At 41.5% G+C, this 72089-nt stretch overlaps 4 protein-coding genes across 6 annotated transcripts in view; 2 read left to right on the top strand and 2 right to left on the bottom strand.

The window, feature by feature from the left end:
• Positions 1-28274, bottom strand: part of LOC121596802 (protein disks lost) — an 81865-nt gene extending 53591 nt beyond the window's left edge. For both annotated transcript variants that reach the window (XM_041922050.1, XM_041922051.1), the window contains exon 1: positions 27938-28274. In XM_041922050.1, the coding sequence (XP_041777984.1) occupies positions 27938-28024 (87 nt within the window). In that variant the 5' untranslated portion in view covers positions 28025-28274. The remainder of the gene's footprint in view (positions 1-27937) is intronic.
• Positions 28275-30345: 2071 nt separating this feature from the next.
• LOC121596348 lies at positions 30346-33200 on the bottom strand. The gene is made up of 3 exons (XM_041921203.1): positions 33180-33200; positions 31696-32298; positions 30346-31617 (listed from the first exon to the last, which is right to left on the bottom strand). Exons 2-3 carry the CDS (start codon positions 31919-31921, stop codon positions 30671-30673), a joined length of 1173 nt encoding a protein of 390 aa, XP_041777137.1. The 5' UTR covers positions 31922-32298; positions 33180-33200; the 3' UTR covers positions 30346-30670.
• A 2413-nt stretch (positions 33201-35613) lies between these two features.
• On the top strand, positions 35614-40372 carry LOC121596509 (A disintegrin and metalloproteinase with thrombospondin motifs adt-2-like). The gene is made up of 8 exons (XM_041921539.1): positions 35614-35684; positions 35978-36679; positions 37000-37781; positions 37845-37973; positions 38038-38157; positions 38222-38354; positions 39332-39850; positions 39917-40372. The coding sequence occupies exons 2-8, from the start codon at positions 36218-36220 to the stop codon at positions 40178-40180; spliced, it is 2409 nt and encodes an 802-aa protein (XP_041777473.1). The 5' UTR covers positions 35614-35684; positions 35978-36217; the 3' UTR covers positions 40181-40372.
• A 2219-nt stretch (positions 40373-42591) lies between these two features.
• On the top strand, positions 42592-62995 carry LOC121595884 (carbonic anhydrase 2). Of its 2 annotated transcripts, none has more exons than XM_041920232.1 (4): positions 42592-43230; positions 58128-58543; positions 59829-59900; positions 61753-62995. In XM_041920232.1, the coding sequence occupies exons 1-4, from the start codon at positions 43197-43199 to the stop codon at positions 62059-62061; spliced, it is 831 nt and encodes a 276-aa protein (XP_041776166.1). In that variant the 5' UTR covers positions 42592-43196; the 3' UTR covers positions 62062-62995. The 2 variants fall into 2 exon arrangements, with proteins under 2 accessions (XP_041776166.1, XP_041776165.1); XM_041920231.1 differs by lacking the exon at positions 42592-43230 and adding an exon at positions 51485-52444.
• The last annotated feature ends 9094 nt before the right edge of the window (positions 62996-72089 follow it).

The following is a 72089-nucleotide window of genomic DNA, read 5'->3' as shown; positions in this document are numbered from 1 at the left end:
GGCAAGTAGGACCACCCTACGTAAAAGTCAGGAGCACAGGGCTACGGGGCTAAGCTACTGCGTCCCCTCTTCAATACGCTCTGCTCAATTCCTATGTCGGAGTTTTCCGAACCGGGAGAATCTGCACCCCTTTTTCCATACCTTGACGCCTAAATAGGTTTTCGTGACGACGGGGCGAGCGTTTCAAAGTATGCTGATTGCATTTTTTTACAATTCTACAGGTATAGGTAAGTGTGTATGTGTGCGTTTGTAAAAAGTTGTACATACGAAAAGGTTTCCTTTTTTTTACATATTTCGGCATCCATGTTAGGGTGAACACCACCGTATTAAACTGAAAAACTACCCTTGGCAGTTAGCTACGATTCGAATATTTCAAAACACACGTACACACACACACACACACACGTAAAGCAAACGGCAAGAACCTCTTTAGGCAATCCGTATCCACACTTGGTGATACACTATTGCAGTGTTAACATATGGAAATTCCCTTCTTTTTGTCGTACATGCGTGCTGTTCGTTATCGTCTTCTACTACTTCCCCACTACACCACGTGCATTTGGGGCAAAACGTCGCCGCAATTCATCTCGACGCGCGCCCCTCGCCAGGGCCAACGGGCGAACTGTCAAAGCTTCAATCGCTCAAAACCACATACGCGACGATATCTTGTTGGCAGTGTACGCACCCCCACCCCTCCCCAAAACGCCATGCCGCTAAACACAGACATGTGCGTATCAAAAAACCTACGAAAATGTCATATGTTGTCTGACTTGTTTCGGCTATCGGTTTCCTCTCCTCCTCCTTTCTTCCTGTTATTATCGAAAGCACGAAACGGAACAGCTGCTTGCTGTCGGCACGTAGAAACCGCAACTGTGCGCAACTTTCGCAGATGACTTTAGCTGATCTAATTCGTATGTTCGTGTTTCATTATTTAATAGAAATCTTTAAAACTACTCAGAAATTACATTTATTTATTTGACGAATTTCACAACCAAACATCCAACACACAATTCAATCGGAAAATACAAAACCCTTAAGACGTCATGTTACGTCGCCCATGGCATCATGATAATATCAATTGTGTACAAGAATTAAATCACCTGCCTTGTCTTGTACCGCGCGTCGTATACCTGCAATAATACTTTCGCCAAATTTGCTCCACTTTGCGTTTGCTTCGAAGTGAACGATGCGACAAAATACGACATAAAAAAAAAAACACACATACACACATTTCGTTTTCTATCACGGTTAAAATCCCCTTGACAGCTCTAGACGATAATGAAATTTCCGGCATTCCTTGGTTGACGCATGGATGTACTGGAGCAGTGGTAGGAATTCGGGACCCGAGACACCGAGAAATGCCAAGCACGGAGCGGATGAGCACAATTCAATTTCATTAATTAAACGTCACTTACTCATCAAGTTGTGTTTATTTTCTGCATTGCTCTAAAGTTTCGCAGAACTGTTCTCCTTTCCCAATCTTCGTAGAAGATGTCATTGTAACTTTAATTCCTAAACACTCCGCATAAATTTGTATCTTTACCATGTTATTCCAGATATGCATCGATCAAATTCTACAAAAATATGCTCTATTATGCTTTATTGCAATGTGCAGAAAGGTTTCCATGTTTAGTTTCAAAGCACACGAAATTGTGCGCTACATTTGGAGCATTTAATGTATGTAATCTTTGGGAGCAATGTTTTCTATCACACAACACATGTGCACTTATTACTGCCAGAAGTAAATCATTCTTCCCGCATCCACAATGCGAATATATTCCCCCACATTTAAACTGCCGTAAATGATAAAACCATCCCGCGGAAACGGGATCATGACGGAGGCGAGAAGCATGTGTTTTTATCGATATGATGAAATTTTGCTTTTAAAATACACCATACACCAAAATGGAACAACTTCACTGCGTCGCGCTCTCATCCGCCAGCAGCCATTTGGATGATATCAGGTTCGTCGGCAGCAGCAGCAGCTTCCCCAATCAAGTTCATGCCTTCATCTGGCCGTTGTTCACGCGTAGATCCTACCACATATCCTTGAGCGCAGCATCTGCCGATGCCATCTTGGGCACGTGTTGTTATTATTATTGGCCGTGCCAGGAGCGTGCCAGGCAGGGCACGTGTGTGTGCGCTAGTGTAAGTGAGTGAGTTTGACACTGACTGTATTTTCGGGATGGTGTATCATTAAAATGTTCGTCGGCTTTGCCACTCTGCTTTTTCGTTCGCTGCCATCACAAGCTGCCATGAAGCTGTCGATATAAGTTCAGCTGCCTCTGCTATTGCTGATGTTGCTGTTAGCAGCAGCAGCAGCAACAGCGGCGGTGTAGGCAACGCATCTCTTTCAAGTCAGGGCAAGTCAGGGCACAGACCGCCACCACCACCAGCTGCGTGTGTGCTGCGGTAGCAGCAGACGCGTCGCCGTACCACGTTCGTGAAAAAGCATATTTAACTGCGGGTCCACCACGATCAGCTCAATCGTAGCGCTGGCTGGCTGGCTGCGAGCTAATCGAACAAAGCATTGAAGCAAAAAAAGTTCCAAAACCGGCGACTCACCGCACACACAGCAGCAGGGTTTGACGCTGGAACAGTCAAACCTTTCCAAAAAATAAAAAAAAGCAGATGGAACCAGCTGCTATGCGACAGAGACAGATCTCAACGGTCTAAAATGAAATCTTTTGCACGGGGTTTGTAATTTGAAGGTTTCCGTAAAATAATTTTAAAATGCCCCAATATTATAACACCAATTACTGATGTACGGTGAACCCATTACTAATGGCAATGTTGGTGAATCGAAAACACTATCAAGAATATAATAGCTTAATTATGTATGTACGTGTGAGTATTATTATTATTATTATTATTTATTTAATCTTCAACGGGCCGTATGGCCTAATTAAGATGTAACAGTTCAATTGAGAAAAAAAAAATACATAGCAAAAATAAGATTTACATCGCAATTCACTGCGGCCACGGCAAAAGCCGGAGACGTTCCTTGAAGCACTGAGTTGAGATATCGAAGTCGAAGCAATCCGAGACAGTGTTGAAGACAGCCGACATGCGGAACATAGGGTCAGACCGACCAGCACTGGAACGGGGTTGAGCGAGCCGTAGAGTTTCTCTAGACCTAAGTGTTCGGGATGGTGCATAGATATCGACTCGATGCAACAAAGGCGATGAGTCGATAGAGCCATTTAGCAATCCAGCGATGAAAGAGCACTGTGCATTGCGTCTTCTAACCGAAAGAGGTTCAAGGCCTAGAAGACGGCACCGCGCAGCATACGGAGGAAGATTATTGCGATCCTGCCAGGGAAGTAGGCGTAGGGCATATCTCGTGAGCTTACGTTGAATCGCCTCAAGTCGAGCAATTGAAGAAGCGGTAGTTGGGCTCCAGACTACGCACGAATATTCCAGAACCGAACGAACGATGCAGTTGTACACAGCTTTAATGCACATGGGGTTACGGAATTCATTAGTTGTCCGGATAACCACGCCAAGTAATTGATTTCCTCTGGCTACAACGTCATCGATATGCTGTTTAAAGTTCAAACTAGAGTCAAGCAGAACGCCCAGGTCTTTGGCATGATTCTGTCGATTAACTGCAGTGCCGTCCATGAAGTAGGTCCCAGTCACTGGGCTCCTGCATCGACTAAAAGACACACAGTAGCATTTCTCGATGCAGATAGTCAGTCCATTACGCTTGCACCACGAACAGAAAATTTCGATGCAGTCTTGCAGGAATGTACAATCGCCTGTGTTGTGAATAGGCGAGAAAATTTTTGCGTCGTCGGCAAACAGACTGATACTGTCGGGAGGTAAAGCCAGGGTAACATCGTTGATAAACAATATGAAGAGAAGCGGGCCAATATTGCTTCCTTGTGGCACACCCGAGCTGCTGACTATTTCTTTGGACATGTGCTTATCAATTTTCACGGTGTATGTGCGATTAGTTAGGTAAGACTTAAGCCACTGTACGAGCGAGCTGGGAACTCCTAGCTTGTCGAGTTTAGCGAGAAGAATTGCGTGCGGAAGAGAGTCGAATGCTGCTTTCAGATCTGTATAAATTGCATCGACTTGAGCTCCGGCATCAATTTGATTAGTGCAATAGGTTACAAATTCAACCAGGTTCGTGGTAGTCGACTTTTTTGGCACGAATCCATGTTGATACGGGCTTAGGTAGCTGCGGCATGCATGTAGCAGATGTTTGTATATCACTAGTTCGAACACCTTGGCAATGGCACACAAAGATGTAATACCCCGGTAGTTGATGGCATCTGTCCTGTCGCCCTTTTTGTAAATAGGAACCATCCAAGATTTCCTCCATGTTTTGGGAAAGTAGCCATTGGCTAGCGATGCATTGAACAATTTTGCAAGGATAGGTGCTACTGTCGTTTGACAGCGTTTCAGCACGGTAGAAGGAATTCCGTCGGGTCCAGGAGCGAAGGAAGGCTTTAGTTGCTTTAGTGAGTATGTTTTCTGATTGAAAGCATATTAGTATGATGAGTATAATCATGAAGCGAAAATAATTCAACTCATAATGCACGCCAAGGCCGGTCGACATAGGTGCAAACGTCCTTGGCTTCAACAATTGGGTCACAGGTAGTTCCGATTGCCAGCACCGGTTTCCTTTGGCTCTCTAATATTTGCTGAGCTTTGCACAATAGTGTGTTGCAAATCCAATTCAGCAATAATGATGTCCAACTTCATTCCAGAGCAGTGGGGCTCTTAGTTATAGCTGGTGTAGCTACAATAAACTGCTGTCGCAGCATTACCATAAGTAGTTTCAAAACAACTCACGTGCGGTACGAAAAAAGTAGAGCTTAAACCATCAACGAACAATTTTCTGCGAACGACAACTGCTAATTCATTAAGATAAATGGTAAAATAAGCTGCGTTCGAATGCGTTATCATACCAGAGCAACCACAACACTCCATTTGTCTGTCCCCATACAGATACTAATCTATCTGCCCTATGATTCTGGAAGTCTTGAAGTGCTTCCGTCGATTAGCAGTGTCCGGGGTAAGGGCGATCCGAAAAAAAATATAATAGAAATTATATTTCTTCTCCTTCTGAGAAAATAGAGAAACATTTTCACCATCAGCAACTTGAGATTCGTCAATGATAGGGGGACCACAGTAAACGTGTCCCCCACCATCATACCGGCTAACCAGTTGTACTCTTCATCCTTCAGCCTACACACTGGGGATGGCTTTAGAACCTTGGCCATTTTCAACCAGTTGCTATCGACGTTTCGACGCGGTCTGGACCGCGAAGACATTCCTTTTGCGACAGCAGACGGCACCAAAGCCGCCTCCCGCATCTTTCCGTCACTTTTGCTGTTTTCACAGACGACTGCACCCGATTTCGACCGGCTCTTATTTGCCCTGCAACAAACCCGTACCAATATTCCATTTGTACGAATCACGATTTTTGTCGAAGAATATCTCCTCCACCATATCCAGCACACGTTCTCAGTCCAGCGGTGCCGGGAGCAATCCTTAAGCCGGCTGCAATCAGTTGGAACATTTCCTCCCCCCAATGTTTGTTCGATATGGATGATTTTTTGTCGAATTGACTGGGTGTAGGGGCGCTGGACTGGTGGCAAAGGACCAGGGTCGGTGCGGTGGCAAGACTTCTAAAAACGTTCATCCGCACACAGGATCGCGGCGAGCGCTCTGTGTTCGATTCCAGGAAGCGGCCTGGATGCTGGCGCTGAAGGTTTGGGTAGAGAATGGCAAAATGGCAGCATAAACGGCGGGGGGATGATGAAAACGAATCGAACCCCTGAACGAAAGCAGCAAAAAAGACCACGATGACGACGACGACGACGACGACCATGATGATGATGATGGGGAAGAACCGAACGAACTCCGTAAGAACGGAGACCAGAGACGGAGCGAGACCGACCCGGGGCCGAAGCATGTGTTAGTGCGTCCAGACAAAGAACAATTCGCATGGCAAAAACTACACCCCCAAGCCATCAACCTCTCATGCCCCCAGCGCAACCCTCTGCGCTCTGAACTTCTCCGTTGCGGCGCAGCATCATACCCGTGTGTAGCCTGCCTTTGCGCCTTCGGCATGCTGTTTGCAGGAAAAACCCCTCTGCAGAACACGGTGGGATTGCTGTGCTTCTGTTGCTGCTGCTCGCCTTTCGAATGGAGGATGCCAGCCATGCACGATGCTGCTGCCGCTGCTGCTGCGTCTTCGGGACCGGGGCTCGGGTTCAGTGAACTTCAATCGTCCACAGCACCACAACCTGGCACCCGGCACCCGGAACAGTTCGCCTTGAGGGCAGAAGAACTTGACAGAGAGTTCAAGCTCGCGAGCGGGCGAACGAGGGAATTGTTCTTTCGCAACTACCCTCGTATCGTGTGCACCCGTGGAGGAGGGGGGATGGGAGGGTTGGGTTTCGTTGCACGTACGCGGTAGTTTCCTTCGCGTTTGGACGAGCGGAGCTCGAACGATATCTGCTGGAAACCGGCACGGCGCACAAGCAAACGCATCGGGGGCGCAGACACAAAGGTGAGAGCCTTTTAGCACTGCGCCTCTGCCATCAAGACAAGGTGACATATTGGATACGGTTTCGAATTAATCTCATGATAAGAGCCACAGCAACGTTTTGCGTGCTTTAATGCGTTTCACATGTCGAATGATGGTTAAGAAATCGCTCGATGCGATTTTTAAAAGCCATTAAGGATGAAATATTGCTCAACAGAACCACATTTAGGATGTGCAATAGCGTCACTCTATGGTGGAAACTCTTGGAAGTAACACGATAACATCGTAAAGGTTGTCTCCGGATGGCTACAGTGTAACGCCCATGTTTAACAAATCATCTAACCTTGTGTTGGACATTGCAAACAAATTAAAACTGTATTTATCCTTCGAAGCATGGACGTTGGTTTTTTTAGCATCCTAGCCATTTTACAAACACACATACACATAAACAACACACACACACACATACAGAGATGCTGTTCGAGCTGTCGGAATAAATACAACACACACCAATTGCCATTCCCTGGTGGTGTAGAAGCGGCACACAGGCAGAAAACGGTCCCGCGTCTCGAAACTGTCCCGGAAACGGATGCCTTAGTGTGCGTGACATGGTATACCTTATGGCCAGGATGGTAGCAGTACGAAGCAACATGCGAAGGATACGGCGTCAAGCAAAACAGCCAAGCAACGGGAAAAACCCGCTCTAGGAACGATGGGTAAAAGGATACGGCTCTGCCACTGCTGTGCACCCTCCAACCACTGCGGCCCTCTACACAGTCTGTTCGAGTGTTTGATGGTGGTAAATGAAAATGAAGGATGCAGAAGAGAGAAAAAAAAACAAGAGACGAACAAAACAACGTAGTGCAGTGGCAGGAAATTAAAACAAGCACAAGTAAAGGAAGAACCCCAAGAGACGACGCTGTGCGGACGTATCCTTTTCTAGCGATGCCATCGATCATATCGCTCCGTTTTCATCGAGCAGCAGCCAGCCGTTAGGATCGGCATATTCAAGTGTATGGGAGAAAATCAAATTAGGATACACATTTAAATGTCCCTGTGCTCGAGGGTTGAATTTTTTTCTCTCTCTCTCTCTTTCTCGCTCTCTAAACTATGTCCTGCCTGGTAGCTAATGGTAACGGTAACTAGCAACTAGGAACGTTCCGTACGGTAAACTTCAAGCATTTGGGTTGTATATTTATAACTAGGAACTGTGAGCGGCAAGACAATACAGCAAAGGGTGTGGTGGAGAGCAGTTTCATGATGGGCAGCCTTTTCAACAACGGCAAAATTGTTTTATGGCTGTAACACTACATGTTAATTACAAAACGGGCAAGAGCATTACTTTATTGATGGGAAAACGTCAAAACACCGTTGACCAATGTAATTTTACGGTCTTCTTGAAACGTCGTAAAACTGCAACAGAGTGTGTGTGTGTGTGTGTTGATACAGAGTGGTTCAATTTATTTTGCCCTTTTTATTCTATTGCCTTTAAATACTTTTGATAGTTTGCTACTTTTAGGGTAGAGAATTAGGTTAATTTTAACGTGTCATAAATCATCAACGTACAGTGGGAGAGTAAATTGATTCTCTTTTAAATTAAAAAAACCTTTAAATTTGAGACCGATATGTTCATTGAACGACTTAAGAAGCATGTACAACAAGCATTGAACAGATTTTTAATTTTAAATTTGCACTCCCCGTTGAGAAGCTTCAGTCTAGCTTCTTGGCTGATGGCTCGAAAATAGAACACATCTAGCAGATTCTACGGCTCTCGCTAGTTGCTACTTGCCTAACCTCCACATTGGTTCGACGCAAAGGAGGGCACCATGTGAGGAAGAAAAACGAAAACAAAGAAAACGAATCTTCCAGATCCAAACAAAAACAAACCGCGGACTACTTTCTTCCACGCGCTGCTGCTGTTCTACCGTCGAGAGGAAGTTGTGTTTGCGTGGCTTTCCTTCTCGCGTTGTAAAACACGTTATTTCCCTGCTGTTAATTGTCGGATTAGATGAAAAAGAATAGAACAACCGGTGCGGTTGTACGGCGTTGCAACCATTAGCCACTGTGTTTCTGTGTCTTCTGGACAAATTCTGTATGTTTAACGAAAAAGAGGTACTTGCTATGGTACATAAATGTTTAGTTTTAACAACACTGACCCCCCCCCCCCCCCCATCTCCGGTGTGTAGAACAACAAATGGTTACAATACGCAAATCGCTGATAAGCGATAAATTCCACAGATGCAAGACAATAAATAGAACCTGCAATGCTAGCTTTACCAACTCGCCAGAATGACTGCAGGTAGAAAGAGCTACATAAATGTAGCCAGTATCGCAAAGAAAAAAACTTTTTTTCTGTTTTTCTCCAACTTTACTATATGCCGCAGTGCTCCGGTGGAGGTGGCGGTGGAGATAGAGGTAGCGATGCTAGATCGTGTGCAGTAAAAATGCGTTCTTCTTTACCCCCCAAGGGCCCTTCGCCTACCCCGCGACACACACAGACACACACATACACCTGTGGTGTGTTTGGGGCAGCGTGCATAAGGTTATTGCGTTGCGCACGACAAACCATTCCTTACTTGCTTTATTACTTTTCCACCTTCCTTCCCACTATTATCGGCCTGTGCACAGTGTGTCTCTATGCTTTACACCATTTTCGCTTGCTTTCGCCTTCAAACGAAACATTCTTTACCTCTCTCGCTTTCTCTCGCTCTCTTCTTTCTCCTTCTTGCGCTCCATCCATGCGTTAGGTTTAGTTTTAGTCTCATTCTCCTCCTCTGCACTCTTCGTTCTTTGTTTACTTCGGTGTGTTTTCTTCGATTTACTCATCCTGTTCTTGAGTGTTTTGGTTGCTTTCTCGTTACCGCGTGTGTATTATGATCGTTCCAGTTGCGTTAGCGTTTCCCTTTCCTCCGGCTCTGTACCTTCATGCGTTTTCGTTGTAGTTGTCGTTTTCATTCCGCTTCTTTTACTTTTCCTCCCTTGGTGCCCATCTTGTTTCGAATTACCTTCAGCCCTAACCATAACATAGCGAGGGTGTACACTCTGTTTGCGCCACTGTGTTTCTATATATATATATATATATATATATATATATATATATATATATATATATATATATATATATATATATATATATATATATATATATATATATATATATATATATATATATATATATATATATATATATATATATATATATATATATATATATATATATATATATATATATATATATATATATATATATATATATATATATATATATATATATATATATATATATATATATATATATATATATATATGTGTGTGTAGATTGTTGTTGTGTGGAGTTGGTGTGTTCCCGGGCTGTTTTGAGAAGAATTTATGATTTCAATGTATTTGTAGCAGTTATGGTTGAAACTCTAGGAGCTTCGATTTCCTATTTCCTTTTGCTTCTTGTCTGTGTAAAGGCTATTCCTCCTCATGGACCTTTTCCCTTTTCTCGTCAACTGCTGCTTTTCTAACACAGCAGCACCATCGATGAGTATGGACATCCCATTTTCGAACTGCATCCGGCGCGCTTTCCGCCATTCGAAAGCTCTTGTTACGATGGAAAAAGAGACGATGCATAATTGTTTAATCGATGGTTTCATTCTTGCCATGCCCTGGCTGTTCCAACCCTCCCAAACAGTTGTACGCTTTACTTCATGCTCTCGGTGTGGAGTGCCTGTGCGGCAGGAAGAACCAAAACCGGGAACCAGGACCGTTTTGGGTGGTGAACGCACTCGCCGCACACAGTATCGTTGTGGTTGTGTGGCCTTTGTATACGTATATGGGAGTGAATTTGATCAGCACAGCACAGGAGCAGAGCTGAAGACTATCTCGGTCCCATGCAATCCACCATCCGACAACCAGGTAGACTGCAGTCTCTGCGCGAGCCGTTCCGTACGAAAGGGAGAGCGAGCATAGCAACCAACACACATCCACACACTACCGTAGAGAATTGCATTTCGCACTGTGGTTGTGTTTGTGCATCATACGCTCCTGCGTTTGGCACCAACCAGGGGTTGCACAAAGAGGGCCGCCCTGGTTGAAGGCTCCCGGTGTCGTTTCCCGGCTCGATTTTCCATTCTACCCTGGGCGCAGGAATAAAGAGCGTTCACGTATTGCAATGGGGGGAGAGATTGGAAGCGATGGAAAAATCTAGACACACTGGTCGTGAGGCGTCGTCAAGGAGGGGAAAGATTTTCACGTTGTTTTGTTTGTAGCGTGGCGTGCAGTGGAAAGCGGAAGCGGGATAGAAATAACAGAAAAGCACAGCACTATTATGTGATCTTGCGGAGACAAGCAGGGTGAAAATAATACACATCGTCGCCGAATGTTGTTTCTAACAGGACGGCCATATGCACATCAATATCCGCTCCATGGAGACGAAAACATGTATTTTTTGTCTAGTAATAAACAACGAAAATATCGTTTATGATATACGCTAATCGAATTTGTAATGTAACTTGTTTGTAGAAAATTCTTATATCATCCATAATTATGAAATTTGCCCATTGGTTGGTAAGGATATAAACCCTTTTCAAATCTTTCCGCTTGCAATGTTCACTCCGGACAAACGGAAACGGGTTTGGAACATAAATTCTGTCTGCGTAACATAATTCTTTCATCGTTCGATCGATGGGGATGTAAATTTGTTATCGTCTGGCGATGCTTTTCTGCACTGTCTGGAACAACATTCTGGCCATTCCATTGCTTGCCCCGAACGGCGACAGCAACATAAAACATTCCATCTCAGCAAAAAACTAACTCTCTCTCTCTCGCTGTGTCCCGCTCATCACATCGCTTTGATCGCCAAAATCCATCCATATATCGTGCCAGCCGTCGTCGTCTGGCTGGCTGACAGAAGGTCCTCAATCCTTGCCCGGTACAGCATCATCATCCCGAGCCCGGGTTTGGCCCCCAGAAAAGTTCATTCAGATGGATACCCACGCACACACACACAAATACAAACAACCATGCACCCGATCTACAGTACAGTGCGCATCCCTGATTCGAGTTCTTTGTTCGTCGCATCGAAGCGTCTACGCCCGTCTGCTGCACGAGACGGAGAGTGTATTTTTTGTCCGCAGATGCTGTGGGTATGGCGACCACATGGTCTCCGGTTTCCGGGATGAGCCGTTGTTGCACTCCCCAAATCCCATCCACCCGAGTTCAAACGCACGGATGTGAGTCACCCCTCAATGAAATGGCAGCAGTTTTCAGACTCTCGCACCATCAGACGACACGCCCTCGGCTGCATCGACGTTGTTTTTTTTAAATAATCGATTTAGCTTTTTTTTAATAATACAACTGTTCCAATAATGTATAAAAATTGGAATAATATAAGCTGCTAAAAATGTTACTTTTTAAAATTTTATTAATTAAATTATTGGCTACCTGTGTGTGAGTTATTAAGGAAGTTAATGGAAAGACACACTAGTTCCAGCTTTGAACAACATTTATTCGGCTAATGAACTCCATTGGGCTCAATTAGTTGAATAAAACATGGACCGCTGTGAATTGCCTTTGAACGCATTCGAAATTACAACACTGCTCGGAGAGTATGTTGTTTCTCACTTTGCTGTTTTGCTCATTTATCGCGATGCCGGCCTTTAAAAGTGCGGATTTTGAACCTTTTTGTCCTCCGTCTGTGCACGCGGCACTTCCGTTGCAGACAACAAAAGCAATCCACATCATACCGGCCGGCATAACATAAAGCGGATCGCGAAAGTCAGACAAACAGAACCGGCAGACGACGCAGCAGCAGCAACAGCACACCGGCAGCACCCGGTAGACGGTAGAATACCATACATACACCAACACACCAGTTTCTACACCAGTCTGCGCACGGACACATTTTGCGTACGGGTTTCACTATTGGCAATTTGGCCCGTACGCGTCGCGTTACCTTACTTGCATGTCAAAAGTTTGGTGGTAATATATTTAACTCTGTTAACGCTGCAATTTCAACAGCGATACTATTGACTTTTTAAGGTTTCATCGAAAACTAGTACAACGTATTTTAGTAACAACTTTCGCGCTGTGATTGAAGCAGAGAACAATGCATTCTGACATTCCAACGATAAGATAAATAATGTTGTGACAATCCAGCTTTAAAATCATCATAATGGAATTGCCAAAGAGATTAAGCTGGCTGGATGATTTCCGCAAAATGAATTCCTCTCCATGGGTTGACTGCACCACACACGGATACATGGTTTGGTGGCGAGGTGTTTTTGAAATCCATTTTGACGCAATGAAAACATTCCATCTTCCATGCCAAACGTCGACTCTTGACCCTGGGAAAGCTCATCGATCTTCCAGTTCTTCTGTTCCCGCATGAAGATAATAATAATAATAAAAAAAAAATACTGATCCCACCATGGGAGCCGTCCTCTGGCCGAGCGGTTCTCGCGTTCTTGCTCCCGCCACCCAACCGCTAGGGGTGTCGTGCCCTTGCCCGCTCGGTGCCTCTTGGCAATTTCGTACGCTCTTCATTGCGGTCGTTGGTCGTAGCTGGTGTGCCTGTGTTGTGCTAGTGGCTGGTGGCGCGAACAGCTCTGGTTTTGTCTGCCTCCTATCTTTGTTCGTTGAATCGCGATGTTTTGGACGGTAGTTGATCTCGCGGATGAAACAACCCGACCACGGATCTTAGGAGTTGATAATCCTTTGGAATGGAACGGACCAGAAAAGTATTGAACGATTAAGACAACAATATGCAAGGATTGCATGCTACAAATGTAGACTTGGTACATGCTTATATCCTAAATGCACAAAAATGGATTTTCTATTTTATCTTTTATATCCTTGAAACTTTTTTCGGTTCCCAACGGTTCCCGTGACTATTCAATTCGTGTGCTGTGAATGTGGAAAACCCGAAAGGCTCTGGATAAGCGGAATAAAAGCTGCAGTAAACGAAACCAACAGTTACACACCACTATAGCCGTACACGGGGGTGAAGCACACGAAAGACTTGCAACCCCCGACAAGCAAAGGGATGGAAATGTGGTAGCGAACCGCAAAACTCAGTGTATCAATAGACCGGCAGTCCACACATAACAAAACGCTCTGGCGAAGCATACGGCTCAGGCAGGACTGCAAGAATAAACTTATGGTTAGTCATCTGGAGAGTGCAAAGACCGCCCGAGAGCGTTGGATTATAAAGAATGAAAAGAACAAAGTTAGGGAAGCACGGACCAATATGGGACCAAAGGAAGAAATGTTGTGTATATACCCCTTGAGAGAACATAACAAATTCAAACGCTTAGTACATATTAACCACGTTTGTTTCGGTAATCTATTTTACTTGTTTGCTTTGTACAATGTTACTTTGAAAATCAATAGGATTCAAACAAACGATTGACACAAATGTTGAATATGTTTTGTTAAGTGATTTCAGACCGTTTATTGACAATAAAAATAGCAACGTTTACGATGTCCACCGCTAAATCCTTGACAGTCTGCGATACGCTCCATCCTCCCATACAGACCAAACGACAGCATGCGAGTAAAAATAACGCATATCGCAGAAAACAACACACGACTGACCACTGGACAATCGCGAATGAAGGGGATAAGCAAAATTGTTCATCACCTGGTGAGACAATGAACTTTCAGGAATGTAGTGCCTATTATCCCGAACTGCTTGTCCCACCACGCTGGAACGAATTGTGTGCAGCATTTGCGTCAATTTGTTAGAATTTAAATTATCTCATTAATTCGCTTGATTTTGCTCTTACTTTTTCTCAGTCAACACAACCACAAAGAGCGAAAGTAATATGTAATTAGCATTCTTTTCTTTTTTTGTACAATGGAATGACTGAAATATCCTCTTTAGCTTTAATGCTATTGTATAAATTGCAACATTTAAACCCTATTGCAAAATTAAGGTTTATCATACGTTACAGTTAAGGATATGTTGCGTTCAAATCTGGTTCAAATCTGAACTGGATCAGTACGGACACTTTTAGGGAAGACCGATTTTTTTTAGTTTTTATTTTTAATAATTGGTGTTTTGTAACTTTATGAGCTTGTAAACGCTTGTTGCCATTTGGCCTTCTAACCCAATTTAAAGCATTTTTTCAGCTGTTGTACAAATAAAAATTAACACCATTTGGCACCAACCGTTAATGACACGTAAATCCGTCACAGTGTCGAGTACTGCCGGCAGCCATCCGGTAAGTATCTGATACCGATTGTGATCCTTTGCTTCTGTGTTTGTGGTTTTGGTTTGATCAAAATTGGTCGACGGCGAAGAGGAGTTTGCATTGTTTTGCTTTCCATTTGAGTATGATGTTTCACATTATCGCATGCATTTACAGTCGAACGCAAAACACGCGTATGATTGATGGCCGCCGCATAATCTAACGCAAATGTGTGTCCACAGAACCGTTCCGCTTCGGGCGAGGGTAGGAACACATATGACCCTCTATCGTTACCCCTGCACTGTTCAGAATTATTGAAGGGGAAAGGGAAAGAAAAATAACACACGCATAACGATATAAGAAGCCCGGCACACACCAAATGAGCGAGTCAGATAGAAAGGAGCTGTTGTGCGAGGAGACGCTATATTTTTGGCGACGCTGTATGTTCACCCTACCGAACTCCAACAACGGGGGCCAGCCATACACACGTACCGCATATTGGTGTATGGGTGCACCCCGAAAATGCTGATCAACAACGGCAAATGAGCGGGCATTCGATGTCTGCCTGCTGCTACCAAAGTATGTGTGGCTTCTATGCTTGCAGCCTGCCATCCTGCCTGCCTAGCTGCCTGGCCTGTATGCTTGCTCAAGTGCACATCTGCCGTTTGCATTCGTTTTTATGCTGCGTGCGACGACAAACGCTTTCACCCCTCTCCCCTATACGCAGGGACCCTTTTCCCCCGTGGCTGCGTACCAGTTCTTGCGCAATCGGAAGGGAATCTAGAGGGTGCACAAACGACATAATGATCGGTCACCTCTTCGTAAAAGGGTGCGTTCGAAGAGTGACATGAACTGATAAGTTGCTGTATGTGTTAATATTTATCTGGTTTTTGTGTATCATAAATTTGATGGAGCAAACTTTTCAGATAGACACACATTTTAGTAATATTCCTTAGTACGTTCCTTGCTTAATACGTTATTTTTGTGTCATCTCCTCATCTCTGCAATATTCTCTATATCATTCGACACATTGTGAGTTCAAAATTATTGCTTACCTTTAGCAGTGACCTTTTTTGCTGTACTCTATACACTTATCAATCAAACTCTTATCGCATATGGTACGTTAGGTACTACGAACCCAAACCAAAGCCATATGACTGGATTTCCCCTTTTTTTAAAGCCATCTTTTTCGCACTATTGAACGGTTCTCGTTCTGGCCAATGGCGTGTACAGGGCACATGCGACCCTTTTCCAATTGTGATCCTGCATCCGTTATGTGCGTCTACGCATGGAAGGGAAAAATAATAGAAAACGCCCAAACCTCCTGTACGCCCAACGATCTGAAGAATCAACCTCCCAGGCCCAAGTCGACGCGGCGCGAACATTTTAATGTCCCTGAATTTTAATCCATCTGTAACTGTTTTCCGGGAGTGCATAGCGTTGTAAAATGGAAACTGAGGAACGATTTCAGTCAAGAGCGTTATATTCAAATATAGCATTTGCTGTAGGTACTTCTTTCGCGAAGTGGATCGCACAAAGCATGATGAATCGAAAGATAAGGACGCACGTACAAGAGAACAGAATTCAAGAACATTTCTGTCTATTTAACAAGGTTTGGGTCTTGTATGGCGATTAGAAACAAAGAGTAGTACACATTAGACTTATTAAGTTTTTTTTATCGATCATCAACAAGCTGGAAGACACAGGTACCACCATAAAGCTATTTTTCTCGTGCACTCGGAAAGGATGCATCAATCAATCGCACCGGCACACCCGTATACTGTGTGGTGTGGGTCGGGGATTTGGTGCTGATCGTAAGGAAACCTTTTAGAGTGAAACACAAACATAAAATGGAATTCATCGTCAGCGGTGCAGTGAACGAAATGAAGCCGTATCCTTGAATGGATTGAGGCACACCACGAACGAAAACCAAAACCATTTAGATACTGAAACCTAAGACGAGCAACGGCGAACAATGTACCTGGCCCCTCTGTCTCGACCGTTTTAGGTTCTTTTTTGTATTGTCTTGCTGTTTTGTTATTTTGATAGACAGTAGAGCCAGTGCAAATATTACTTCCAAGAAGTGTGGCGAGCTTCAACCAGCCGACCCAACAAAGAGTGGATGATAGAGGACGGCAAAAATAATAATGTTGTACAAAAAAATAAAAACGCCAACCACCATAAAAACAAAATGTTAAATGATACTACCATTGCCACTCATTATAGTGGTTCATTTATTTTTGAAAAGGACCAGAACCGCCTGCAAACCGCGCAATACACAGTCTCCAATCAGAAACCATCTGCCGCCCAGAGCCAGAGGAAGAGTTAGTTGCTTCCCCCAAGCCTTCGCGTCCTGATCTGGGCGATCGATTGGACGGCCGTCGTGTTCGTCTTCCGGGTCGGTCCTCCTAAGGCGATGTAGGCAATACCAAATGAGGTCTGAGGATGCAGTCACGGAGATTTGGTTCAGTTTTGGTTAAACTCACACTAACTCTACAGATTCCGCTTGAGAAAGAAAGAACAAAAACAAAATAATCCAAAACTGCAATTTTAACGATCTCACATGCAGGTGGGACCAAAAGACGTTTCGCAGAATGCATCCGATCCTTTGTTGCAGACACCGGAGATACAAAAGGAACACCGAAATTATCATCCAAATTGAAAAAAAAAGCACTAACAAAACGGCACCATCTGCAAAGCGAGACGCACCGCTCATGTGTGCTGCACCGTCGCAACGGTTATGACAAAACTTTGGACTTTTTATACAGTTAAACATAACGTTTCTTACAAAAAAATATCAGATTCGTTCTATAAATGAATCTGGGAGTAAAGTGAATTATTTTTAAATTTTATGTTTATTTTCATTTTTTTATATTATAAAAATGGTAATTTAAACAACACTTCACGGCCTACATTCAACTCATGCATAACATCAAAGTTACAGTACTACTAAAACATTTTGACAAGCGTTCATCAATTGCTTAAATGGCCAGGGGTAAAGCTGTCATCGGTCCAGAGCTGAAACTGAACCATACATTACAAATTCTCAGGTCATTCAGTAAGGATTTATTGGTCTAATTAGGCTTTAGGATATTTATGGCCACCCAAAATTCTGCATGTTGTTGAACAGGTAGAGAGCTGGACCGTTCTATCGTCCATCGGTGGGTCACATCTTTTCGTTTTTTTTTTTTTTGTATATGTTCGCCCATTTTTGCCGAAGGATCAAGAGGTCGCCGGTCCTGTGCTATGTTTCACGCTTAACGCTTAAGGACGAGCAAACGATAAGGTGATCAAAAGAGCGACGGCCCGGGACGGTTATTCTATTGTTGTTGATGCTTTTTTTTTTTACTCTCATGAGCCATGAGTTGACAGACCACTGCTTTGGTCGACCGAAGAAAAGGATCATATTTCCTGTGTTTTACTGGCCCCACTAAGATACTCCTTACCAACCGGGAGTTTAACTGCCTCGAACGTGTGCAGAGGCACGTAAAAATTTATTATTTAAAAACTTAAAACCATACTCTCAGAAGGCCGATTATAGCAGGTAACTGGGAGTGGGTTAGAAGATCATCATGGATGGGTAAAAAAACAGGGATCCGAACCAGAACTGTACCTACAGCGAAGGATGCTGATAGCAGAAGCACATAAAAAGTGACTACACATAGCCTTACTTCGTCAAGTAGGTAGGATGGACCGAAGTATCCTAAATGTTTCAACCAACAGGTTTTTTTTTAAAGAAACGAGTAACAAATTTTCAGAAGAAATTGAAATTTGGATAAATTGAAAGATGGTTTGAGGACATGTGTTGTATTTGTTTTTTTTTGTCTAAATCGTCAAAAGAATAAGAAGTATTCTGTGATTGATGAAAAAAAGTAACTATTCAAAACATTTGTCAAAACCATGTACCTTTGTTGGTCTAAAGACATGTTATAGACAGTTAACTTCATTAGTGGCACCGATTGCAGTTGTTGCACCAAACGAGATGAAGAAAACGATTTGCAGTCTATGAATAAATCTATGTTTTTAACTAGTAGACAACTTGTTCAGTAAACATTTTTTTAAATTAAATACCTTTTCATACTTCAATTATTTCAAGCTTGATAAACCTGGTACACATGATGAATCGGAGACATTTTAGACAGAACACGATCCCTGTTGATAAAACGTTACATCAGTGAGACGACACTGTTCCGCCTTCTTATCGGTCAGTTTGTGCACATGATTCAATTATGACTATACTTTATGATTTTTTTATTATTTCCACGTTAGCAATAGTAACACATTTGTTTGCTGTCAACAAACATTTATATGTTCGGAAAATCGGAATTCACAGTTTGATTTGAGTCTTCGTTTGTTTATCTTTGCAGGTATACAAAAACATCCCGGTGGATGATCCTTTCCCGCAGAAGGTCAAGCACACAGGTTCGATCGGTCAGCCTTGGATTTCTCGTTTCGATGTCAACGGTTCAAAGTCCCCAGGAACCGCCGTATACTTCAAAAGTTGCAATTTATACAAGAAAGAGGTGCAGGTAAAGCAAATGAAAATGATACTCACACAACCAAATGCACGCTCGCAATAAGGGTTAGGGCTGTTGGGAAACCACGATCAACAAGGATCGTCGTCGTTGTGATCATTAGTGTTTCTCTGTTTCTTGGCCGATTGCCTGAACCAAGTGCCATTGCACTCCCACGAGTCCCATTCATGGTACTGAGATTTTATCCTTTTACGCGGTTTGCTGTTGTTCTCTTGCTTCCCGCACCTTCCAATAAAAGTGTTACCAGTGCTCCGACGAAGCGATGGGAAGACTCTGGTCAGACGTCTTGGGAAAAGAAGGAATTCCACACGTACCATAGCCCGCCAAACCGGTTCTAGTGTGCGTGCTCTTCTTCTCGACGTCTATTTCTTTGCCGCAGCTACACAGTCGAGTAGCCTGTAACTCAAAAAACGAATGTGTTGAATCAATATGTGCTGGATTCTGATCATTGTTCATATGCTTTTCCGTACAATTGTCTTAAATGATATGTGATCGCATAGTAACAACTCTCACGATCATCTCTCCACGAAATTGTTTGCGAAGAATCTCTACGAACGTTTGAGGAAAGGATGCATGTTGGTTCTCAGGATGTGTCAGCCTCACAAGCGTATATGAACCTGTTAAGTCCACAAGCAAATATTTTCATATTTTGCTCCAATTTAGAACTGTAGTTCAAGAAGATCTTGTCGTTGATCGATACCGCCTAGCAATGGAAACCTGAAAGCTGACGATATCACTTCATTAGTTTTCTTAACCAACTTGCAAAAATGTAGAAATAAGACCAGAAGAGTCCTTCGACCAACACCGACCAATATCTACAATCTTGATCTAGAAGCGCGACTCGGTTCGTCGTTCGATCGGTCGCACTTCATTCAGCGGCATACCGTCCCTCTGTGGGTACATTGCACTTGCAACGCCGCAGTCACGGTGCAGTCTCGATGTTGCTGTTGCACTGTTTACTTCCACTTCCTTCGCATGTAGAACGTTGGTGCGCGAGAACATTTGATGCGCGATTTCGCCGAAGAACCGAACCCTACGTATGGGCCGACGATCGTAACGCCACCTCTCTGGGAGCGTGTTCCACGACGGGGGGAATCATCGCACGGACTAACAACACACCGAGAGCCTGTCCTTCCACATATTTCGCATAGCCCCCGGGGGTGCGCTGCAGTCGGCGACGGCATCTTCTTCGCCGTTTGCCGCTTTCCTGTGGCAAAAATTGTGAGCGGTGCACATTAATCTTGCCAGTTCTTGGAAATGCGTCTTTCGGCGTTGCCGGTTGCGAGTCAGAGACCTCTCGTCGCTCGGCACAAACGCGAAACGAAGCAACTGACGGGCCACTTCCGTTGATTAGCAGTAGCATGGACGCTGTCTGTATCGTTCCTCTTTCCGCTGCCGTTTTGTGTGCACCCGCACCCGGAGATGCGACTCGTACTCTCAATTTTCTTCTACCATTTCATGGTTCCAAGTTTTGCTTTAGATTTTACTGCAGTTAGTGGTGCAGTTTTGCTGGCGGTATATATTGGTCGTGCGCCGTCGTCTACGAGCTGATGGTGATGGACGTTGCCTTGTGCATTCGCATTGGTTTGCTGCTTCCCGCCCGAAAAGATCATTGCGTGACCTCGACTGGAGTAAAGAAGCAAGGTTTGTTCGATGGCTACGACAAAAACAACTTCTGGTTCGCTTTAGCTAAAGGGTATTTTGAACCTATTAACTTAAGCGATCAGCCTGTAAGGTGGAGATGGATAGTTTATGATATTTAAAATCAATATTAGCAGCTGTGTGGCCACAATTTCTTCGTTTCTTTTCTTGTTTTTTTTTTCTTCAAAACAATCGTTTTTTATGTAGGTTTCCTTTAGCCACTAAAGGGCATCAGATTTGCAGGTTGCAGAAACCAATCAACAAGTTATCAATCACAATACTGAATAAAGACGAAAAAATATATGTATATGTATAAAATACGCTCATACGGTGTAATTAAATAGGTGATTTTAGAAACAAAATAATGAATCCATTTTCTAATGCTTGCATTGGGGCGTCTTCCATCCGTAGACAAACCCGTATCTTCAACTGATTAATATTCACAACAAATGAATCACCAAAAAAAAAAAGCAATAACAGTGGGACGGCGGAGTCTGATGTCTGATTTTAATCATAATGTGCCCATTTTCCGGCTGTCTGAAGCATTTCCTTGAGCCACCGTTAACATCCGCCGGTTCGGTTAGTTTGCACCATCGGCGTGTAATCCACCGAGCAATGAGTGCAATACATTAACACCGTTGCGGACGAATACAGCGAAGGCACAGAGCTACGGTCCGACGACCCTCTGTAAGATGGATGCGTGGAATGGCAGATTTCGGTAAAATGTAAAAAAACACACACAAACACATACAACAAACACATAGGCATCTTCAACAAGCAATCCAAACACCAGAATCAACAGCCTCATCCGGGGCTCATGGGGGATGGGATGAGATGAAAAAGGATCAAAATGAATCCGGGCTTCAGCCCCATCGACCTCGACCGACGACGACGTGGAGTGCTTCTAAACATGGGGAAAATATTTTCCTTTCCTGTCGTTGTGTGGCGTACCGTCTTCGTTACCGCCACGGCGACATGATGTACATACTCAAACACATACATACAACTCACATACACATACACAAAAACTTCCAATGAGTCATATCCTGATGTTTAACAGAAGCAATAATCACTGCTTCCGAACACCACTGGGGAGCCCAATGTGTCACCGTGTGGTAACGAACATCGCTGTTTACCGCCGCACGGGACACGGGTTGGCAAGGAAAAGTTTAAGGGAGAATTAAAATGTTTTCCAACGATTCACGCCCGAAGATGGTTCCCCTAGACTTAATGGGATGTGCTAACCGTCCCTTTTGCTCCACTGGTGTGTTTCGACGCTTGCGATTCAAAATTTTGATGAATGAAAATGAAGAGAAAGAAGGCAAGTCCTGGAACAACAACCTTCCAAACAAAATGCAAAACGTCAACCCCGCCAACCATTAGCTTCGTTCACGCTGCCACCAAGATGTGCCCGCCCCGACAACAAGCCTCCTATATTACATTTTTAGTCGTTCTACAGTGTCCCCTTTTCGGATCTTTCACCGACTGGCCGGAAATGACAGCCAGGACAGCAGCACAGCCGGGTAGGCAAAATCTGGCCCCCGGTTCGTACATACATACTTATGTACAGTCCCTTTTCCTTTCCGCACTTGGCGTACGCCACGGTCTCGCTAAGGGCCACGTACAGCAGTCTAGTGGTGTTGTTGCTGTCGCTGTTGTTGTTGATGTTGCTGCTACTGCTGCTGTTGTTGTTGTTTAGATTCGACTCTCCGTTGCCATTCGATTAGGGGGTGGCTTATTGAGTGGAAACCCCTCGGAAAATTTCGTTCAAAATGGGCGCCAAAGCTATGCTCATGGCTCATGAGTACCGAACGAACGAAGGGTGGTTTCTTTGGCTGAAGCTAATAGTCAGTGCGCTGGTAGCAAAGCAGGGCAGGGCGAGCACCGGCGCGCTCTGAGTCAGTGAGCTCGGGTGGGGATTTTCCGAAACTTTTACGGCAGACACCATTTTTGGGGTGCACGCTGTTTGTTGGGTTTGATGGGAGATTCGGCTGTTCTGTTCCGTGCGCGAGCCGTCGAAACGTTCTACGAGGTGAATAACCTTCCCTTCTGCTCCTGGTTCGGCAGTCTCGGGTTAGACGACAGCGGTTTAAGTAACGGCAGCAAATGCGATAAGGGTAGTACGAGTGAACAAAACGCCGGCCAGGATGAAAACAGCAAGGGCGAGCGAGCGAGCGAGCGTGACAACCTGCGTTACTTTTGGTGGGTAATAAGCGGGAAAGAATGATCGTGAGGGCGGTTTGCGCGAATATCCTTACAGTAAGCCGTAGGGCAGAACAACAGCGTTCCAGAACAACAGCTGCCAGTTACTACTGGGACGGGAGCAGCTGGTCGGGGAGTTGGATCGAATCCCCGTTTCAAAACTCTGCGCCACAATATGCGACGTCAACGGTTGTTAATTACTGCAGAGAATATTTAGCAGTAAAGTTATGGATACTGTGACTTTCCTTTCGTGCCTATGCCTGTGCGGAGGGTGTACAAAGGGAGACACACGAACGCACCACCACCACATTTGAGATACTTTTACATTTCGAAGTAGAAAATTTCAATCATAAATGGCAGCGCGGGAATGAGAATTCTGAAATTGGATAGGGCACCCGTCTGGAGATGTTTATTTGGTTGCCTCATGCCATATCTGCTAATTCATTACCCCCTGCAGCGGACCCGATCGACAGGAAACAAGACGCCATGCTTGATTGAAATGCAATGATTTTTAAACTAATATATGGTGGCGTAAACAAAATAATTGCTTGAAGCTTTTTACACCAGCTCAACATGCACATAATGAGATAAAAACATTTTTAAATTTAAATTTTTAACATAAAAACAGTGCCCCACAAAATGCTGCCCATTGAATCAGAAATTAAAATATTCATTCCACGTAACAGTTTTATGTTTTTGTACCATTACTGGATGAATTTACTGGGTTGTAAAAATAAGAGCCAAACAAGTAACACCGTGGCCAATTAGTTTCTTAAGTATGTTTTGCAACCAGAGGGGAAATGAAATGAACATGAGCATGCCTTTTCTTGTACAGATTTGTAAAACAATTTAACATATCACATGTAGCTGATGTAAGGCTGATTGGTACGACCACACCGTACCATAAGCCAGGTGCAGTAAAGCATTAAACAATATAACAACCCGCCTAGGATGCATGTCGACCGTGATGATGCCAGCCAGCCAAGCCTGCCACCTACCACCCATCACGATGCGCAACGGAACGAATTGGCGAAAACGTTAATTTATTTCAAGGACTTTGAGCGATGGAGTACTGAGCTCGGTGCATGGAAAGCATTATTGCCATCAGTCAGCGTTGAGGCCCGTTGGGGCAAGAGATGGCATAGCAATTTCCCATGCAGGGCGACCCCCGGAGCCACAAGAACGCAACGTGTCTCGTCGGCGTATATCGTCGCCTTTGGGCGGGGTGTTGTCTGCCTCTCGCATTTCTTCGCTTGCCGTACCGCCAGTCCTGCACTATACTTTGTGCAACGGACCATAACCAATCGAAATCACCTTCACGGAAGACAACGTTTTCCCGTTGCCCGTCGGTTTCCGGCGGGAGTCGAGGTCCGGAATACCCATCATGGCAAAAGATATTAATGCTCGCCTGGCTGCATAGCAGCAAGTACAAAAAGAAGATTGTTTTGCATTTTTGCATGCATAATGCACTGTGCGCGGTGGGTAATGTGCAAATGTCCCCTTATGGCGTAGCGCAAGCAGCTCCTCTATAACCGGGAGGACATCGTTCGGCCAGCAGCACTCTCCGAAACTTTCATCCAAACAAACATCGTTGATGATCGATAAATCACTTCCGGTTGCCCAGGGATGTGTTAATAGGCAATAGACACAGTGGTTGTTGTTGTTTTTGTTGATGATGATGTTGATGATTACAGGCTAGGGTGAGGCTCTGTGTCACGGGGATGTGACTCACCTAAATTTTTTCTGACCGGAAAGTTGTGGTGAAGTTAAGAGTACGGCATGGTTTAAGCTCCACAGTACGGGGAAAAATTCGAACCGTCGCGAGAGATGGGGAATATGAAAGAGAGAGAGAGAGAGAGAGAGAGAGAGAGAGAGAGAGAGAGAGAGAGAGAGAGAGAGAGAGAGAGAGAGAGAGAGAGAGAGAGAGTCCTATGGAGCAAAAGTGAAATCCATCGTGAGGACTCGGACGAAGAGGATACCGACTGTGTTCAAGGTCTCGTATATCATGGTAGTGAAGTTGTGTGTGAGGAAGTCTCAAGGATTTTCCAGTTACTTTCTAAAAGGCATGCTGATACCATTCAGATGATTGATGCTTTTGAATACATTGGAAATGGATCGGAAGTTCATACTATAGTTTTATTTTCTAGTTACAAACCCAAAAGCCGAAACATGGTACCAAAGAGGAAATCGACCATCCGGCACCGTCCGAGTGTTGCTCGTGCTCATTTGATTACTTAAAACCGTTCACAGCTAACCCATAACAAGGAAAAGACACATCGGAGAGTCTTGCACAACTAGCACAGACTGCAAACTATTGCACGTTTGCAACCGACCCAGTGCAATCTAACCTACAAACATTGTTGATTGTTTCAGTTTCCAGCACAAGCGGTGGCCTTCGCGAGCTGTTGTCGAGCGTCTGCAGCTCCAGCCGGGCCCCGACACCCCGCGCACCAACGCACCGCCGTAACGCGCAGCCAAATGGATGACGCTACAAAATGCATGTGCATCACGTCACGTCTCCCAAGCAGGCAGCGACCGACCAGTCCTCGACCACCCTGCTAGTGTGGTCGTTTCTCTGGGATATTTCATCGTTCCGGTTTCTCCTCGCTTACACCGGCCTCGCCAACGCATATACGAATGGATTTAGCTCTTTCTTTCTCGCGTTCAATCGGCGGACGGGCTGTATCGTTAGATGCACGTTTTTATTATGATGTCCGTTCATTTTATGCCCCCCGCCTCCACATACAGCCAGACACGGCTTTGGAGCCAAGTTCTAAAGAATGGGGAAGACAGACAGGAAAGATGTATGAATCCATTTGACAAAGGATCAGCCAATCGGTCTTTGGTGCGTAAACCAAACGCCGTTGGTTTGCAGACACACTCTCTCTCTCTCTCTCTCTCTCTCTCTCTCTCTCTCTCTCTCTCTCTCTCTCTATCTCTCTCTTTCTCTCTCTCTTTTCGCTTGTTCGTTTACAGGTGATGCAAGGAGCAGTGAAGCAAAAGGGCACACAAAAAAGCTAAATCGTCACCAAATGACGAATATTGAACAAAGCGAACGTCCATTTTGGATTTATGCGCCGCCAAATGCTTTCATCTCACCATCGTTTGGGGCTTGGAATCATCATCATCGTTGCTCTTGCTTGCTTTCATCGTAGCAAAAACGTTTGCCGCCGACCTTCGCTGTTTCAATATGCCATTTCGCCCGAACCAGTTGTCGCCCGTGGGTCGAGGTTTTGCAATCGCACGACCAGCGTCCCAGATCACGATGATGATGATGATGACGGTGCGGAAACGTTATTTTCACTGTCTGGGCATCGGGATTCTGGCTGGCCCGGCACAGACCGTGCCTTGCGCTCGTCGAGGTGCACAGGGCTAGTTTGCTAGTGTTGGTGGTGTTTTCGTTTGCATCTCTCTGTCCGCGGCTTCGTCTGTGCAGACTGCAGCCGCACACAAGCAACAGCGGCCAAACAAAACGCCGGCCATGCGCGCCACTGCGCATGCGTCCTTGCAATCGCCAGACACGATCGCCGGTCTGTGTGTGCATAATAAAAGCAAAAGCGTTCCGGAGCAACGGGAACTGCCGGCAAAAAAGCACGGGCATGGGCGAAAAGAAGACGTGCATGCTGCTGATGGTAATCATTTCTCCTTCGTTGCAACCGGCCAGCAGTCTGTGCTGCACGAGGAAACAGGCCAGCAAAATAACCAGAGCATCTGCCGTTTGTGCGAGCAATAGCTACAGCGAGTGCTGGATCGAGAATCGACAATCGACTCTATTTCTCCCACGGATGCCCGGTGCGGATGGTATAGGCTCTCGAACCCGCTCACACTGTGCATCCAAGCTGCAATGGGTATCGCGACCGATACAAAACAACAATTTTCGTGCCGGCTAGGCGGCTGTCTGACGAAATGCACACGATTTCATTCAGCCGCCTAATGTAGTTTGGGACAAGGGCATGATCACAAGCGGCTGGTGGATGCACATGATTTGCAAATTAATCCAGTCCAATAATGTGTTATAGCATTTGCACTATTGCCATTGCAGTAGATTCAATAATTCAATTTTGGGGATACTCTATCAAATCCACGATTCTTTACGACATAGTATGATTATTGAAACTCTTCTTGACTCAAAACAATCGGTTCGTTTACGTAGTAAAATATATTCAGTAACCCTACGTATTTATATAAGACTTTTAAGATTTACGTAAGATAAAGTATTTTTAGGACTATGTCCCTATTTTGGAGAATTCTGTGGAATAAGAAATACACAGAATTAAATAATTAAACAATCTTCAACAGTTAGTGTAGTTTTTAGACATTCATTAATCGTTAGAATCAATAAAATTACTTATTAGCATTTATTACAATAATAATAATCATCATTATTATTCTTTTCTCATCACATATCACAAATAAATAAAAATTAAATTGGCATCCCATCAAAATTTTACCAATGAAAACATCGCACTTTAAGAAGAAAAATGTGTTTAATTTTTTTCTCCAGAAACATGGAGTCTATTGATCTCATTGGTCTCTTAAATAAAAATACGGATGCGGATATACTTTTATCAGTTACAAATGATTTCATTTAAACGAATTGTAGCGTTTAATACCAAAAAAGCAAAGAAAAATATCAGTATTTGCATAAGATTTATTATCATATGAATCTTAGCATTAAGTAAATAAATAAAACCAGTTTTCTTTTAAATGACAAAACATAAACATATAACATTGCCAACCACTGTAGAATCATGTGTACAAGGCTGCACAAAACGCATGCGTTTGTAGCTGTCAAAGTATCGTTTGTTTACGTTTTTTCCGATGCGCGGAAATGTACGCATTTAGTTAATGAATGATACAGATTATGCGGTACTTACCTTAAAATATTGAAGAAACCATTCTTGAACATCTTGTGATGGTGGAATTTGAGATTCCACCATCTCTTTCAACATGTCTTCATTCATTTTGTAGTCTTGAACGGCGTACACTCTACACGGTTTCACGATTTTAGCGCGTACATAAACACACACTCACAAGCATTCACTGCAGTGGAAAGTTTTTCACAATTGAACAATACACATAGTTCCGAAAGGAGTAAATTAGCAGTACTTCTTCTTATTTTGCAACAAAACTAGGCCAAACAAGTGGTCATCGTTGCAAAGCTATCTATTTTTTTCATTTTTGTTTCTAGTTAGTTTGACAGCACGTGTTTGACAGTTCTCGTCCAAGCAACAAAAGCGTAATTCCCAAACACACTTTCACATTTTCCCAAGTATCGATTAGAGAGATGACAGCTAAGTACAGCCCGTTCCCGAGATACGCGTTTTTCTAAATTGCACAGTTTATGTCTGACCGCGAGGCTACATGAGGTGAAATATACAGCGAAATGAACTATTTGACAGGCGAAACATCTGACGGATAAAGCATCACAGCAACCAGCTGATGTGCAACATAAACAAATAACGTGCACAAAATCTTAACTAAATCAATTGAATAACTTCAATATCCAGTATTTCATCAATTTTGAGCCAACAGTTCATAATCTCTTCCAATTAGTGAATATTTTGCTCATTAGTGAATGTTAAAAAGAAGATATTATTTTTAATAGAATTTCGAAAGCGGATGTTGTGTCTCCTCCAACCCTTTAGCCGAAGCTGTCAAATATTTCTCCTGTCAAATATTTCATTTCGCTGTATATTTCACCTCATGTAGCCGCGCGGTGAAACAATTAGAATTTGCTCCTAGAATTGTCAAATGCAAAACAAATTGCAGACGGCAAACGACTCATGCATTCAAAAATATCAACAAGCTGATGACGCTATCTGTTGGTGGGATACCCAACCAGTAGAGTTTCCAGGTTGGAGAGCTTTCACCCTTTTTTTTCACCATTTTTCCCTCTGTACTGTTGTATGGTTTCGCATTGAAGTTATGTATCGCTAGAATTAGAACGGGGATACGGTTGGTTAAATACTAAACTGCAATGTAAACCACCAGAACTGAAGCAAATCAGCGCTCACGTAAAACTGAAAGTATAACTATTTCTTTCATACTCCTTCATGAAGTCGATTCCCATCGAGTTCAGTATTTAGTGTAGGAAAACCTTTTTTTATATTTAATAAATGATTTTTTTTTACCCAAAATATTGAAAAAGAACCAAAACATTTACCAACTTGCTTTTAAATAACGTTTTTCAAAAACATCAACCTCGATTTATAGCATTTTTCTGATATTCGATAATTTCCGCAGCCTAATGCGTCGCGGATTTTTTCCCATACAAAGCGGAACGATCGAATTTTTGTAGCATAGTTCATTGTGCTCGTGAGTGTCACGGTATACCAGTTTTCAAAAAAACCAGTAAAATGACGGCGACGAAATGAATGTCAAATGACATCAAAATGACAGCCGGATCGATCGATTTTTTTCGATCGAAAAATTGTGCTTAGGTTCAGCACAATTGAGGCCTCAGCACAATTTTTCGATCGAAAAAAATCGATAGGCACTCACGTAAAACTGACAGTATAACTATTTCTTTCATACTCCTACATGAAGTCGATTCCTATCGAGTTCAGTATTTAGTGTAGACAAACCATTTTTTTTTTTAAATATTTATTAAACGATATTTATCACCCAAAATATTGAAAAAGAACCAAAACATTAACGAATTTGCTTTTACAAAACGTTTATCAAAACCATTAACCTTGATTTATGGCATTTTTCTGATATTCGATAATTTCCGCAGCTCAATGCGTCGGGGATTTTTCCCCATACAAAGCGGAACGATCGAATTTTTGTAGCATAGTTCATTGTGCTCGTGAGTGTCATGGTATATCAGTTTTCAAAAAGACCAGTAAAATTAACACCTTGGCGGCGAAATGAGAGTCAAATGACACCAAAATGACAGCCGGATCGATCAAATTTTTTCGATCGAAAAATTGTGCAGAGACCGAAAGACACCCGGCCTTAGCACCTAATATCAGGAATGTGGCATAAATCAAGGTTGAAGTTTAAATTTTATGAAAAATAAGTTGGCAAATGTTTTGATTCTGCTTTAATATTTTGGGCAATAAAAATCATTCATTAAGTATTTAAAAAAAAGGTTTGTCTACACTGAATACTGAACTGGATGGGAATCGACTTCATGTAAGGGTATTAAAGAAATAGTTATACTGTCAGTTTTACGTTAGACGTTTTAAGTTATAACATGTGTATGGAAATATTTTTGTAAATGGAATAATTCTGTCACACAAAAAATCGAAAGAGCTGTGATATGTATTCAATACCTTTTATTTGACTAGCTTGGTAAAACCTTACATTGCAATAACGTAAAAGTTACATAAAATAATTATTTTTTAAGCACATATCAAAACGCCCGATCAATGTTATGCATTTCACTTCCTGGACACAGACCAGTCTATAGCCGATTCTGCTGTTTGATTCGAAAGAGTCATAATACTAAAAATGTATTTCTAAAAAAGTTCGTTTGTTGTGTTATTTGTTGCATGAGAATCCAATGACAATCTATCGGGAGAACAATTGCATCGAATGTGTCACTATGCATTCGTTCAAGCGAACTATTGCTTCGAATCGGGTGTATGTACTTCATGCTGTTACTACTGCAAAGAAATATTATTATTCTCAGCGCGTTTCTGGCAGATGAACGTAATATCCACATTGTTGCTCTTTTGTTTACACATAATTATTAAAACGAGCGGCCGAATGAAAGATGCTGTGTAGTGAAGTACTGCCAGCGAGATTCCAACGATCGGGTTGAAGCCTGGGTATTTGGGCACAATTTTTGGCTGTAAAATTATTTCTTGTAGCAACGATCCGTACAATCGTTGCAGAGTAAATACCGCATAGGAGATCGACAGAAAGATAGATAGCTTAAGCGAAAATGCAACATTTTCTTCAATCTCATCCGGTTGCGTAAAATGCTTGCCTCTATAAAACTTAATCACCGTTTGTGCGAGTGTTATCACCAGTGCCACAGACGGCAAGATGATACGAATGGCGATGACCATGAGGCTGACGATGTTATGATTCGCCACGGTATTGGTCAGTTCCGTGCAATACTGTTTGATCGGCTGCTCCGCACTATCCGCTGAGTTGAGCGTTTCGATGTCGGCAAACAGGAACAGTGGCAGCGATTCGGATGCTGCTATGAACCACACGAGCAGTATCGGAAGTCGGACGGAAATGCGCCGTTTTTTGTACCGGTAATCGATCGTGAGGGATCGTTTCTGGGAGATTGCATCGGTAGCTACTTCGTAATTGTTTTCCTCCGTCAGGGACTCGGTTGCACTCTCTGCGTCAGGTGTAGCGAGAGCATTTTTCGACAATTCCACGGCCAGATTGTAGGAAGAGATCGAGTGAAAATTCAGTCCAATAATGAAGTACACCAGCGCCACGCTGGTGAATGACTCCAACCCACTATACAGAGTGCAGTGGAGCTTCGAAAAAATCCACGTTTGTCTAATATAGTAGTACAATTCCCAGTTGCTTGTAAGAAGCGTAAATACATCGATGAGCGCTATCTGCAGCACAAACAAGAGCGCCCCTAGAACGAAACAACAAACCGATGATTAGACCGTGTAAACATACACGCTGTTTATGTTTTGCGATCACACACTCTTACCATTAGGTTTGGCGCCGATGATTCCTTTTACGAGCACGAGATTAAGAACAATCCCCGTCGCCACGATCACGGCATTGAACGCATACATTAACACCAGCTCGGTTGGATCGCGAGGTGACAGCTCAGGGCGGGAATTGTTGCTCAGGAGCTCTTCATAGTCACTCGAATGTGTTAGATACACTTCATTGCTAAAATAATCTTCGATCGATGTGTAATCATCATCCATGATATTGAGCACTGATTAAACTATGAACTATGAACAACGTTTCGATATGTATGACACTAGCCAGCTAACAAGGATCCGGAGCGTGCATACCATACGCAGGCACATTTGAATCGCAACTAACCGGCATGCTAAGGCAACTGCGTTCGCCGAGACAAACGTTCTGCCGTAGACTATAAAGCACAAGAATCATTCTCGGAGCGTCATAAAGAGTGTGGTGTCAAGAAGCTTCGATCTGTCGGTCGTGCCGATCTTCACCGTGTGGCGGCATTACGAGCAGCAGGGAAACGGGCGGGAGTTGGACGAAAGAAATACGAGATAGTTGCTGTCTCCGTCGTTATGCTGTCTGTTTCTTGGTGCGAGCCTGCGAGGGCCCTATGCTACAATTAACCATAAACATACATTTGTCACACATTTATTTATATCTCCCACAAACAACGGCTCGGTTTCCAGCGAAGAGGAGTTCCCAAATCTTCCTGACGAATACTTTCCGGTGCGATGATGATAATGGTTGTGTGATGTGGCGGCGGTGTTAAGCAGCATGCGATTAAGCAATGCCAGAGTTTTGTTTATGGTTTGGGGAGGGGAGCAGAAACATGCTCACCGCAGTCGTATGCCGCGAGAGCACGGCTGTTCCTTCTGCCGGATGCAGTTTCATCAAATGCGTATGCGACTTGATCGTTTAAAGTGGATGGTAAACTGGAAGCAAGCAACCACGAACGGGAGAGAAGTCGTGCTGGTGTTTTTTTGCCACTTTCTGCCGACCGACAGCGAATTCTCTGCAGAAAGGAAACCATTCCTCGCGAATATATTCACTAAACAAAGAACTTGATGCATTTAAATGCGTAGCCGGTTGCGAGATGATAGAAGTAAAACAAAAAGAAGAAATGACCAAGGAACTACAAACATTTAGCAAATGTAGCCGCATCGGATCGCGTCAGACAATGCGCGATACAGAGCAATGGTGGGATTGACAAGGGAAGATCAAGATCAGATCCGCGTTTTTACGCTTGGAGCCGTTGCTGAGTTTTAATTACTGTTAAACTGTTTGACAAACACTTTCCCTTTCCTCACTGCAGTCTACTGCAAACAGTCAGTAACGGGAAGCTAAACAGTGAATCGAAAACGTCTCATATTCCTCGCTGGTAGCTTGACTGATGCGAAGAAATTATGGCTCATTAGAGATGAACGAAATACAAGAAGATCAACTGTACGGAAAAGGAATGAAACTGTGTTGTTATCTATTTCATCACAAACATACCGCCAAGAGACGTTGGCATTCGTTATGGTGTATTATTAGCAATAATCGTGAACAATTATTAGCATTTCACGTATATTATAGATGCACATTTGAAGTTGGACTTGTAAAATAATGCAATATACAAAACACAATAAACATAATACACTATTTCAACTCAACCAAATTTGAAACGGTGTTCCGTAGCAGGGACTTACTATCCGCTTATGTGGTACTAAATACGTATCGAATGCATGTGTGGACCGGCATATGGACTGCGCAGTTTGTTATGTCAAAGAAGAAGATTGGTTTTGACTGGCTAATAAGCTATTTTTTAAATTGAAACAGTACACTTCACAATACCAAAAATTTGCTCATCTCATCAATTTAGCATCTTACTTAAGAGCTCATCTATTTTTGTCTCGAGGGTACGCTTTTTTGCCTTTAAGGTATCATTTTTTGATTGTGAATTAATCGCTTATTTGCAAAATTCCAAACTGTGTGTTTCTAAATTATTTAAATTAAGTTAAGTAGTTAATAATTTCAATTGAGAGTTCAAAATATAACAATTGTGATGCCAATTTTGGAACATTCAATGGAGTGAAAAAAATTCACATTTATTTTAGGTGAAAACAATGGCCTTATAATTTATTAAATTGCATTAATTTTATACACAAAAAAACAGTCAAATTACGCGGTTTTTGTATTGTTTATGTGATGTATAATTACAAATGTCAAAAACCTGCTCAAATAACTTGAAAAATTGTCATGATTTTTACAAGAGTAAAAAATTGATGACTTACAGACAAAAATAGGTGCATTAGAGCACTGCAACCTTTTTAGGATCACTTGGCTTTGAAAATAAATTTGCCGCGGCCCACATCCATTGAGAGTATACATTTTTTAGACTTAGTTCAAAGTTTTTGATCAAAAATTTGTCTTAATCTTATTCTAGACATGCCTGTTGAAAATTTAATCTTAATGGTGGGGACAAAAATGTACTATATGCATAATCTATATGTTGAAAATTTAATCTTAATGGTGGGGAAAAATGCACACTGTGTATAACAACAAGCTTTTCTTTAAAAAAAAACTTTGGTGGACCACGTCTGTTGACGCCAAGGACCTCAAGTGGTCCGCCGACGACAGGTTGGAGACCACTGCATTAGAGTCAACAAATGATGCACACTGTCAAATATGAATGCCTTAGAAGCAACAATTGATGCTCACTGTCAAAAATTGATGCCTTAGAGCAAGGTGGATTAAAAATATCAGGTGGTGGATAAGGGCCTTTGGGGGGTCGCCATAGTTGAGGGACTTTACGTCATTTTAAAACCGTTAACCATTGGTTCACGCACACAAATCTTGGCAAATAGAACAGATTTCATTATTATTATGTGCATTTTTGTGTGTCTATTGATTTTATAGAAAAAATGAGATATATTAACAAAAGATTTGATGATTTGTTTATGCACAAAATTTAAAATCATGTGAGTAAGAGTTCTAATCTCGCGTAAATTGTCCATGCTCCAGGTAGATAATGAAGAATTAATGTGAAAATTGAAAAAAATAATGATTTCTTAGTTTTTATCATCAAAAATGTCGAAAACACAATAAATTATAGAATAAATTCACCGAATAACACAAAACAACACACTTTAATCGATGTTTTAATGTTAAATGAGAACTCGCAAAGTCCGAAATATATTTTTAAAGAATATTCAATCGAAAAAATGGGATGGATAAATTATATGAACAAATTTAATAAATGTAAACAAAGTTTGAATCCTGGGGACCTTACGTCAAGTGACGAATTGTCAAAATGCACTAGAGTCCACCACCTGATATTTTTAAATCCACCTTGCCTTAGAGCCAAAATTTGGTGGAAGCTACTGTATCTAATTTATATTATCTAGCTTATCATAATCTTCAATTCCATTTATTTCGTTCCATATGAAGCATATTTTGCAGGACATTTTCCATATTTTGTTCCATTTCATGGTTGGACATGTGTTTTATGTTATTTTTGGGAAATGTAGAAAGTATAAAATTTAGTTCATCAATCTTTTATTTAAGTACAATGCAAATAATTTGGATACAATACAAACAATAGTAATACAAATGCTTTCTGTGATGCACAGACAAATGCACTTGCTATTATTAAATGTTCCAACTCATAGTCCTAGAATATTTCACAAGCCGTCCTTGTAGTTAAAAAAACATTGAAAACTTTAAAAACAATATACAATTCTCTATTAAATGGAAAAATAGTATGTTGAAATCGTTGTCTTTTATGAAGCATTCGATATATGCATGAAACAACTAGACCAACCACGATCGTGTAAGTTTCTAAGCTTATAGAGAGATCATTTGAAGAGAGACACAACATTCTAGTATACCACTATCCTATGCCGCAGTTGTCTTATCATTCACTAATTAGATAATTGTCAGGTCAAGGATTCAGCCACTGCAAGAAGCAATGGATCAAAAACACACTGCACTTGACACTCTGCCGACCGTCATTCCGGTGTAAGATACTCGCATGTCATACAAATGGATGCAATTACGATAAATCGAAGCTGCGCACAGCACCCAAACTTCCTGGCGGTTTATTGCAAACGCACACCCGCGGCTTGTCGTTACCCGCATCGCATGAGTTGAATTTGAATACCTCCAAGCACCAAGCATCCATACCTGACGAAACTCGCGTTTGCAGCCAACCCTTTCTTTTGCTTCACCGCCCTGCAGAAGCGCCCGCTCCTGCTCCAATGAACGTAGTTGTGGCTGCAAACTTAACTGTTTTCATGGCATTTCTTTTTCAGCATAGCTGTCACCTTGTCGCTCCAGCTCGATTCCGTACCGTGTGCATCTGTGCCACTGAGCTCATTTGCTTCGGAAGACGGTACGCTGGTTGGCAGCAATAATTGCGTCACTCGTGCAGAATTCCAAATTCCCCCCAAAATCCATTTAAAACCTTTGGAACGGCAGAATTTCTCCTGCAGTTGGGCTCGGTAGCCGGTAACAAACGGATCGTCAGTTTGCTAAGCGTGGTTGTTCAGTGAATGAAAGCTTTACAGATCAAGCAAAACATGTGTCGAACTCAGTGCGCTATTGTGGTTGTTCACATCGTTCTGATCGCCCAAACGATCGCCGTTCATTCATTCGATCAACAAACGAAACAGCTGTTCGTGTATGGACTCACGAAGGCAGACAGAATAAAATATTTCGGGAGCGAAAGCGAAAGTGCGTGGCCGTATTATGAGATTGTGGATTTGGAAGTGCATCGTCCAGACGGTAGTTGGAATGTGAAGGACTTGAATTTGAGTTTCTCCTTTCGGAACAATCCCATTCGGTTACATCTACGACCGAACAAAGTGTTAAGTATACCAACTACAGTACTCACAACAGCACAGGAACGTGTCACTAAGGTGCTTGACGACCGAGGACCAGCTACTGGCGAACATTTTGTGCATAATGATGATAACTTCACGGCTGCCTTTTCAACTAACGGCGACGATCGATTTGTACGTACCGAACCAAACGAATGTTTTTCCCAAAAAAAAAAGAAATTGCTAAGTTTTTTGTGATTATGTTTTCTCTGCCGATGCGGGTAGAATAGTGAATGATGAATCGTTAAAATGCTTCCGTAAAACAAGACAAATTTCACATTTCAACATATAAGCTTAAAGGGTCATTTCCGATGTATTTTAGAGCTCAGTATCTTTTAATGTGTTTTGACGATATTTCGTATATTTAAATCATTTGCACCGTGAATATGTTATTTTCTACTTATGTATATAATTGCAATTCGACTTACACTCCATAATTACTTCACTCGTTGCAGACTGGAATAATCTTTCACCCATCTGGGCCGCTAGAATTGGTTCCTTTGGATGACAATATGCCGTCTCTGAGTTCAACATTACGAAGACCACATTTGATCAAAGCACTACAGATCGACACCAACCAGGCCGATGTGTCATATGAGCTCGTGCGCCGTCGAACACATTCCGAAATCCATCTGCTTGGAGATACCCTCGGACAAAAGAACTATTCCTCTTCGGAGTTGGAGGAGCTAGAAGGTAGAGACGGTCGCAACCGTAGTGCTCCTTCGAAAAGCGCCAAACCTTTGATAGAACTGGCAGTATTTTTTGACGAAGCAGCCTACAAAACGTTTGCCCCTTACTTTGACTACGACGATGCAGCTTTGCGAGATTTTATACTGGCATATATTAACGGCATTCAGGCTTTGTATCATCATCCCTCGCTGGGGCAGGGTGTCGATATTGCACTAGTGTATCTTGAGCTCATGCGCACGCAGCCTTCCGCAATGCCTCACTACAATGGTGAGCGCAATCAGCTGCTTGATTCTTTCTGTTCCTATCAGAGTGTCTTAAATCGGGGCCGGTGGGATATGGCGTTATATCTGTCCGGGTTGGATTTTTATGCGATCGAAAACGGGCGCCGAACCGGGGGAACCATGGGCCTGGCAACTGTCGGAGGAGTGTGCTTAAGCGATTACGCTTGCGTAATTGCGGAGTTTGGAGCTAGAAACGTGTTTGGTAAACCGTATCCTTCGTCGGGCTTTACATCCATTTACATAGCCGCACACGAAATCGGTCACAAGTAAGCACATTTCACACATTTTACGTTATGTTTGATAAAATATGCCATATAAATTCTATTTAGTCTAGGGATGCATCATGATTCTGTTGGAAACGGCTGTCCAAAGGATGGGTTCGTCATGTCACCATCAAGGGGAACGCAAGGAGAAACTACATGGTCAAGTTGTAGTGCCGATGTGATCACACAGCTTAGGTATTGTAAAGTGATGCATAACACAGTGACAAAATAATTCTTTAATGTTGTGTACTGTTTGCAGTTGGGCCGGTTGTCTATTTGAAAAGGATTCTAAAACAGTAGCAGAATATGAAACATCGAAATATTACGACCACCCAGGACAGGTTTGGACAGCGAAGAAACAATGTGAGGTGCTGCTTACGTAAGTAACGTTTTGTGCCAATGATTTTTTTTTCATATTATCGAGATATATTTTTTATGTTTAGTGATAAGGATGCCATATTAGCGTCCACAGAACTACCAGCGATTTGTCAGAATGTACGTTGCCGCACTCCTCATCGGACTGGATTTTATTTTGCCGGACCAGCACTGGAAGGCACTGATTGTGGTGATAATAAGGTAGGCCTTTTCTATATCCTTTGCTGTTTCTATATGAGAAATGCTCATCATTCTGCCAAAAACCATTTTACCAAAGCTAGCGGAAAGGCAGTTGTTCTAAAATACGGAACACGTCCGCAGCCAGTCATGATATGTAAATTGCATACTTTTAGGCGGGGTTTTACAAAGGCAGGGGTTTTGCGTTGTTGTTACAATGTACCCTTAACCGTGTTTAATGCAAAATATTACTTACTTACTTATCCGGCGCTACAACCGCTTTGCGGTCTTGGCCTGCCTCAGGAGTGTCCGAAACCGCTCACGGCCTCGCGCCTTCGTCTTTCAGTCCATTATCCCGGCCTTAATGGCGGACGCCTCCACGCCACCTTGCCACCTCAATTTGGGCCTACCACGCCTCCTCTGTCCTTGTGGACGGCCTAAAAAGACTTTACGTGCTGGGTCGTCCGTTTCCATGCGTACAACATGGCCAGCCCACCGGAGCCTGGCGAGCTTGATACGCTGTACGACAGTGAGGTCGCCGTACATCTCGTATAGCTCGTCATTACAGCGACTCCTCCATTGTCCTTCCACACATACGGGGCCAATTATCCTTCTGAGCATCTTCCTCTCGAACGCGGCTAAGAGGGTTTCGTCAGTACTGGTACTATATAGGTACTATATAGTCCCAGCTTCGTCCGTCGCGACAGGTTCCTTGAGGTGAACTGCTTTTTCAGGCTGTAGAATGACCGGTTGGCCGCCAGCATCCTTGCGCACAACTCAGCTTCCATACTGTTGTCGTTGCTGACCTTTGACCCCAGATAGGTGAATTCTGGGACGACTTCAAAAGTGCGTTCACCTATCTGTACATCACGCCTACGTAGATAGGCAAATGCAAAATGAATGCAAAATATTAGAAAATTTTAATTTGAATTGAACTATAATGTAGCCTTATGTTGAATATTTAAAAAAACTAATTTATTAATTTTCAATTCATTTTACAGTGGTGCAAGGGAGGCACATGTACCAAGCAGAAGAAAAAACCCTCCAATATTATCCCTGGCGGATGGAGCGAATGGAAGGACGAAGAATGTGTTTCTGGTTGTTTGGAGCAATCGATGGGATACAAGCGCCGAACGCGCCGTTGTGACAATCCGCCTCCTGTTAATACCGATCAAGGCTGCGAAGGTGTAGCTTTTGACGTTGCGATTTGTGATGATGGCAAGCTGTGCCAAGCGAACCGCGAACCGGTCCAGTTCTATGCTAATCGACGCTGTCGCGAGTTTAGTCAGTTGCTTCCGCGGCTGGATCCTGAAGGCCGTGGAATTCAAGGTCCATACGACTCGAAGCGATTGTGGATGAGCTGTGCAGTATACTGCAAACGCGCTGATAGCGAAGCATATTACGCACCGAGATTCGATTTGAATGATTTGGGCGTAGATTCATACTTCCCCGACGGTACGTTGTGTCATCGGGAAAAGGATACGAACTACTACTGCCAGCAGCATCATTGTTTGCCTGAGGTAAGATTTGTTTTATTGTTTACCTTACATAAAGAAACTAATAATAGATTTTCTTAATATTTCTAGAACTTTAAAACTTCCAAAATTTCTATTTGGACCATCACCGATGATATACCTGTAGCAGGGAACGCTTTATCATTCGACACTCATTTCTTGAACAGTGCGATATTAAACTATCTCTCACTTGACAAAAACATCGTACCATTAACAGGTACATGGAGCTTGAAACCGGAGGAGCTCCCAAATGACGATCAATGGGTTGATCAGGATTATTTGGATTTGACGGGTAGTTACAGAGTGCAAACGAACGAGTCGTTGGAAGGATTGTAATTTATGTTTATTTGGTTATTTGTATTTGTTAAGTGATTGGCCATCATTATCATTATCCATCACTGATCTTATAAACTATTTTAGTTGTCTAGGGTAGCCATTCCGGTGTTATGGAATGAGTTAATTGTAAATATCGTAATGATTTTTTAAATTGTATTTATTTATTTTAATTAATGTTCAATAAAACACCAAACGACGGTTAAACAGTTCAGCCTAGTGTTTAGTACTGTTTTTTTTTAAAGATATTTATTTACTATGTGCCGTATGATTATTCAACTTAGAAAACAGTATTTAGTATTGTGCCCGAACTCTGTACTCTATATACCAGTATTGTAAAAAAGGAGAGTTAATTTAATTTGAAGACCATAATACATATTAAACATTGTTTAACGAACAACATATTTTCACGTAAAAAAGTCCGAGTACATTACCTAACCATCCCATGTATGTATTAAGACAAATAATCGTTGTTTCAGTAGCAGTCAACAAGGTTAGTTGGCTAAAACAGCCTTGCCTGAAATTATTCTCTGGCCGAAACGTGATATTTGTGTTTGACTAAAGAATTTTAACACTCAAGAACATGATAACCCACTTAGAGACTGGTGAAAAACAAATCCTTCAAACAAGCGATTCAGGGAATGTGTAAATTTAGAAATGAATCGCGGTGGCTGTCCATGATACTGAGATACGAGTGAATTCCTTTGCAGGTACTAATCAGAGCGTACCGTTTCTCTACGGCCGTCAACAGATTAAACGTACAAATCGTTAACAAATATTGTGCTGCATTAGTGTATTTGTTGGTGGTTGTCCGAAGCTAATACTGATATCAATTGGGCTCGATAAGCTTATAAATACTTTAGCACTATCAAAATATTCAACAATTCCTTAGATAACAAATTCGTCCAAGGTCTTAGACTACGTAACGACACCAAATATAGCACTTATCTTTCATTGATACGGAGATGATATATAATTCTATTGTTACTAACTAATCGATTTGCATCTGTATTTATCTGTAGAATTTGGAATTAGTCTGCGGTGGCGGGTTATGAACATGGGATTACTAAGATCCGATTTCTAGTTAAATTGATTAACTCGTGTGTAAAGTCAAGCTTTCCAGTACTTTTTTTGTTACACAATCGACCTTACAGGGTTTACCAGCATAATAAACAACTGTCCACTTGTTTATAACAATAGTCGTTTTGAATAGACACCGCTGTCTACCACTTGCTCACACGTCAGATGGTGTAAGCTACTCTGTCCAATTCAACAACACAATTGGCAACTGTCAGATTCGGCACAGTTTGTTTTGTTGGGACAAATTTTGCCAAAACCAAACATTATAAACACGTTTATTTTATTCAAGCAATATGCAGTATAAACCATACATTTCAATAAATCAAAACAATAATTTTGTTAATTACAAAACAACCACAATAAACCGTGTCGAATCCGACCGTTGTGCAATCGAAGGCGAAAATTGTGTTATTGAATTGGACAGAGGAGCTTACACCATCTGACGTGTGAGCAAGTGGTAGACAGCGGTGTCTATACAAAACGACTATTGTTATAAACAAGTGAACAGTTGTTTTATATGCTGGAAACCCTGTAATGCAAAAAGGTTACAATATTAAATATGGATTGAGCTGGATATGTTAGTAACTCATTCGTCTCTTTACCAAAAATGCGGCTTATAAAAATTATATTGCATTAATGAAATGCAATTTTGATATATTTGAAACTATCTTCTAGTTGAGTTATATTCGATCGATCGATCTGATCAATCGTTTGGAATTTCAAGGAAATGGGAAAAATGCTTTTCGAAAGTCAAGGCGTATCGATTATTGATGTTTCATGCCAATCTGGGCAATGAAAACGAAAGTAAACAACATATAGTCCCTGTTTTTATGAATTTGTTTATCGGGACATAATTTGAGTTGCTTGTAAAAATGTCGAAACAAGTGTAATCGTCCCTACTGAACTATAAATAAATTAAGGCAATACACACATACATAAATACAGTTTTTATTTGTTTTTCAATCAACCGGACCGGACAGAAACTATCATTATCAGGTGGCAATTGAAAAGTGGCAGCCATCAGTGAGAATAAGAAATGCAACGGTGCAATCACCACCACGCTCAAAGTTTAAACTCCTACAACACTTGATCAACAACGATCGTGAATAGGGCAAGAGAGTAAGCGAAACGAAGAGAATAATGCGCTGAGAAGGAACGAGCGGACCTGCGGTATACGGTCGTTGCGTGAGTTTCCATTAATTTTCCGCATTCGTCGCAGCCATGGGCAGCCGTGGCCCACCACAAGAGAGATGCAACGTGCGTCGTCCAGGGCTCGGTGTAGTGGTGTGGTTCCGTTTGCTAGTGGCGATGCATATATATGGGTGAGGCACTGGAGCGCCTTCTCCAGATGAATAGTCGCCCTCGTCGCCGTGGTCGTTCATTCCAACGTTCATTCCGCTAGTGCCAATTGAACGAGCAGGTTGTGTGCCGCGTCGTCGAGCCGTAATCAGTATCAGCTGTAGATCCATTCCGTTGGTTTCGTTGCCGTTTTCGTAAAGGGCGAGCAAAATAGACACTTCGGCTGCATTTCACTGTTTGTTTAGGTTGCAGTGGTGAAACTAAAAGCCTTCCGTCGTAGTTGGGCTTTTCGCGAAGTCAGTGAAATCTGTGCGTGGCTCTCCGTTCGATACGCACGATCGAAGACGCGTACTGTGCGTTGGACAGTGTTGTGAGCATTGTTGATAACACCGGATAGCAGGGGGTGGTTAGTTAGAAGAGGACTATAGCCTTTAGCAACGTACGATTGTAGTTGTGTGCGATTGTTTCGCTGAAGTGAAGAGAGTCAGCGGGAGAGCTAGTAGTTATCAGCGTCCAGCTGCGGAGAGTGTTTGTTGTTTCGTTTGAAACGGTTTGTTGTTACAGTGTGACGGATCGCGCAGTGTTGCTGTTGCTGGTTGTTTAGTTAGAAGAGAGTCCAACCGACCAAAACCACGTCAAGATGTCTGTCACTTGGGGGTATACACAATTAAACGGTAAGTCACGTGAAAAATTCAGAAATATGTTGGAGAATTGATCGATGTTGGTGATACGATCGATGTTGGTGATTGATTCCGAGGGGATCATGAAAGAAGTGTAGAGAGCATGGACGCTCCAATCGCTTTCGATTATTGATCTCGTGCAATGAGCTACTATCAGAGATCTAACTGCTGCTGGAATCAGCATTGCTACCGCGTGTAAAATACCCTCGACGGCATGGTGACACAGTTATCAGCAGAGGGTAGTTAAATCAATCACGCATCTGTTATCAGTGACGCTAGAACAATGCATTTCAATCATCCCTCTTGTATGGGAAGAAGCGTGTTACCCTTATGTCATCAAATGGGGTGTTTGGGTTTCTCAAGATATATTTCGTGTCGTGTCTTTGTAGGTTGTGTATAAAAACATTCAATTAATTTCAATCAATTTTACATTCAAATCAAGATTTAATATATACCTAAACATGTACATACATTTGCAATGGCAAACAAACATAACTTAACATAACTGCCCGTGTTTGTGTGTGCTAAAATCTCGAATAGGACTGTATGTATAATACACAGAAATAACTATTCTGTTCATTAGTGACTGATAGCTACATGCTAATTAAAAATCAATAGCATTTATTGCAGCACGTTAAACAAAGAAAAAACTTTCCTCGTTCGCCAGTTTTGTTTGGCGCCTGAAGGTATGCAAAAACAAAATTTGATATAATCGGGAAATCTACACAGGTGGTGGTTGAGATAAACTATTAATGGGGATCGAAAACGGCCGCAAAATACTACGTACCTCGATTCTCAGCGTTTCCAGCCAAAATATCACTAATTTTCGTGGAATTTTGCTGGACGTGATAGGGTTTTAGCAATAAACCTTCTTGAAATAATTATAAAATTGGGCCTAAAGAAAATTTATTTTACATTTCACAATTGATGAATCAAATCAGTACAATTTGCTGAAATGTCTGTCAAATTTAGAAAACCGCGTATCTCCGAATCCTCGTATAAGAGGTACTGCGCATGTAATTGATTCTTGCCGCTTAAACAAAAGAGCAATAAAAAACTGTTTTAAACATATTTTTCAACTAAATATGTAAGTAAGCTATCACATTTCTTAAAATGGTTTTTTCTGAAATATGATTTTTTACCCAATCGAAAAGCTATTCGCTATAATAGTTCGTTAAAAAAATAATTTTCGATTTTTTTTGCCGTTTATAAGAGAAAAAAGCAATTGCCTATAAACTAACCTATGAGTTACAGCGATCAATCTTCTATGCTACATCGCTTAACCTCGAATTATATATGTTTTATGCAATTTTACATTAACCTCGAGTTTAATCTCGATCGCATTAATGTTTAATTTTTCCTAAGTAGTCATCCATCCATGGTGAAAAAAAAAGTTTCACCTGAACGGAAAGTATATAATATACTTTCAATAAAATAGTCTAATCTCTTGAGTTTCATTATATTTCTATGCTACTGTAATTTTATTTATTGTTAGCATTCCGAAATTGAGTGTTAGCTCTACCTAGCCGATTGTGCAGCTTTACATTACTTATTTAAAAAGGCAGTTTACATTACTAATTTACACGAATAATAAAAGCAACAGTTTGAATCTGACAATTTATAGAATGTTTTAGTACCACATCGTTATAAAAAATATCGTTTTAACATTTTCAACTAATAATAATAATAATAAAATTTCAAATAATCAAAAGACCTGGGTTGGTATAAAAATCCGTATTATTTGTCTGTGTCTAAACACTTCGGTCAAACGTACCTGTTGACAGTAGCTCGCAAAACCCAAGTAAAACAATATCAAATTACAGGTTGGACGAGAATTAAATACTTTCTCCGCTTAACGACAAATACTTTTTGCCACAAATACAATTTAGCATACAGTATCACGTAGTCTAACGCGTATAGAAAATATTTCTTAGCAGGCTATTTCAAGCTTTATCACATTGTCAAGATCACCAATACATCAACCAATAAGTAGCCAGTATCTGATTCGTTATAATAGCAATGAATCGAAAGGATGGTTTGATGTTTGATGTTTTTTTTGTTGAACCACACGCTTAATGAAAACATTTTCCAGAACGTCTTGATCGTCCAAGTGGCAATAAAACTCTGAGCGAGATGGGGTAGTCGTTTGAAACATGAATTAGGACGCATATGATAATGAAAAGGCAGCCGATCAATCATCTGCTATCGACGATCATATCGTATCGTTTTGTAAATATGGAGCATTGTGCAGAAACAGGAAGGGTAACATATTTGATTATCATCGTGTCTCGAGTACCGTCGAGGGTGTTTGGTTTTATGATATCTCTATTTCTGATAATGCACAACTGGACCAGGGTCTTAAATGCGACTCTTCTTCCATATAATTTAGTAATTACAAGATAGGAACACACATCGTAGAATATGAATATGAAAATTGCAAACAATTACAAAAGCCGTTGAGTAAGCTCCACAAAACACATCAATGTTAATTAATGAAAAAAAAAACAGATATCAAACATATTATGTACATGATGTAAGCTGGTTTGAACCAAGGTTTGATCCCCCCCCTCCACCCTCTCCTCCACTTACGAAATAACATGTAAGTACTTTAAAAAGGTAGAGGGGATTTCACAAAGCCATGTGCTTACGATGGAATTAGTAGTGATGTCCTAAAGCATTGATAGAACGTATGAAATAAAGTAGCATTAATGCAACAATAAAACGTTTTACTGATAACGAGGCAAACAATTTTAACTGTTATTTATCACATGACCAGAGCTGTAATGGTTAATCCTAGATAAATAATAATAATTGTTTTTGGATCGATTCAAGTGATTGGAGGATTAAAAGGGATTTAATTACGATCGAGCGCCATACGTGTGTTTTCGTTGATATCGTTATCAGTGCCTCAGACTTATTGTGTACATTTGTTGCTGTGTATGTTTTAAACAAGGTTGTTTGAAGTATTTTTATTTGCTAATAATTAAAAAAATATTTGTGTTTTATTATGATATCGGTTATGATTGCGTGCATGGAACGTGCAGATGAAATCGTATTCAGGGTGAAATAAATTAACAGTTATCGTCATTATGTTATAGCCTCATTCATTTCATTTTAAACACCAGCCAGACAGTATCAATGGTTTCTTGATAGGCGTATTTAATGGTCAATTTAACGCCTCCTTTACAAGCTAAAGTAAGATGTTTACGTTCGGTGGCGAACGGGTCGTAAAATTTGACACCAAATGATACTGCGTTATTTATGTTGATTTCGGTTGAGTCCCAATTAAATGCAAATCCATTTCAAAATAAGTATAATTGTTTAAAAACTAAATAAATAAATAAATAAAAAAATCAAACATTACAATTTGTAATGATTTTTATTTGTTTCACCATTACACGGATATTTCATCGCCATTTTGTAATTTTCTTTTTTTTTAAAGAGTCACAAAAATCTGTCATTTTGAAATACTTTCCGTTCCAGACAGGTAATTGATCATTGTATTCAACCCCGCAATTTAGTTGTTTCATTAGTTGCGATGGGCTAACAACAAATGTGTTTTTCAATTACCATTTACACCCGTCAGATGACATATGACCGGACGGTGACAATCATTACCAGGTGGCAATTGAGCACTGGCTGAAAAGTGGCAGCCACAATAAGAAAGGCAACGGTGCAATCACCACCACGCTCAAAGTTTAAACTCCTACAACACTTGATCAACAACGATCGTGAATAGGGCAAGAGAGTAAGCGAAACGAAGAGAATAATGCGCTGAGAAGGAACGAGCGGACCTGCGGTATACGGTCGTTGCGTGAGTTTCCATTAATTTTCCGCATTCGTCGCAGCCATGGGCAGCCGTGGCCCACCACACGAGAGATGCAACGTGCGTCGCCCAGGGCTCGGTGTAGTGGTGTGGTTCCGTTTGCTAGTGGCGATGCATATATATGGGTGAGGCACTAGAGCGCCTTCTCCAGATGAATAGTCGCCTTCGTCGCCGTGGTCGTTCATTCCAACGTTCATTCCGCAAGTGCCAATTGAACGAGCAGGTTGTGTGCCGCGTCGTCGAGCCGTAATCAGTATCAGCCGTAGATCCATTCCGTTGGTTTCGTTGCCGTTTTCGTAAAGGGCGAGCAAAATAGACACTTCGGCTGCATTTCACTGTTTGTTTAGGTTGCAGTGGTGAAACTAAAAGCCTTCCGTCGTAGTTGGGCTTTTCGCGAAGTCAGTGAAATCTGTGCGTGGCTCTCCGTTCGATACGCACGATCGAAGACGCGTACTGTGCGTTGGACAGTGTTGTGAGCATTGTTGATAACACCGGATAGCAGGGGGTGGTTAGTTGGAAGAGGGCTATAGCCTTTAGCAACGTACGATTGTAGTTGTGTGCGATTGTTTCGCTGAAGTGAAGAGAGTGAGCGGGAGAGCTAGTAGTTATCAGCGTCCAGCTGCGGAGAGTGTTTGTTGTTTCGTTTGAAACGGTTTGTTGTTACAGTGTGACGGATCGCGCAGTGTTGCTGTTGCTTGTTGTTTAGTTAGAAGAGAGTGAAAACGACCAAAACCACGTCAAGATGTCTGTCACTTGGGGATATACGCAAATGAACGGTAAGTCACGTGAAAAATTCAGAAATATGTTGGAGAATTGATCGATGTTGGTGATACGATCGATGTTGGTGATTGATTCCGAGGGGATCATGAAAGAAGTGTAGAGAGCATGGACGCTCCAATCGCTTTCGATTATTGATCTCGTGCAATGAGCTACTATCAGAGATCTAACTGCTGCTGGAATCAGCATTGCTACCGCGTGTAAAATACCCTCGACGGCATGGTGACACAGTTATCAGCAGAGGGTAGTTAAATCAATCACGCATCTGTTATCAGTGACGCTAGAACAATGCATTTCAATCATCCCTCTTGTATGGGAAGAAGCGTGTTACCCTTATGTCATCAAATGGGGTGTTTGGGTTTCTCAAGATATATTTCGTGTCGTGTCTTTGTAGGTTGTGTATAAAAACATTCAATTAATTTCAATCAATTTTACATTCAAATCAAGATTTAATATATACCTAAACATGTACATACATTTGCAATGGCAAACAAACATAACTTAACATAACTGCCCGTGTTTGTGTGTGCTAAAATCTCGAATAGGACTGTATGTATAATACACAGAAATAACTATTCTGTTCATTAGTGACTGATAGCTACATGCTAATTAAAAATCAATAGCATTTATTGCAGCACGTTAAACAAAGAAAAAACTTTCCTCGTTCGCCAGTTTTGTTTGGCGCCTGAAGGTATGCAAAAACAAAATTTGATCCAATCGGGAAATCTACACAGGTGGTGGTTGAGATACACTATTAATGGGGATCGAAAACGGCCGCAAAATACTACGTACCTCGATTCTCAGCGTTTCCAGCCAAAATATCACTAATTTTCGTGGAATTTTGCTGGACGTGATAGGGTTTTAGCAATAAACCTTCTTGAAATAATTATAAAATTGGGCCTAAAGAAAATTTATTTTACATTTCACAATTGATGAATCAAATCAGTACAATTTGCTGAAATGTCTGTCAAATTTAGAAAACCGCGTATCTCCGAATCCTCGTATAAGAGGTACTGCGCATGTAATTGATTCTTGCCGCTTAAACAAAAGAGCAATAAAAAACTGTTTTTAAACATATTTTTCAACTAAATATGTAAGTAAGCTATCACATTTCTTAAAATGGTTTTTTTCTGAAATATGATTTTTTACCCAATCGAAAAGCTATTCGCTATAATAGTTCGTTAAAAAAATAATTTTCGATTTTTTTTGCCGTTTATAAGAGAAAAAAGCAATTGCCTATAAACTAACCTATGAGTTACAGCGATCAATCTTCTATGCTACATCGCTTAACCTCGAATTATATATGTTTTATGCAATTTTACATTAACCTCGAGTTTAATCTCGATCGCATTAATGTTTAATTTTTCCTAAGTAGTCATCCATCCATGGTGAAAAAAAAAGTTTCACCTGAACGGAAAGTATATAATATACTTTCAATAAAATAGTCTAATCTCTTGAGTTTCATTATATTTCTATGCTACTGTAATTTTATTTATTGTTAGCATTCCGAAATTGAGTGTTAGCTCTACCTAGCCGATTGTGCAGCTTTACATTACTTATTTAAAAAGGCAGTTTACATTACTAATTTACACGAATAATAAAAGCAACAGTTTGAATCTGACAATTTATAGAATGTTTTAGTACCACATCGTTATAAAAAATATCGTTTTAACATTTTCAACTAATAATAATAATAATAAAATTTCAAATAATCAAAAGACCTGGGTTGGTATAAAAATCCGTATTATTTGTCTGTGTCTAAACACTTCGGTCAAACGTACCTGTTGACAGTAGCTCGCAAAACCCAAGTAAAACAATATCAAATTACAGGTTGGACGAGAATTAAATACTTTCTCCGCTTAACGACAAATACTTTTTGCCACAAATACAATTTAGCATACAGTATCACGTAGTCTAACGCGTATAGAAAATATTTCTTAGCAGGCTATTTCAAGCTTTATCACATTGTCAAGATCACCAATACATCAACCAATAAGTAGCCAGTATCTGATTCGTTATAATAGCAATGAATCGAAAGGATGGTTTGATGTTTGATGTTTTTTTTGTTGAACCACACGCTTAATGAAAACATTTTCCAGAACGTCTTGATCGTCCAAGTGGCAATAAAACTCTGAGCGAGATGGGGTAGTCGTTTGAAACATGAATTAGGACGCATATGATAATGAAAAGGCAGCCGATCAATCATCTGCTATCGACGATCATATCGTATCGTTTTGTAAATATGGAGCATTGTGCAGAAACAGGAAGGGTAACATATTTGATTATCATCGTGTCTCGAGTACCGTCGAGGGTGTTTGGTTTTATGATATCTCTATTTCTGATAATGCACAACTGGACCAGGGTCTTAAATGCGACTCTTCTTCCATATAATTTAGTAATTACAAGATAGGAACACACATCGTAGAATATGAATATGAAAATTGCAAACAATTACAAAAGCCGTTGAGTAAGCTCCACAAAACACATCAATGTTAATTAATGAAAAAAAAACAGATATCAAACATATTATGTACATGATGTAAGCTGGTTTGAACCAAGGTTTGATCCCCCCCCACCCTCTCCTCCACTTACGAAATAACATGTAAGTACTTTAAAAAGGTAGAGGGGATTTCACAAAGCCATGTGCTTACGATGGAATTAGTAGTGATGTCTAAAGCATTGATAGAACGTATGAAATAAAGTAGCATTAATGCAACAATAAATCGTTTTACTGATAACGAGGCAAACAATTTTAACTGTTATTTATCACATGACCAGAGCTGTAATGGTTAATCCTAGATAAATAATAATAATTGTTTTTGGATCGATTCAAGTGATTGGAGGATTAAAAGGGATTTAATTACGATCGAGCGCCATACGTGTGTTTTCGTTGATATCGTTATCAGTGCCTCAGACTTATTGTGTACATTTGTTGCTGTGTATGTTTTAAACAAGGTTGTTTGAAGTATTTTTATTTGCTAATAATTAAAAAAATATTTGTGTTTTATTATGATATCGGTTATGATTGCGTGCATGGAACGTGCAGATGAAATCGTATTCAGGGTGAAATAAATTAACAGTTATCGTCATTATGTTATAGCCTCATTCATTTCATTTTAAACACCAGCCAGACAGTATCAATGGTTTCTTGATAGGCGTATTTAATGGTCAATTTAACGCCTCCTTTACAAGCTAAAGTAAGATGTTTACGTTCGGTGGCGAACGGGTCGTAAAATTTGACACCAAATGATACTGCGTTATTTATGTTGATTTCGGTTGAGTCCCAATTAAATGCAAATCCATTTCAAAATAAGTATAATTGTTTAAAAACTAAATAAATAAATAAATAAAAAAATCAAACATTACAATTTGTAATGATTTTTATTTGTTTCACCATTACACGGATATTTCATCGCCATTTTGTAATTTTCTTTTTTTTTTAAAGAGTCACAAAAATCTGTCATTTTGAAATACTTTCCGTTCCAGACAGGTAATTGATCATTGTATTCAACCCCGCAATTTAGTTGTTTCATTAGTTGCGATGGGCTAACAACAAATGTGTTTTTCAATTACCATTTACACCCGTCAGATGACATATGACCGGACGGTGACAATCATTACCAGGTGGCAATTGAGCACTGGCTGAAAAGTGGCAGCCACAATAAGAAAGGCAACGGTGCAATCACCACCACGCTCAAAGTTTAAACTCCTACAACACTTGATCAACAACGATCGTGAATAGGGCAAGAGAGTAAGCGAAACGAAGAGAATAATGCGCTGAGAAGGAACGAGCGGACCTGCGGTATACGGTCGTTGCGTGAGTTTCCATTAATTTTCCGCATTCGTCGCAGCCATGGGCAGCCGTGGCCCACCACACGAGAGATGCAACGTGCGTCGCCCAGGGCTCGGTGTAGTGGTGTGGTTCCGTTTGCTAGTGGCGATGCATATATATGGGTGAGGCACTAGAGCGCCTTCTCCAGATGAATAGTCGCCTTCGTCGCCGTGGTCGTTCATTCCAACGTTCATTCCGCAAGTGCCAATTGAACGAGCAGGTTGTGTGCCGCGTCGTCGAGCCGTAATCAGTATCAGCCGTAGATCCATTCCGTTGGTTTCGTTGCCGTTTTCGTAAAGGGCGAGCAAAATAGACACTTCGGCTGCATTTCACTGTTTGTTTAGGTTGCAGTGGTGAAACTAAAAGCCTTCCGTCGTAGTTGGGCTTTTCGCGAAGTCAGTGAAATCTGTGCGTGGCTCTCCGTTCGATACGCACGATCGAAGACGCGTACTGTGCGTTGGACAGTGTTGTGAGCATTGTTGATAACACCGGATAGCAGGGGGTGGTTAGTTGGAAGAGGGCTATAGCCTTTAGCAACGTACGATTGTAGTTGTGTGCGATTGTTTCGCTGAAGTGAAGAGAGTGAGCGGGAGAGCTAGTAGTTATCAGCGTCCAGCTGCGGAGAGTGTTTGTTGTTTCGTTTGAAACGGTTTGTTGTTACAGTGTGACGGATCGCGCAGTGTTGCTGTTGCTTGTTGTTTAGTTAGAAGAGAGTGAAAACGACCAAAACCACGTCAAGATGTCTGTCACTTGGGGATATACGCAAATGAACGGTAAGTCACGTGAAAACAGTAAACTATGTTGGAGAGTCGGCTAGATGAACTAGCATGTCGATCGAGCCCGCCGCTTGGGATAATTGTGCTGATGATTCTGATTCCGAGATGATCTTGATCTTGACTGCTGCTGTAATCTTCTCGAATTGCTTTCGATTATTGATCTCGCGTGATGGAGTATACTATCAGAGGTTGTGGCTGAAATCAGCACTAGAAACCGCATTAGAAATTCCCTCGACGGCATGGTGGCACAGTTATCAACAGAGGGTCATTAAATCAATCACGCACCTGTTATCAGTGACGTTGTATACAATGCTGCTCCATGTTGCTCATAGCGAAGGAAGCGTGCGAGGTTTTGTGGCACAGGGATGTTCCGAATTTGGTTATGCGGAAGTGTACAAGGTTTTGTCCGAATTGTAGCCTCAACGACGAATTGATAAACGATAAACGAACGTGGTGGTTGCGAGACATGGGCGAGGTGTTTGTGAGTCTTTGATGTTGTTTGGCTTATGTTTCTCGAAACGTCCAATGACACACAGTGCACAGTAATGGGTGAATTATGGCGAGAAGAGTTGGAAGAGTGACAGGACAAACGAATGATGAAATTTGTCCCCCGTTTTGGCAACACCTTTGTTATGAGATATTCAAGCCAAATTGGAGTTAATGAGAATCGTTTATTTAAATGTATCTTCACTTTTGTCTTGCACGGGTTGCATAACCGTTTTGGGGACAAAAGACGGTGAAAGTATGTTTCAATAATTTTAGGCTCATTGCTAACTTCGTATTTTACTAGCACAGCTTCTCTACGATATTAACAATTTAACGAAACTTTACACAGGAAACCCAAAGTACACTTAAACATAAAACTCACAAAAGAATATGCCTTTCAATACAGGCATCCATTACTTACAATCAATAAAAGGAACATCGATGATTCCATTGATAACGTCGTGTGCAGTATCAATCAAAAATGTAAAAATTTCACGTGATTTAGGCAATTTGAGTCTTTGTCAATAATCGACCGTTCTAGAGTTAACGTTCAGAGGAAATGATTGGAATAATGGGTATAAGCGAGTTACGAACGCATTCATTCTAACGCCGATCATGCGCTCGGAAGCTGCCTGAAATTCGTAGTGATTGCGAAACGCAACACAATCAAGTGTTTTGACATTGAACGTGTTGTGATAGCGAGAGAACTCATGCTCATCTGTATTTCTTTTTTGTGTGTTGTTGCCATCATGCTCCGTAGGATGCGTGATGATTTGAACGAAATTTTCTCGATCAACAGCAACGCGTAAATCCGATTTTATGGGTATCGTCATGATGGAGTTGGAAACATCAGAAAAACAATTCCATTAAATCGTTCCCAGGCTGAGATACGATCGATTAAATTGATGATAAATTGTTTGTGATTTCGTGCGCAAATACAATACACCTGTTGCGTCAAGCATTGCGTAGAAAGAGGTTTACAATATGTGTAGCTCTTTTTTAATTTTAACTTTCAAACCATCTTCATAGTCTTTATCAAACTTATTAACCGGCACGTTATAATTACAATTATAATTACAATCCACGTAAATACACTAATTTGGTCGTTTTGGTCTCGTGTAAAGTGTTTGAAAGTGAAAAAAGGTAATGTCTATTTTTGCAAACCCTACAGAACCAATGCATGTACCTTTTTTCACACCAAACCACAGAGGTTCAATTAACTAACTCCTAGCGGTGGAAAACTTTCTTCAACCGTTCAACTGTTGACGGTCTCGCAGCTTCAGTTCCCAGCTGACTCAATCAATCAGTGCGCGTCTTTAAACTTTCTAATTGCTTCAATTAACGCCACCCAAGCAATATTTTTCTGCTGGACTCCCTTTTACAGCACAACCATAGTTGTGGCTTGCGACTGTAAATGAATCGATCTGTGTAGCTTAAGCCTATCCAAAACCGACTGGATGCTGTTGATCCACCGCTAACCGGATGTAGATATGTGTGCGTGCAATCTTCGCCGCCGCGGAACCGGTACAGGAGGCTGTAAAAATATAAACAAAAAAGATCGATGTCAGCTCGCTCTTGAGAATCTCCAATGCGCAGCAACGGATGATGTGAAGTCACTGCCATGGAAACGATGATCGCAAAGCTGGCGCTGCAAAAGGGTAGCTAAAACCGGTTCGCGTAAATTCCGCGCCCACTAACCCTTACCCCTCTACCCTCCCTTCACCCCTCTTTCCAACGATGTCTGGCCTGTTCGGTGCTTTCCAACAACACTGCCGACCGACCGGTTTGTCGCGTTTAGTCACGTGATAAGGAATTCCATGGGCCACCGCCACAGCACTCATGCATTAGACAGCCGAACGGTGCTTTTCTGTTCTTGGTTGAAACCGCTTGAAGGTGTCCGTTTGTTTGTGTGTTGTGTGTGTGCGTGTTTCCCCAAACACATCCATCACTGGTTTGCTGGTGAGTAGCACAGCACACTTTGCAGCACGTGCTTTCATGTTGCTCAAATTGCGCGGAGGGAAACCGAACAGTGGCGGCGTCTAATATCGAAAGATCGCGGAAGTGTACGAAACCGAACTGTTGTACCTTTTTGTCGGCGTCGGTATTGTTGGGGCGCTCGAGCAAAAGGTCGTGTTGTGTTTTTACCGCAAAATATTGCGGACATGTTTGAGACCTTATCGTTGTTGACGTTTGTTTACTTGAAAGTACTACAGGGGTTTTAATGTACAACCGTGAGATGGAGTAAATATTATTCAAGAAGGTTCTCGTACAAGTGCGTTGTATGTACGTAAAATGTATGTTGGTTCGTCGAGCGCATTGAAAAACACTCCCAACACGTTTAGTCCAAAAGTTTATGACACGTTTTAAAAGTATTAACCAGCTGCCGACGTCATAAGCGTACGACACTCCACAATGTGTCTGATTGTTCTCGACGCAAGCGATAGTAATCATATATCATAGCTTCCAAATGATAAACCCATGACGCACATCTACTACACTTGATTGTGGTGGACACAATTGTTGTTTTTTTTGTTTCCTTTGGTTAACAACTTCCTCCCATCAGTCCCATTCCCTCACCACAAACTTTTCGATGTACTACTGTACTACTTGCGCAAAATTACAGTGTCCATCTCAGTGTGATATACGATGTGCTTGATAAATGAAAATTATTAGGTAGAGTCGGCGCCGAATGGCACAGTGTTAACGATCTTAAAACACCACCCCACCATCAACCAACGGTTGGATATTGTGCTGCCCATTACTCATGATGGGGGTTGTCGCGACTGATTAAGTGGTCTTGTGACATTTACAATGCACTGTGTGAATACACGTGATAAGAAAGCAGTTGGAAGGGGGTTTAAAAAAACACACACATACACACACACACACACACACTCAACGATTGTATGTAGATAGAACGAAGCTCTTGAGAAAACTTGAAGCACAAAGTCTGGAGCGTGCCAAAGATTTCGTCAAAAGTGCAATTTCAAGTGTTGGATTACAAAATTTCCAAATTGAACTGAACACCTCAGGCATAGTGCAATCGAGATCGCCGTAATGTGCAATAAAAGAGTAAGCTCTTTTGTTTTGATATTACTGTATTCGCATTGAGTGGTAAAATAAAGTCTATGATTAAGTGGCGACTTAATATTCAACTTGAATTTTTATTACCATGCGTTCATACAAGCAACACTCTTGAAGGAGCCACGCGCGCCTCCAACGTCAATACGCTCTTGAAAATAGGTGAGGGTCAAGAATGGTTCGATGCGCAATTTCTTATTCCGCATCTTTCCATTGATCTTTATAGATAAAACACGTCCAGATAAGTCACTATCATGAAGAAAATATGGCTGCTACAGTACACGACTTCACGATTGTCGTCAAGCTTCCATAAACAATCATCTTGAGCGATCAATCACTTAATTTGATTTCATATCCAACACGGAGCTTACACGAAGATCGCAGGTAGCGTGTATATTAACTATTATCTGCTGTTGTTGAATAGGAAAATTGACTGAATACGATTTAATCTGCCCTGTCACGAAAGTGCATTTATTCAATTTTGGTGTCTTTTGTTTTCTTAGACACCCAATGGCACACCATCTCATGTGAGATTGGTTGGGACGCTTTTAATTGTATGGTATCGTAAGTGGCTCAAACTTCTCAGATTAAACGAATCGCTCAACTTCATAACATTTGATTGACGTCAGCAACTACCACCAAGGGTTGAGCAAACCGATTGATTGGTGCTTTTTTTGGCATGCTTGATCATAACAAACCTCAGTAATGCTTTTCAAAGTGTGAAGAAGGATTCATCGCACCGGTGAGTGACAGATGATCATAATATGCTCATCATTCCCTCGTTGATGCAGTTCAATAATTTATGACAAATGAGGTTTTTTGGGGGTTTGTTGAAAATGTAATAAAATGCAATGGTTATAGAATAAAAAATAAAATAAAATAATTGTAAAAATAAAAACAAAATAATTCACTCATATGCGTTATTTCGTGACAAATGTCACACACTTAATTGTGTGCCATTTTCTTCCCCCGCGCACAAAATTGAGGTCAAGATTTCAAGTACGTAAAGCATAATACAGACCGTTAGCTGTGTACAATCACTCTGTGCATTTCTTATCATACTTTATTGCGTCAATCAAGTCAAGTTGGAGAAGATTCTGTTCAGCAGCAGAACGTTGCTAAGTGCCCTAGCCCCATTTACCACTCTGTAGAACAAAGCACGAGGCACGTTAAATCCTGCTCGAATTAAGGCCAATCAAGTGGTCGTTGGGTAGGCGTGAACAGCAATATAAAAAAAACGTCCCCCATCCTGCAGCTTCCAGTATGCAGCTACTGTCGAACGTAAAAAGTGTCTCGATAAACGTACGGTAATTCTGTACCATTTCAACGACTGACTCCTTGACACTTTCGTCGTTTTCTTCGTGCCGTTCCGTCAGTCACGATGCAAGCGTGTGTGTGCATGTTGTGGTGTCAGTTGGTCAGCATTTTGCTGCTTCCCCGGATGCATCGTGATCGGTTGCACTTAATTGTTCATAGATGACATATTGGGCCGTGAAGGGTGTTGCCTGTGCAAGGCAGGCGGTCCCCGCTTCCGGGGACGCGCACTGCGCAGTGAATTTGAGATTTCTTTCCACGAACTGTAAGCAAAATCGTGCTTAAGTGTTTGTCGTTTAAGCCATAGTGATGTGGTTCTAATATTGTTTAGGTTTTCGAACTCATTTGCTGCTGCTCTGTTCGGAAGTAAATAGCTAAGCTGATTGAATTGGTTCAAAAACAATTATTTAGATTAGGAAAAACGTTGCTTAACGATGATGGCAGCGCCCTAAGTGATTGGGTGGGGTTAGGGAAAAAGGCGTCATTCTTGTGTGATTACACTGTGAATGAGGCACACGAATGACAGTCATTATCATTACAACACTGCAAGTACTTTATTTGCTGTGCTCTTATCTGTTTTCTATTAAGGCAAAACCTCCATTTGGTTGACACTCGGGACACCATAGTGGGAGAACGAAACTGACCGTAAATGTGATGAATGGCATCGTCAATAAATAAACGAACCAAAATTAATCAACACTTTGCTCTCATTGAGCGTTCACTGTACATTTGAGTTATTACGCATATTATTTATACATTTTCCCGCCACCTTTCTTTCTCCATTCTACTACCCCCGCAGGACCCCAGAAGTGGCCGGAAATGTTCCCGCAGGCACGGGGACAGCGTCAATCGCCGGTCGACATTGTTACTTCCAAAACGCAAAACTCGGGAGATCTGCAGGAGAATCCGCTCCGCTGGACGTACGTACCAGAGAACACGCGTAGCCTGGTCAATCCGGGCTACTGCTGGAGGGTGGATGTAAACGGCAAGGGTTCCATGCTGACCGGGGGACCGCTGCAAAAGGAACAGTTCATTCTCGAGCAGTTCCACTGCCACTGGGGATGTTCGGATTCGCGTGGCTCCGAGCATACGGTGGATGGTGAATCGTTCGCCGGCGAGCTGCACCTTGTCCACTGGAACCAGAGCAAATACAAGAGCTTCGCCGAGGCTGCTGGCCATCCGGATGGTTTGGCGGTCCTGGGTGTGTTTTTAAAGGTAAGTTTCAGTTTCTTCATCGATTGTGACACACGGACTGGAATTTCTGTTAGGGCAAGGTGACTTTGGTGCGGCCTAATCCAATTGTGCAAAAACCGTGCAGGCTTCACCTGTTAGATAACGCAGCGAACAAGAATCGATTTGTGTGTGTGGGCTGCAATTTGTGCGCTTTTTGTTTTTCTCTAGAATGTCAAGTAAATTTTCTTGCACGTGCATTTACTTTATGGGTTATTGGCTATGTGTAATGTTTCCAGTCCATATGACGTCAGTTTAATGTTTTCTTTCCAGGCACTCTCTGGCAAGACTCAATTCAATTATTGGTAGGCTTGAAATTAACCTTTCGAACAAGCAGCAAGGCAAACAGTGTGCCCTTAGCACGCTTTCCGTTGCGTGTCGAAGAAAAGTGGAGAAACTTTGTACGGCGATTATATCTCACCTTGTCTACTAAACGAGATCTATGAACGCGTCTGATCTCGTTGCAGGCAAGTCACGAGACCCCCGTTCAGTAGTACACACATGATAAATCACGAGATCAGCAGTGACAGACGGGGATATTTCAAGGGCCACTTATAAATTAATTCAAAGAGTAGTTTAAATTGAAGCTGATGTTTTGAGGGAAGCTTCTGTATTTGAACTGGTAAATGAGCCATATCAAGAGATAGATAGATTCGGTAATGTTGTACAAACACTATCCGTTAATGTGATGCAGATGAGATATAATATGATCACGTTATGTTTGGTTTTCAATGCCACGATGAAGTAGAATAAATGTAAAGCATAGTACGAAAAGGATCTGTTTTTAAGTTACTGGTTCTCTGTGTACAGGGGATCGGAGGCCAATTGTTCCAATGTAGTAATTACATTATCAGTTGAAGAATAACACAATTTCCACTGTACTGAAAATATAAAGTAATTAAAAACGGGACAGTACGATCGTGTTATTTTTAATAATCAATTGAATGTTTAAAATCAACAACTTCGAGCAAAATTATGTTTAATTGTATTTTAGATGATAATCGCGATATTCGCCTTTAGCCGACGCCATTGAAACAAATTAATCTACTCTAAATCTTTCAGAACTATAATTGTTACGTACTCATATTTCTTAAGTAAAAACATGTATCCATCATGCCTTTTTTAACCGTGGCAATCATTGAAGGAGACAAGAATACAAATGACACTACATACACACCCCAGATTACATTGAGATGAAATGCATCGCAAGTGCTTTGCATAGGCAAGTGATTGCATTGTACTAATAGACTATCTTTTTATGCATTCACAGGTTGGCAAGCCGCATCCGGAGCTGGATATTATCGCTCGTTTGCTTCCGTTCATCACTCACAAGGGCGATCGCGTAAGTATCGGGCAGCGGAAATGCGACTATTTGTAGAATTTCAATAGATTCTGCCGAGGGGGGTGGGGATTGGGGGGCGTCGTAAACAACGGCCAAGCCGGTGTAGGTGTTGGGGGCTTGGTATAAAATATTCACATTACTGTAAAGGCTTTGTTACGTGATACAATTGTAGTAAATGTAATCCAACCTGCTGCTAGTCAGACTGTATCCGGGGAGTGTTCGCTTCGTTGCCCAGTACGGGGGTTTGGGATGTATCAGACGAATTGCTTGTTTACAGAAACAATCCATAGTGGAGATTATTTTCCGCGGCGGAATGCAGGGCGGCAGAATCGCTGTTAGAATTGAACAAAAACAAAAATGATGCACTTGCTGACCCAATCGTCGTACAGTGACCCTACATCAAAACGCACTCTTGCCCTTCTCGTTCGCTTCGCAGCTCGAACGTTGAATGTTTGTAGTTTCACGTGTGTTAAGTGACAGGCCTACAATGAGTAAACAACGGCGATTGTAATGGCTCCATCTTGCAGCTCGCTGCGTGATCGACAGGTTATGTTTTCCACTTTTCTCCTTCATGGGTCACCGTTGGCGAAGCATGCTCGCCCGGCCGGACATTCCGTGGAAGGAATAGCGTGTGTAGAGCACATATATGAATCGTTGACCGATTCCAAGTGTGTGGACTTGCGGGTTATCTGATAAATTGCTCGCCAGCTAGGTCAAGTGAGAGAGCAACCTACGTACACTGACGCGCAACGTCTTTATATGTGGCTTAGAAGACAACGAAACTATTTACCACTCGGTTAGCACACTTCATCCATGTTTGCTCAAGTGTTGATCAACTAATGGGCTGGCTGTCTGCAGAAAGGTTGAGACGTATTGTTCAGGGGATAAGATATTGCTGCATCCGCTTGAATCCGGATATGAGGCGTCGTTGGATGAATGTCTGGTCACTTAATCAATACGTTGAGTTGAAGTGGAGCTGGCAATATTGAAGAATACAAGAGGCATTAAACAAAGTATTTTAGAATTTGTATCAAAAACATTTTCTGTGTGTAAAAGTGTAGTACGCGCGTGAAGAAATGTATCACAAAAGTTGATCGTAATAAATTCGTCATTGAATTTACACGACCGACATTGACGCTAACAACCGTTCTGATTCAGGCAGCAACTTCATGCATATCTCCATCTAGGGCCGCCACTCGCATTATTCTGTCCCGTGTCGGTAACCTTGAAACGAGAAACGAGAGTTTTTTTTGCTGATCTCCCTCGGCGCACCATCGCCCGAGGCGGGGATCAGTGCAACAGCAACAAAAAGGCTGCACCGTGTAATGCGCCCAGCAGCTAGAAAAGTACAATTTTGCTACTCACATAAATTGTTCACCGCGGCTCTGACTGTCCCTGAACCGGCGATCGCGTTCAGTTCGGCGATCGGATAGGATGTTCCAGCGTCAACACGACTGAGCCGAATGGAATGAGGGGAGGAGGGGGGATGCTGTGTGGTTCATCGCTGGTGGTGATCATTTGATCGAGCCATTGTTACCATAGGTCTAATAAACATGGGTGGTAGAATCTGATTGATTTGAATGTTTTCGGTATCGATTGTTGTGGAGGTTTACAGCTTACAGCGACATGGTTAAATACGTTCGAGGCACGCTTAATGAAATATTGTGGTTTTTTTTTACATTTGCATGAATCAGCTTTCAGTTACATTGTACTGATGTGTGCTGAACTGTAGAATAAAAGCTACTAAAACAGTCCCAGTCGCAATTGAAATGTCCCCTGTAGCACGCCAATGCTTGCTCGTGTGAATATCAATATCATTTAAAAAAATATATTGAATTACTTTCTTTCTCAGGTTACCCTAAACAAACCACTGGACCCGGCTCGTTTGCTACCGGAGGGTAAAGCCTACTGGACGTATCTGGGATCGCTAACGACTCCTCCGTGCTCGGAGTCCGTCACCTGGATTCTGTTCAAGGAACCGATCGAAGTGTCGCACGAGCAGCTGGAGCTTTTCCGCGAAATGCGTTGCTACGATGCTGCCGAAGAGTGTCCCTGCGACGAGACGCTCAACAAGCAGTTCGACTACGGCAAGGTCATTAACAACTTTCGTCCACCGCTGGAGCTTGGCAACCGCCAGCTGCGTGAAGTCAATAGCTACTAAGCAGTATCAAATCTTAATTTCCCAACGGGTTTGAGCTTGATAGCAAGAGTTCAAAGAACAGCAACATTTAGGTGTGCGAGTGCGCCCGTGTCAATGGTAGGAGCTGGTCGATCTGTGACCGACCCATGTTAGTGCAAAGCGCGGTACGTTCGAGGTTCGCTTATGGTAATCGTGTTTTAAATTAGATTCATTTGGCCGACGCAAACAGTGTGGATGTATAAAACGTAGAGCAGCAACAGGAAGTTCTCAATTTGGGTCTCTTACCTTGTTTTGCCAGTGAAATGGGTAACGATCACAATCCGTGCCGAAAACTTGAGTTTTCGTAATGTTAAACCGCAGAGAACAATGACGCTGTAATAGAACGTGCAAAACAAGAATGCAAACAATTGGAACAAGATGAAAGCAATATTTATATGATTTATTCCACAAAACGAAAATTGAACATTTTTACCTAAGATGAGTGAAGAAATAATTAATAACGAGACGGTTTAGGTTATTAATTTCAATTAATGCAGCAAAACACTATGTATTTTTCTACACGATGCAAAGGAAATACTTTAATTCTAATCGATGAAATGTGTTTTCAGTTGAGCCTGTACGTACAAAACAAACACAGCCTGGCGAGTATAGTATTGTTGAATATGCAATTGAGTAAAGAAATGTACGCATTGCAATAGCGTATAGTGAGTAGTATATACGCTGTGCGATATCCATCAGGTAAGTCGACAAGTTAACAAAATACGTGTAGTACTCTCAAGATCGAAGTGCAATAAACGTCTTACAAGAGGGAAGCAATCCGGTATAAAAGGGTTTGTCGCGGTAGAATAAACATTGTTACTTGTTTTTTGAAAAGTTTAAGTTCAGTTGGATAGAGATGCATGCGCTGCTATACAATCTTGTTAAATATGCAATAAAATAGTGTTAAAAAAGGGAATGCAAAAGTTTTTAATAGTTTTGTGTTTTTATTGGAGGTAATGCAGTAAACCAACTTGGTGTACGGTTAGAAACAGAATGAATTGTATTTCATACAAAAACTTATAACTACACAATTTCATAGGTTACTATGATTAAATTACTTATAACCCAAATACGGCTTACTATAATTCCAATACTCCTCCTTAAGCCGATTGTTGTGTAATTCCCATAGATTGTCGATTACGTTCTTGTTTGATTCGTTGTAATGCTTTTGTAAGTCCATCTGCAACTCGTTCTTCAGTGTTAATGTAATGGAGATTCACAACATTTCGATCCAAAGCATCCCTGATGTAATGATGTCTTATATCGATATTCTTCGTTCGTGGTGTATATCCTCCATTTTTTGCAATACAGATAGTGCTCTGATTATCACAAAATATCTGAATCGATTGCTTCTTACCAAATTGTTCTAACAATCCTTTCCACCACGATGCTTCTTGTACCGCTGCTGACAATGCCATGTATTCCGCCTCGCAGGTTGATAATGCAACAGTTGGTTGTCGTTTGCAACACCATGACATCGCTCCTCCTTGCATCAAGAAAATATATCCACTGGTGGATTTCCTATCTTCTGTATCAGCGGCCCAATCAGCATCTGAATATCCAGTCATTTGTTCGTTACCTTTTCTGTAATATTTGAGTTTCATCGATACCGTTCCTCTTAGATATCGCATAAGATGTTTTACAGCTTGCAAGTGACGCGATCCAGGATTATTGTTGTATCGGCTCAGCTGATTAACTGCAAACAGGATATCAGGTCTGGTACATTGAGCTAGGTACATTAGGCACCCTACAGCCTCTTGATAAGGCACCGCTGACATCTCTTCCTTTTCTTCTTCTGTCTGTGGCGACATTTCCTTACTTAGCTTTATGGAAGAGTTCATAGGAGTAGCAACAGCTTTGCAGTCTTGCATTTTGAACCGGGATAGGATAGTTTCTATGTAGGCTTCCTGGTCAAGTGCAATTCCGTCATTTAAATAATTCACACGAATCCTTAAACAATGTTTAGCTGGTCCCAAATCCTTCATCCGGAACATGCTACTCAATTTCGTCTTCAGCTGATTCTTCATTTCTTCATTATTACTAAAAATCATTAAATCGTCCACATAAATGGCTACAAACAGCATATTTCCATTGCCATTATAGAAATATAAACATGGATCATACTTCGATTGCTCCAAACCCAGTTGTTTCAGTGCTGCATCTAGCTTCGTATTCCAGACACGACTTGATTGTTTTAGTCCGTACAACGCTTTGTTCAATCGAAATACCATGTTTTGCTTGCCAGGCTGCTCAAAACACGGTGGTTGCTCCATGTATATCTCTTCTTCCAAATCTCCTTGTAGAAAAGCAGTTATCGCATCCATCTGATTCACCAAAAGATTATCTCTGGCCGCTAGTGCAAATAAATATCTCAGGGAACTATGACGAACTACGGGTGAATATGTTTCGTTATAATCTACCCCCTGAGAATCTACCCCCTTTCGTTATAATCTACTCGCTGAGAATATCCCTTTATCACCAAGCGCGCCTTGTAGCGGTTGACTTTTCCAGCGGCATCATGTTTTGTTTTAAACACCCATTTACATTTGATTGCTTTCCTTCCTTCTGGAAGTGTTGTCAATCTCCATGTGCTGTTGTCAATCAACGCTTGATATTCTTCTTGCATCGCTACTTTCCAAAGTTCTGAATCGTTACGCGACATTGCATCCTGGTGTGTGATTGGATCCTCGCTTGAATTGCTGCTCATGATCTTTGAACTGGTAACATTGCTGAAAAGACCAGAGCCATGTGGGATTATACAATCATTATACTTCTCTGGGACTTTACGCGTCCAACTGCTTCGTCTCAGGATTTGCGATTGAGATGGTATAACGAGAGTTTCGCTGTTCACAGCTGCATCATCATCGACCACTGTTTCGTCACATTCGTTACTAGTTCCATCGGTATCTTCAGAAGTTTCATTGTTCGCGTCCGTGAAGTATTCGCTGTCGCTGTCCTCGTCGTTATTTTCACTCAAAACTGCCTCCATTTGTGATGTAGCATTCGGTGAAAGAGAAACTGTCTCTTCATGTTCAAGGAGAATCATATGCCTTCTGCTTGATTTTTCTTGGATAGGAACAGCAACACCTTCATTAATGAAATTTACTTCACGACTGACTGTTACTTTCTTCGATCTGATGTTGTACAATCTATACTCTTTGGTAAACTCATCGAAACCGGTCAGAATGCACTCTTCTGATTTAGCATCCCACTTCTTACGATATTGCTTCGGAATAAATTTCATCGCTCTAGTACCAAAGATCCGAATATGGGACAAGTTAGGTTTCTTACCAGACCACGCTTCCTGCGGAGTAACATTATGGCCTTTGGTTGGAGAACGATTCAGAAGGCACACAGCAGCAGCCACAGCCTCCGCCCAAAAACTTTTCGAAAGTTTCGCCATGTGTAACATGCACCTTGCACGCTCCACAATCGACCTATTCGCTCGTTCCGCCATGCCATTTTGTTCCGGAGTGTATGCGTTGGATGTTTGATGAACAATGCCGTGCTTCTTTAAGTAGTTTGTGGACCCTGTGTTGACATATTCTTTTCGATTGTCTGTTCTGAGTACCTTCAATTTCCGTCCAGATTGCCGTTCTACCATCTTGTGAAAATCCTGGAAAATTTTGTTTTCCTCAGCTTCCGATTTGGATTTCAAGAAATATGTCCACATCCGGCGTGATTTGTCATCCACAAATACAATATAATATCGGCTTCCTCCTAGAGATTTGACTTCCATCGGCCCGCAAATGTCAGAATGAACCAAATCGAGTATTTCAGCCGCCCGCGATCCTATATTGCTAAAAGGATGACGGCTATGTTTGCCCATTGGACATTCTTTGCAATCGGCCATGGTATCTCCAACAATATTGACGCCAGTCACTATTCCATTCGCAAGGCTTCGGACACCGTTGATGTTAAGATGGCCCATCCTTTGATGCCATAGTTCCAAGCTCCCTGTTGAAGAAACTGTCAACGCGGTTTTCTCACCTTCTTTACGTTCGTCAAGCTTGAACAGATCGTTGTCATGGCTACCAGTAGCAATGATATCGCCGTTTCGGTTAACCACTTCGCATCCTTCATTGGTGAACGTAACGGAGTAGCCTTTTTTCACAATTTGATTTACCGATAAAAGCTTCACGGATAGATTCGGGATTAGCTGCACGTCATCAACGGGAATTTCACCTTTTTGGCACGAAGGCTTCAAAACGCAGGATCCCTTCGCGGTGATTTGCATGTTCTCCCCGTTGGCTGCTACAACAGTTCCACTGGATGTTTTCGCATGCATCAAAAAATCGCTATTGTTCGTCATGTGGACACTTGTTCCGGAATCGAAATACCATTTTCCGTATTCCTTCGATCCACACGTAGAAAGCACTACATAGAACGAATCGTTTCCCTTCGTGCTGTAGCAATCCTTCGCTATATGGCCAAATTTCGAACATTTCCGACATCTCGGCCCTTTCGGAGGATTCTGTTCTTTAATTTTTTTTTAACTTTCCTTTTTGCAACAAACGCTGGTTCAGTGGATGTGGCTGGCACTTCTTGAAGAAGTTTTGTTTTGATAACGTCTCCAGTAATGGCTACACCTGAATTTTCCAAAGCCATTATCATTGGACGATATTGCTCAGACAAACCAGCCAAAAGAAGCGTTCCAATCCACTCTTCAGAAATCGCAAAGCCTATTCCGTTGAGTTGATGCGACGTTGAAATTATGCGGTTAACGTATTCGGACATGGATTCGCAAGACGACAAATCCGTTTTTATCAGCTTGTGGAGCAGTCCGACTCTTCTAGTAAGACCAGAATCTTCAAAAGCTCTCTCCAACTTAGCCCAAACTTCTCTTGCTGTCGTTGCTTCCTTGACGTGCACATAATTCAACGGATCAAGAAGAAGGATGATTTTTGCTCTTGCCTTGCGATCCTTGCCTGCATCCACGGCTACGTAGCTCCCGTCGTCATTCTTTTTCGGCTTTACCACGCACCAGAGATCTTCGAGTTCAAGGAAGGTTTGTACCGCAAATCGATGCCAGGAAGATTCGACGAAACTATGCTACTACCTGCAGCGCTTGAGGATCCAATGGAGTTCGGGTTCATCTTAAAACTTCTTCAGAATAACGGCGAAAAGATTCTGCTTCAATCACTGTACGCAGTGGAAGCGTGCTGGGCCCATAACCTATTGGAGGTAATGCAGTAAACCAGCTTGGTGTACGGTTAGAAACAGAATGAATTGTATTTCATACAAAAACTTATAACTACACAATTTCATAGGTTACTATGATTAAATTACTCATAACCCAAATACGGCTTACTATAATTCCAATAGTTTTGATGGTTTAGAACGAAAGAAAAGCATATTATATCGCCAAAAAAAGAAAACAACAAAACAACACATAACGTACACTACCAGATCTAGCCTCTCGGGTGTAAGATAACGGATGGTAGATGAGATAACCTAATTAGAATAGCATGACTATTGATGACAACCCAATGAGCAAAAATGCATCATACAGCTGTTATACGGACGTCACACGAAGCGTAAACTTTGGCGTAAACTAAATTTCAGCCATACAACCAAGGACCGTAAAGATATCAGGTCAAGTTACAGGCCCGTTTTGACAGCTAGGTGCAAGAAGAATCGACGAAGAAAACTGACAGTTAGTTTTCCGCGTTTGGCGAACGCTTCAAGTTCTCGAAGGAAAATTTCCATTTTAAATCACGGGCTGTGTTCTAATAAACTAAAATATTCACCCAAATTGATCTCCACCAAATATTGACCATGCAAAACGTAAACAATCCATCAATACATATACAAGAGGAAAACCATCTGTCAAAATCGGAGTCCTGGGGGGGATCGCCAAAAGCGCTATAACTACACCTCATTTTACATTCCACCTTGCATACAACCCTATAATCTTTGGACAGGAAGTTTACGCTCTCCCATACAAATCAAGCGTAAACTTTTTGAGTTTACGCTTCGTGTGACGTCCGTATTAAATTGGTAAAAGTAAGGCTCAGCCCTCTACGTTACATTGGAGAAGCGTTACATTCCTTAAAATATTTCCAAGCAGCATTTTTATTACAGTTTTGTCATCCAGGCGACCGACCAGTGTGCATTATTTGAATAAAAAATATTTTAAACTGCGATGAAAAACAAGTTAATTGCTTTAAGATGAATCGATTTCTACGAGATTTCATTTTTAAATAACAAGTAAATAAGAGGTTTAATATTTTTCATTGCTGCACTATGATTTATGAAAAATAGTCTGAAAGAAGGAAGCTCATAAACACCCCAAAAACTTTCAATTTTAGTAACATTTCCTATGATGAGAAAGTATAAAATATTAAAAATATTAATAAACTAATAATGTGTATGAAATATAACTATTACCAATTTTGAATAAACTTTACTTTAGGTGCGAGGGCTCTTTTTTAAATTGAGGTTAATGAAGTTAATAAATACTTGTATGTATACTGGGAAAATAAAAAAGTAATAATTTTTATAAGTAGCCATTTTTTATGTGTAAGATTGTTACAATTATAATGCGTGAAGTTGTTACAACTCTGATTGCTGTAAAAAATGATAGCCTAATACAGGCGGTCCCCGAGATACACGTTACCTCTTATACGCGGATTCAGAGATACGCGGTTTCCTAAATTTGACAGTTCTTTGAGCAAATTGTACTGATTTGACACATCTATTGTAAAATGCCAAATAATTTCTGTTTTGATCGGACGTTAAAAACTATTTCAAAAGGTTTGAAACTGTTATTTCATTTAGAATCATATCAAATAATTGATTAAGTGGCTAAAACCACCCCCAGTTGCAAATTAACACGAAAATTAGTGATATTTTGGCTAGAAATCACGAGATTCGACTTACGCGGAAATTCGAGATACGCGGTTTTTTGCGGCCGTTTTCGGTCCCCATTAACCGTGTATCTCGGGGACCGCCTGTAGTAATAATATAATTTATTCATACTCATAAATTATCCATGAGTGTTATCTTTATTAGTAATTGCTGTTCTTTTTTATGTTTGTTCAAAAATTGTTGCTTTTCTAATTATCATGTAAAAAAAACTATATTAAGACATGATAATCTATTAATTTGCTCATCCACGGCGGTTAAAACAGGCGTTCAAAAATGTTGCTTGGGTTTGTGATATACAGGCGTTACGCGTAACGCTAGCGTAACGTGAAGGGCTGAGCCTTACTTTTACCCTTTTATTTTCATCGTAGTTTTAAATATTTTTTATTTGAAAAATAGACTCTGGTCGGTCGTATGGATGACAAAACTATGATAAAAATGATGCTTGGGAATGTTTCAAGACATGTAACGCTTCTCCTATGTAAAGTAGAGGGCTGAGTCGTACTTTTACCTGTTTAGCTTTCCTTTTAGGGACTTCAAAATGTATACTTTATTTAGAAACACTAGTTTTGCGGTTATTTAAATTGAAATTTAAATTAAATTGAATATGTAAATTTAAACTACACTAATTAAGGAGTAGGACAGTAAACGGGGTTTAATATTAAGTATTTCAGTGACGTGATTGAACAAATCCGAAAAAGTAAGTATTTTTCTCTGTAAGGCAGCGGTCAGAACCTCGCCGCATGCGATTTTGCCGCAAGCTTTTGTATGGGATTTGACGTTAATGACAGCACTTGCGAATCTGCCGCATGCCGCGATGCGGCAAAATCAAAATCATTTGATATTGCCGCATCGCCGCATGCGATTCTATTTCAGATGTCAAATGTCTAAAATCATATCAAATAATGATTATCTTTATAAAGAAACAACAAAATATCATTATAATACCTTGAAAAGCTAGAAAATCGAGAAAACTCTCTTCTTGTCGCATGCGGTGAAGTTCTGACCGCTGCCTAAATTGTCGATCATTCAAGGTCTTATTCAGGATCATATGCAAGGCCTGCGAATCCTTCATGCAGCATATTTATGCAACAGGTTTTCGTTATAAAATCCTCTTTGATCAGTGGTTATCGGACGCGTCTAGTTAATAAGAACTATTGAAAGTGAAAACATTTTATCTTTTTTCACTTTGCGCTCATAAAAATGTCCTATGACTCATTGGTGAGCATTAGGCAGCGGTAGTCGCTGTCGCGGGCGTGCGTGCGTTTTCTGAAAATGTATGGAATTTGACACCCGCAGCGTGTGACAGTTTGCAACCGCATGCGTCAGAATCAAACAATTTTGATTTTTCCACACGCACGCCCGCACGCCCGCAGTAGCGATTACCGCTGCCTTAGAAACAATATTGGGAATCACTGTCCTTTTGGATACAGCGAATATTTGATTGTAAGCCAAAGCTAAGCCCGATGTCGTAACTTATCTCCTGATTGTGAAGTGATTGCCAAATCATAAAATATTGTTGTTTACTTATAGGGTAAAGGAACTCTGTTCTTTGAAATACTTTAGAAGTTTTTTATTTTAACAAGTTTCTCTTTTATGCGACCGTTCTCGTCAATGGTTGATTTGCGACTGACTAAATGAATCGATCGTTCCTACACATATTAAAGTCTACTTCGATTACACGGCTACTTCGTTTACATAGGGGTTTCCATGTTATTACCGAAAAAGAATTGAATGACTTCCGATTAAAAACAATACAGTCTTTAACCGATATACACTATCGTACGGGACCGAGCGCAATAGCATATCTCAAGTTTTCGCGTATAGCGGATTCCTATGAAAAAATAGTTTACACTACCGGTTCGAGGGTTGAAATATATCGGCACAGAGTTTTGCATTTGAGTTTTTTGTTATAAAACAGGTATCTTTTGCACAAATTTAATGCAAAATGCATTAGGAACATTAAGGAAATTCAAAAAGAGCATAAAATATTTCAAAGAATTTAAATATTTGCAAAAAACATATGGAGCTGTCAAATTTAGAAGAATCGCGTGCTGCGAATTCGCGTATATTGAGTATCGCGTACTGCGAATTCGCGTATATCGAGTATCGCGTACTGCGGATAATTACTGTACTCGATTTATTGATTTTTTTAATTGATTTTCAAAACAAATTGAAACAACTTAAACCAAATTGAAAACATTCGGGAAAGAGTCATTAAAATGTGGGACTGATAATGATGATAATGATAGCAAGACGGCCTTTTCCGACCGTTCCTCCTGAATAAAAAAATATGATAATGATGATTATAATAATGATGATGATAAGTCCCACATCTAACCCGAGCACAGCTCACAGGAACTGATCGATAGCCAACTCGAACAATATAGCTAATTTGAGGCTGTTTTACAAAAAATCGTTCCGATGTCGTTATTTCCCAAATAGCCAGAATTGCTTAAGCAGCTCATTTTGGCACGCTAAAGATCGCTGCTCTAATTCGCCTTTTGCAGTAGATAAACAGCATCAAAGTTCCCAAATAGCCAGAATTGCTTAAGCAGCTCATTTTGGCACGCTAAAGATCGCTGCTCTAATTCGCCTTTTGCAGTAGATAAACAGCATCAAAGTTCTATGTGGGTCTTTCAAACAGCGCCTAAGCAGCTTCCTTATGCCACGATGCCAGGTATTATTTTTCTTTGTGTTTTATTTTCAAGCAAGCGTCATCGATAAAATAAACAACAAGATTTGTTTCGTTTAAACACATATGTATATTTTTAAATCCTTTGTATTGATGAATTACACAAAATTTTATACAATTTACTGATAATTCACAATCACTTCACTCAATATTCATTCTTCAATTAACGTATCTAACTTGTGCAGCAGCAATGAGATTATTGGCGGCGTACGTCTTTGACACTTTGACAAGAGCCACCTTGTACCGATGTCATGCATTAAAAAGCTATAAAGTTCCACCAAGTTCGGTACCCTTTCTTAACAAGCCTTCAAGTTCCACCATGAACCCTACACATAGTGCTAATCAGCCGCAAAGTTCCAAAGAGTACCATGTGCCTGTTAAAAAGCTCCATAGTTCGGCAAAGTACCGCTTCATCTCTTAATCAGCCCCAAAGTACGACATCGGAACG

Source organism: Anopheles merus, chromosome 3R (assembly GCF_017562075.2).
Source record: "Anopheles merus strain MAF chromosome 3R, AmerM5.1, whole genome shotgun sequence".
NCBI classification, from domain to species: domain Eukaryota; kingdom Metazoa; phylum Arthropoda; class Insecta; order Diptera; family Culicidae; genus Anopheles; species Anopheles merus.
Note: the sequence above shows the minus strand (reverse complement) of the source record. Positions and strands in the feature narration are given on the sequence as shown.

What these genes read in the sequence shown, in the direction of transcription:
- LOC121596509 (XM_041921539.1), top strand. Translation starts at nt 36,218, where the DNA reads ATGAAAGCTTTACAGATCAAGCAAAACATGTGTCGAACTCAGTGCGCT. An exon ending in GATGTGATCACACAGCTTAG is followed by an intron (nt 37,974 to 38,037) that starts GTATTGTAAAGT and finishes TACTGTTTGCAG; the next exon opens with TTGGGCCGGTTGTCTATTTG. An exon ending in CTGATTGTGGTGATAATAAG is followed by an intron (nt 38,355 to 39,331) that starts GTAGGCCTTTTC and finishes TTCATTTTACAG; the next exon opens with TGGTGCAAGGGAGGCACATG.
- LOC121595884 (XM_041920232.1), top strand. Translation starts at nt 43,197, where the DNA reads ATGTCTGTCACTTGGGGGTATACACAATTAAACG. An exon ending in GGGGTATACACAATTAAACG is followed by an intron (nt 43,231 to 58,127) that starts GTAAGTCACGTG and finishes CTACCCCCGCAG; the next exon opens with GACCCCAGAAGTGGCCGGAA. An exon ending in TCCTGGGTGTGTTTTTAAAG is followed by an intron (nt 58,544 to 59,828) that starts GTAAGTTTCAGT and finishes ATGCATTCACAG; the next exon opens with GTTGGCAAGCCGCATCCGGA.
- LOC121596348 (XM_041921203.1), bottom strand. Translation starts at nt 31,921, where the DNA reads ATGGATGATGATTACACATCGATCGAAGATTATTTTAGCAATGAAGTG. An exon ending in CATCGGCGCCAAACCTAATG is followed by an intron (nt 31,618 to 31,695) that starts GTAAGAGTGTGT and finishes GTTTCGTTCTAG; the next exon opens with GGGCGCTCTTGTTTGTGCTG.